At 35.5% G+C, this 72089-nt stretch overlaps 4 protein-coding genes across 4 annotated transcripts; 2 read left to right on the forward strand and 2 right to left on the reverse strand.

Annotated features, from left to right (window-relative positions):
* Positions 1–3003: 3003 nt before the first annotated feature.
* On the forward strand, positions 3004–39298 carry LOC133322884 (JNK1/MAPK8-associated membrane protein). Its single transcript, XM_061531838.1, has 6 exons — positions 3004–3248; positions 3310–3522; positions 4550–4716; positions 4774–4908; positions 5027–5192; positions 39286–39298. Exons 1-5 carry the CDS (start codon positions 3013–3015, stop codon positions 5179–5181), a joined length of 906 nt encoding a protein of 301 aa, XP_061387822.1. The 5' UTR covers positions 3004–3012; the 3' UTR covers positions 5182–5192; positions 39286–39298.
* LOC133322885 (E3 ubiquitin-protein ligase HRD1) lies at positions 7164–15525 on the reverse strand. Its single transcript, XM_061531839.1, has 6 exons — positions 15334–15525; positions 15053–15109; positions 14785–14973; positions 9993–10860; positions 9697–9932; positions 7164–7730 (listed from the first exon to the last, which is right to left on the reverse strand). Exons 1-6 carry the CDS (start codon positions 15457–15459, stop codon positions 7164–7166), a joined length of 2043 nt encoding a protein of 680 aa, XP_061387823.1. The 5' UTR covers positions 15460–15525.
* LOC133322888 (probable ubiquitin carboxyl-terminal hydrolase FAF) lies at positions 28533–52387 on the forward strand. Its single transcript, XM_061531841.1, has 19 exons — positions 28533–28613; positions 33632–33780; positions 35452–36431; positions 36494–36751; positions 36947–38899; positions 39551–40922; positions 40982–41378; positions 41436–41751; positions 41833–41986; positions 42066–42216; positions 43276–43584; positions 43659–43770; positions 43837–43946; positions 44016–44367; positions 44433–44692; positions 44770–45346; positions 46858–47385; positions 47681–47846; positions 52326–52387. The coding sequence occupies exons 1-18, from the start codon at positions 28537–28539 to the stop codon at positions 47831–47833; spliced, it is 8208 nt and encodes a 2735-aa protein (XP_061387825.1). The 5' UTR covers positions 28533–28536; the 3' UTR covers positions 47834–47846; positions 52326–52387.
* Positions 52388–60649: 8262 nt separating this feature from the next.
* On the reverse strand, positions 60650–64085 carry LOC133322889 (methylcrotonoyl-CoA carboxylase subunit alpha, mitochondrial). The gene is made up of 4 exons (XM_061531842.1): positions 64045–64085; positions 63069–63834; positions 62493–62999; positions 60650–61435 (listed from the first exon to the last, which is right to left on the reverse strand). Exons 1-4 carry the CDS (start codon positions 64080–64082, stop codon positions 60650–60652), a joined length of 2097 nt encoding a protein of 698 aa, XP_061387826.1. The 5' UTR covers positions 64083–64085.
* Positions 64086–72089: the final 8004 nt, after the last annotated feature.

Here is a 72089-nt window from a genome sequence, read left to right on the forward strand (position 1 = left end):
AAAGGACCCCAAAGAAAAAAATGCGCTCTCATTTGAACAGTGGTGCGATACGATAGTTTTTCGGAAAATAAAACAAACTCAAATATTAGTTTTTTAAAAAAGGCCTAAATCTGCCTTAATTGATTTTTATTTATGTTGTGGGCGTTAAAAACAGATTGTAAGTGTAAAGTCATTGTGTAGTGTGTGATTGTGTCGACTTATGTTGTTTTGTGCGTTTTTTATTTGTTTGCAGGGTACCGCCAATTAGCCAAAAATCTGAGGCTTCAACTGACCTCCCCAACAAGTATAAAACGGAGAGGTCAGTTTTTATTTTATCGGCTACAAAAAAACCGCAAACCAGCAACAGCGGCAACCACAGAAACCTCTTTGGCGAAAAATCACTGCCATTGCATCGGCCACACATAATCGCCGCTACAACAGCCACCAAATTGGCCCCAGCCACAATAGGCACGGCAACAACAGCAAGCGCCAAACTACCGGGTTCTGCCTAATCCCGAGGAAGACGTCGGCTGTAGGTGTGCTGAAAAGGAATAAAACGGAAAGGTTACCAATTATTATTATTTTGGATTAATCCAGGTAACGAAGATATTACTTACCAATTCCATATGTAAAACTGGCATCGCCACCATAAGAAAATTGAATAATCACCATAAGAAAATTAAATAATCTGAAAAGAAAGAAAAGAATAGAAATGTTATTTACAAAAAAATTAAAAATTATAAAAAGGCATAACCAAAACTAAAGAAAACTGAAAAATATGAAAATTTTAAAAATCGATTAAAACTAATAATATTACATAACAATACTATTTAAACTCTTAGGTTAAATCTAGGTTAAGTTGTGTTGTCCATAAGTGTTTGTTACTTAATGATTCTAAATATTTGTTTGTAAGAAGCATTAACTAGGTTTTTTTCTTGCGATATAATGATTCTAGGGTTGCCCCAATTTATGTAGTGTTTTTTGTTCATTGTGTGGACGAATTATTATGTCCAATAAAAACCTACTAAGCGAGCTCCTTTAGGCAGGTATAACCATTTTAATACTTGTGAGATAAGAGCCTATATTGGCATTATTTTTATCCGCATAAAAAAGGGTAAAAGTCCTAAAATTTAATGAATCCTAAAATTTATGAATTGTAGTTAATGTTTCATTCTTATCGTGTTTTATCTATTAAGGAAATTATGTCAATAAACTGTTTGTGATTTGTTTGTTAAAAATAATATGATGTTCTGATTGTTTTTGTGAGAGAGGAGAGTTAGGATATTGTAATGAGGTGAGTGTACATGGAATTCGGGGCCCTTGAAATGTTGTTATTTTTAATAGGATCTAAGGGTCAAGGTAGGGTGGGCAAGTGTGGGAGTAAAACCACCAATCTCCTTTGTTTCAGGTGTACCAGGTGTTTGTGTTGTATAGTTTTGTCTTTATTTATGTTAGTCGAAATAAAAATTTAATTGTTCGTCCTCTAGGACTATTGGTGTCTGGGATGGAACCGCCCTGATTATTGGCTCCTGAGCTAGCGGCCACAGATACACCATAGTACCGAAGTAGGTGGCACGTAACAAACTGTTTATGTCTTCTGCCACTCAGTGATTGACATCTACAGAGAATATGTTCAATTGTTTCTAGCTCTTCTTCGTACTCACATAGACGACAGTAATCCTCTCCGCTGGAGTCCCATTTCGAAGTGAGAGATCTAATCCTGCAGTGACCTGTTATGATCCCTACAATTATGTTGATCTCTTTATTATTATGTGCCAACAGCGAAGAATTACATCGGCGAGAGAATTAAGGCCAGATAGATTTTGAGATTCTGTAAGTCTGCTTTTCCACAGGCAGATTTTTATTTGGCAAATTTTTTGTTTTCTCTTTTTTTTCGCTTGCTTTTCCATTAGCAAATTTGCGAATCAAAATGCAAAAGAAAGAAAATAAAGTCAAAAGTGTTTGCATTTTGAAGATTTTTTTTAATATTTTATTTATTTTTTATATATTTTATTATATAAATTGCAAAAATTAAAAATTAAATTTTTAATTTTAAATAATTTTAAAAATTAAATAATTTCGAAGTGAGAGATCTAATCCTGCAGTGACCTGTTATGATCCCTACAATTATGTTGATCTCTTTATTATTATGTGCCAACAGCGAAGAATTACATCGGCGAGAGAATTAAGGCCAGATAGATTTTGAGATTCTGTAAGTCTGCTTTTCCACAGGCAGATTTTTATTTGGCAAATTTTTTGTTTTCTCTTTTTTTTCGCTTGCTTTTCCATTAGCAAATTTGCGAATCAAAATGCAAAAGAAAGAAAATAAAGTCAAAAGTGTTTGCATTTTGAAGATTTTTTTAATATTTTATTTATTTTTTATATATTTTATTATATAAATTGCAAAAATTAAAAATTAAATTTCACTTGCACAAATTAATGCAACAGGTTTGTAAACAAAAGCCGGCTGTGTGTCAGTAAAGCGAATAGGTTCAAAAGGAATGTCAACAAAAATTGTTTTCAACGAACAGAGCAAAGCAAACAGGCAAATTTTTGTTTTTCTTCCTCGCACCCCTCTCGCATACAAACTCAGTATTTGCCAAATAAAAATTTGCCTGTGGAAAAGCAGACTAACCAAGTTCTCTCGACCATCTGACCACCGTACAACAAGCGGATTTTGCCAATGAAATAACCAATGGGTGGTTGCACAGATCCCTCAATCGGAAGATTGGACGATTGTGTCAAATAAATCCTCTTAAAGTAGGTTAACCCGGTAAAAAGTTCTAATGTACAAGGAGTTTTAGTGTGTAAAACTATTTAGATTTGGAACGCATTTTACTGTGATTGGCGTGCTTATATAGCAACAGCTGTTTTCCAATTTTGTATTTTCTCATTGTTCTCATTCTAAACAATTCCAGTTTTTCTTTAATCTCATATTCATCCATCACTCCCCTTTTGTTGTTGTGACCTGAAGGAAATATTTGTATTTTCCTGTAATTTTATCTTGAAGCCAGATACTATGTCTCAAAAGTAATGATGTCAACGACATTGGAACGCTGCCCTGGACAATATTGTGGTCGTGTCGAATTGGAAGATGGCTGGAGTGAATGCGGCCCCTGTCCACGGGGTTATCGTGTAAATGCCAGCTACGCTTGCACCCAATGCGAAGATGAACTGGATTCATATTCATGGTTTTATATGGGTTTTATGGCTATGTTGCCGCTGATGATGCATTGTTTCTTTATTGATTTGGATGCTAAGGATCGGAAGTGAGTAACTAACGTGTTTCTTTTCGTTTATCAAATGCATATTAAATGTGTATTTTTTCAGATTCTCTCGTAAACAATTGATTTTGACATCTTGCGCCATTGTGGAGGTCACCATTTCGGCAATTGTTTCCATACTCTTAATGGAGCCCATGGGTGAATTTCGTCTATTTTCTTGTCCTGTGCGTAAATTTTCCGATTGGTATACTCTATTTTATAATCCAACGCCGAACTATGAGAAAACTCTGCATTGTACCCAGGAGGCTGTATATCCATTGTAAGTAGGTCGAAACAATGATATTTGAACATAGAATTTCTTTCGATTATTTATAAAATCTATAAACTTTGAATTATAACCACACACTTTTAGGACTATTTCGCTCGCCTATAAAGAGTATCCTTGGCTCGTGTATAAAGACTCCAATTGACTTTGTCTTTAAATTAAACATTTGGTCTATAAGGACGCTCCTCTCCTCGTCCAAAAAGACTCTCATTCACTAATTTTTAAATACTTCTTTTCCCTTGTCTTTAAAAGACTTCCTGTCGCTCCCTTACCTTGAGCTAGTCTATAAAAATTTCCTGACTTCTCAGTACGTCTATTACGAATTTATGAACTTCATCTCGTTTATAACAACTCCTTGAGATCAGCTTGACTGGCTCGTCAATAAAGACTCCTTTGACTGGCCTATAAAGACTCTTTCCGGCTAATCTATGAAGAGACCTACTGGCTCGTATATAAATACTCCCTCCGGCTTGTCTATAAATACTCAATCTGGCACGTCTATAACAACTCTCTCAGGCTCATCTAAAAAAACTCCCATTCGCTCGACTATAAAGACTACCTTTCATTCGTCTATAAAGACTGCAATTTGCTCGTCAATAAAGTTTCCCTTCGCTTCGTCTATAAAGACTACCATTCATTCGCCTATAAAGACTTTCGCTCGTCTATAAATACTTCCTTTCGCTCCCTTCCCCTTCAACTAGTCTCTGAATGCTCCCTCACTTCTCTATTCGTCTATAAAGACATTCTGAACTTCAGATCGTGTATAATATCTCCTTGTTTTGTTTTTCTTTATTTAAATTGCTTCTATTTTTACCTCTCTTCCGGAAAGGTTATTTCATACTTCAGTAGTGTTGGCGGTTGATTTGGGATACCATTTGTGTTTTGTTTTTGCTAAATAGTCAGGCTGTATGCCAGTTTGTTGTTTTTATAAAAACAACTATTTATTAGTGGGGATTGTATGGCATTGTTTGCCGAGGGGTATGGCAAGGAAGACTATAGTTTCATACTTTTATTATTTCAGGCAAACTATTGTATTGGTCTTCTATTTCCTGTGTCTCGTGACCATGTTTATTATAAGACCCATAGTTAGTGCTGTCTTGGATGTGAGAGGCAAGGCACCAATATATGCAGCCTTATATTTCTTGCCTTTGATAACTTTTGTTCATGCATTGGCATGCGGTTTGATATGTGAGTACAATCGAAATTAAAACATAAATATTCATTTAATATGATTTTGTTTTTTAGATTATGCCTTTCCTTACATGAGCATTGCTATGTCCATGATCTCAAATGCTATACATTATTCAATGAAATTGGATCAATCTTTTAAAGCATTGGTTAAATCATCATTTATGGAAATCAAGAATTTTGTGATTATTTGTAAGTATGAATGAAACTAAAATTTGCATTATTTCCTAAAAGTGGTTAAATGTTTATGACTATCATTGTTTATAGGTTTTCGAATATAATAATTAATATAATCTCCATTTCATTTAAGGTATCCAATGGTTATTGTTGGCCTATGGTATTATTGCATTGGGTCATCACTATGCTCTATTGTCGCTAGTACCATTCCCCTCAATATTCTATATATTGACTGTGCGTTTTACAGATCCAGCAGAATTTAGAGAAGTAGAGTCTCGTAGCAGTTAAGCAATACAAAGGTAAATTACAATACATAATTCTGATTTCTTGGACAGTCTTGAAAAAAATTAATTTTTGTTCTCAATAAACCAGCATTTGATAAATCAATTTCCACAAAGATATATAGCCTGGATCAAACCATAAAATAATCAATTTTTGTTCTCAATAAAAACGTGATCGTTGACCAAAATTATTACGACGGCATACATTTAAGATGGTACCATAAGATAATCAATATATATATATTTTTTAATGAAGGCGGGTCCTCCTCCAACTAGACAACTTTCTATTAAAATAGAAGGTATAGGACCATACACCATATGTAGACATCGTCTAACAATCTATGAATCCTTTGGATTGCTGTTGTATAAAAACCTGATATTCTTATTAACCTTGTTCACTCATAGATAAACTATTAATACCCTTCATCACACTGTGGTACAGGGTATTATGTCTTTGTGCATATGTTTTTCATTTAGTTCGGTAGATAAAACAGTTAAGTTAAGCGAAAGCTTAACACATCGCGTTTATGTAATTTTTTAAGCCCGTAGGCGTGATTATCTCTTTAAAATGCGTCTTTCTAGTGAGCCGTCCGAAGACGAACTGTCAATCAATATTTCTTTCGACACATATTTAATAGACCATTGGAATCATGCCATCAGTTCGTCTATAAGGTCTCCCTATTTCAATTCCTCTAAAAATACTATCTTTATATCGTCTATAAAGACTACCAGTTTCAGTTTGTTTATAACGACTCCACCTCCTCTATAAATGATCCTTTAATCTCGTCTCCTTTTGCTCGATTACAGAGGCTCCCTTTTGTTAGTTTTTAGAGACTCCTTGTATCATCTTGTTTAAAACGACTCCCTATTTTAGCTCGTCTAAAAAGACAAACTCTTGTTCGTTTACAAAGGCTCCCTAAAGTTATTCAGTAAAGACTTCATTTCGCTTGTCCACAAAGGCTTCCTCCACAACTCGTCCAGAAAGTCTTACTTCAACTCCTCTATAACGACTCTTTTACCCGAGAGTCTCCCTTCAAGCTAGTCAATAACGATTTCCTTTCCCATGAGAAACAATCTCTTCTATAAATCTAAATATACTTACCTACCTTCGATTTTTTCTCACAAAATAGATTCCAATAATAAAAACAGATTTATTATTCCATTTATAATAATTTTGTGTTTTGTTTTTGTTGATTTTGTTTATTTAAATTCTAAATATAATTATAAATTATTTTTAATACATGTACATTAATGTTTGTTTTCGGTTTCTTTTTTTTGTGTAATCATAAATTTAAATTTCCCATTTCTTTGTAGTTCTAAAGTTTTTTGTTTCTTTTTTGTTTGGTTTTAAATTTGCAATTCATAATTTTGTCTTTTGTTGTTTTTTTTATACACAATATATGTTATAGCTACATACATATTTTTTCTTTTATAAATTAAATATATATCGTTATAATAATTTTCTTTATAGTTTTTTTTATTATATATCAATTTAATATTTTATGTATAAAGAAAATTATTTTCACATTTGCTCGCTCGAAAAGAAAATGAAAAACACAGAAAAGAAAAGGAAAATGTGTGTGTCAATGCTTATTACGGGGATCATAGAGGCGTTTAAAAGCACTGAGTACAGTATTTAAAATAAAAAAAAATAAACATAAAATAGTATTAACAAATAGTAGTTACAACTTCTTTTTCTTCGCCTACATTTCGTTTCATGTAAAAAATATGCTCTTAAACTCAATTTCAACAAGGGAATACACAGATAAATGGAGGAGGAGAACATTAGGGGGAGGGTGTTAGCAATCTTAAATAAAGCCAAAAAAAAAAGTGAAAACCACTACATTTTGTTTCTTTTTATTATTCATTAGTGTTTTATAAAAAAAAAACGTTTTTCAGTCCACCTTCAAAATATAAAGAGTTAAGTTTTTTTCCTCTACTATTTTCTTTAGATCATCATATTTATAAAATTGAGCCTTAACGTTCTTCTTATTCCGTTGATGATGTTTTGTTGCGTTCTTCTAAGAATTTTAAACGTCGCTTCCGTAACTCATTTATCTGTTCGGCTGTACTGTCGATTTCCTTTGAGGATGACGGTGAAGTGGATGCTGCTGCTATTGTGGTCTTTGGCCCATCTATATGATCGTCTTCCTCCTCCCCACCCAAATCTTCTATGGTTACTTGATTGTGTTTGGCAACTGGAATTTCTTTACTTTCTTCAGTAGTTTTTATTGGCGTTTTGTTTTGTGCAACTGTTGCCGCAGCTGAAGCGGCGGCTGCTGCAGCAGCTGCTGCTGCCGAAGATGTTGTTGGTAATTCATCGGTTTTACTTTCTGTTAATAGTTTAGCAACTTCGGGTATTGTTGTTGGTTTTGCTACATCATTTGCTTTACTAGTTGTGGGCGTAGTGCCTACTGCTCCTGTTGATACAGATGATGTTCCTGTTGCGGCTGTAGTTGTTGGAGTATTTATTGGGATACTACGGGGAGCTACTATTTGATAGTTTTGCATTAAGACATTTGCTGCATCCAACATTAGTTGTATATTGCGTAAAAGCTGTAAAAACAGGTAGAATAAGAAAAATTAAACAACAATTTAAAAGTCGTCTTCATAGTTAACCTTCTGCTTCTCTATAGGCCGGGACCCTTCTGACCCTACAATCTTATCACTAAAGAGCCTCTGGCCTTTTAGTATCGTCAACATAACATGGCCCTTCAGTTTCTTTATATAAAGATTCTATAAATATTTCGTCATTTCGTCTAGAAATACTCTTTTGCCCTTAAAAACTTCGTTTGAAAATATCTTAACCTAGCACAAAAAACGCGGTATAAACAGAAAAAATTAAGTGTTTTGGAAACTCCCATCTCTGTTATGAACATATGGTAAGTTTTCTTCCGATCTGGCAACTTCTTCATATAGAAACAGGTTTTCAAAAAAGACGCATCCGCAATTCTTTACAATGTTAGCTCGCAAAACTAATTTTCCTATTAAAAATTGCGGATGCATCTTTTTTGAACACCTGTTTATATACGAAAGAGTTGCCAGATCGAAACAAAATTGTGTTCATAACAGAGATGGATGTTTCCAAAACACTTAACTTTTTTCTGTTTATACTGTGCTCTTTGTGCTAGGCTAAGAACTTTCCGAACTGCCCTCATATGTACTCATTGAACAATCTGTTCGTTTCTAAAGACTCCCACCAGGTCGTCTCCTTCCAGCTTGTATGGAAAGACTACTTTCAACTCATCTGTAAAGATTACTACTTTCTGTAAAGAGCCCATTCAGTTCACTCAAAAATACTGAGTGTTTTTTTCGACCTTTTTTGTTGATATTCCAGTAATGAGATTCTTTGAGCTTGAGGTCTTTTTTAAATGAGTTTATTTATTCATCGGGAAATATTTATTCTATCGGGAAATATTTGAATAACTAAACTCATTTTTGCAAGCTGAATATTCCAAATTCCCTTTCGCTCGTCTATAAAGACTCCCTTTCGCTCGTCTATAAAGACTCCCTTTTTTAAATGACTCCCTTTCGCTCGTCTATAAATACTTTTTCGCTCGAAATATATAAATAACTCCCTTTCGCTCGTCTATAAAGACTCCCTTTCGCTCGTCTATAAAGACTCCCTTTCGCTCGTCTATAAAGACTCCCTTTCGCTCGTCTATAAAGACTCCCTTTCGCTCGTCTATAAAGACTCCCTTTCGCTCGTCTATAAAGACTCCCTTTCGCTCGTCTATAAAGACTCCCTTTCGCTCGTCTATAAAGACTCCCTTTCGCTCGTCTATAAAGACTCACTTTCGCTCGTCTATAAAGACTCACTTTCGCTCGTCTATAAAGACTCCCTTTCGCTCGTCTATAAAGACTCCCTTTCGCTCGTCCATAAAGACTCCCTTTGGCTCGTCCATAAAGACTCCCTTTCGATCGTCCATAAAGACTCCCTTTGGCTCGTCCATAAAGACTCCCTTTCGATCGTCCATAAAGACTCCCTTTCGATCGTCTATAAAGACTCCCTTTCGCTCGTCTATAAAGACTCCCTTTCGCTCGTCTATAAAGACTCCCTTTCGCTCGTCTATAAAGACTCCCTTTCGCTCGTCTATAAAGACTCCCTTTCGCTCGTCTATAAAGACTCCCTTTCGCTCGTCTATAAAGACTCCCTTTCGCTCGTCTATAAAGACTCCCTTTCGCTCGTCTATAAAGACTCCCTTTCGCTCGTCTATAAAGATTCCCTATCGCTCGTCTATAAAGATTCCCTATCGCTCGTCTATAAAGATTCCCTATCGCTCGTCTATAAAGACTCCCTTTCGCTCGTCTATAAAGACTCCCTTTCGCTCGTCTATAAATACTGCCTTTCGCCCCTCTATAAAGACTGCCTTTCGCTCGTCTATAAATACTGCCTTTCGCCCCTCTATAAAGACTGCCTTTCGCCCGTCTATCACTCGCCCGTCCTTCGCTCGTTTTTAAAGACTCTCTTCATCCAGTATTCTATTTCTTGTTAGAAAGTGGTTTATTTTCGTCGACTTACCTTTATACGTTCTTCAACGTTTTTCCTTTCATTTCCTTCCATAGCTTTGAGCTCTTCATCAGTGAATGTGGTTAGATCTGGGGGCATTGGTGGTGGTGGTACAGCATATGGAGCCACAAATGGAAATGGTGGTGGCATCATAAATGGTGGAGGCATCATGGGTAGACCAGCAAAGTTTGGTAAACCATTTGCACCAGAGCCAGCCAAGTTGGGTAGTGTGGGCGGTGTTAAGCCAGCTGAGGAAAAAAATCAGAAAGAATTAATCGAAGAAGCAAAGAAAACAAATAAAAACCTACCATTTGCCACCAATTGTTCGAAAGGATTTGGTGTAACCGTAGGTGGAATAGCTGTTCCATTTTCCGTCGCATTCGCTCCATTAACAATAGCTGCAGCGGCGGCGGCACCTGGTAATATCGGTGAAGCAATTGGAGCAGCCACTGCAGCACCTGGAGCCGCTGCAGCTGGTGCAGCATTTCCATTAGCCGCAGCCGCATTTTCTTCCTGTCGTGGCAATGCGGTCGAATTCGTAGCCGGTGCACGTAATATATTCAAACGGCATGTGGGACAAGTTTGTTGACGTTGGAACCATGATCGCAAACATGTTGTATGGAATATATGACCACATGGTAATTTCTTTGAATGATTCACCATATCTTCACGACAAATAATACAAATGTTATCCGATAATCTCAGCTCTTCGGGTGTGGCATCTGGATACAAGGTATTCATATTACGTATAGCACGACGAGACATAATGACATCACTCAGTGCCTTTTTAAAGTTGCGTATAGTGAAGAACATTGGTCGGAATACAAACATCGGTAGGGCATAGAATTTCGCCATAATCACCACAAACAACACATACAAGATGACTTTAATGAAACCAATAAACAGCTCCGTGTACAGTAGGAATACAGCCTTATTTTCCCACGGAGTATCGGTACGCATTTCAGCGGCGTGTAAAACATATTTTATAGCTGTACTTGCTACAACAGTTAGTAAGATTGCATATTCAAAACCGAAGACAAGTTGTACACTGGGACCGCGTGCCAATGCTGAATTGTAGGCATGCATAAGGAGCATATAATCTAATGTACCCAATACCATCAATAAACTGGCCACACGTATATGGAATAGCCAACCTAGAACAGGAGAACGTTCCATCTGTAAAGTAGAAGAAAATTATATTGTGAATCAGAATGATTAGAAATTGAAATTTAGATGATTAGAATGATTAGAAATTGAAATATATGCCGTGTTCCTATTTTCTTAATGGAACAATTTACTTTTTCAAAATCAACTAGGAACCCTCAGCTTATAGTTCCAAAACTAACATCCATTTTAGAGCGATCGTTTTATGTTCGAGTAGCTAGGAAATTTAATACGTTACCACTTCATTTAAGAAGCTTTCATCTCTCACCTAGTGCTTACCGACATAGACTTTATACCTTTTTACGAACTAATAATTCATGGTAAAAGTTTTTTTAAAATTCCTTTGTGATTGTGTAATTGTGATTCTGCCTTGTGCTTTTAATTGAGTAGACCCCATCCTATATAATTGAGTAGACCCCATCCTATATAATTGAGTAGACCCCATCCTATATAATTACATTTTGTAAGATATCCTCTGTTTATTTATACCATAATTAATAATACTCCCTGTATCATTTATTTGAGTAGACCCAATCCTGTTTAATTATATTTATGTTTATATTTTTTCTATCTTTTAATTAATATTGTAAAATGAATTTTATTATTACAGATACTTGAGTTGATCCCATCCTTCTTGTGATAACAGTTGTATAAATTATTGTTAATTAATTTTATTGTAATGATAAGTGCCTCAATTTTTGTATTTTTTTTAATACTGTTTTAATAACCACGATAACATTATAGAGTAACTTTTTTATTATTTTTTATATATTAAGCTATTTCCGCTCGATCTTCGAGTAGAATCTTAGTTGCAGTCAAAATTTTTGTTTGGGTTTCTGTGAATAATCACTACTTTTACTAGTATTGCTTGTCAAGTTAGTGAAATGTACATGTATTATTCTTGGCCCGCAATTGTTATCGTGATTGTTAAGATTTTCTTGTTTTATTTTATAGTCGAGGATTTTCGCGTTATTGTTTATTATAAGTGTAATTATGAGATTTGTAGACTGGTAATTTCTTAAATGTGGTCTGCGGACTTTGAAATTATTGTGAATAAATAAAAATTAAAATTAAAAAAAAGAAAATGCAAACTAATTGAAAAGGGTATAAATTAATGTTTTTGAGTGGACGAACCATTCCTGTTTCAGACTCGTCGATATAAACTAACTTCCTTTTGTTTATACGAAATCCCTTCCCTTGGTCTATAAAGACTCTCTTCCGTATGTTTTTTTTTCTTCTAAACAAGTGCTACGAAGACGTTCGTCATTTTTTATTCGAATCTGGATGGAATATCACACATAACCAAACTAAAGTTATTGAGAACAAAAACTGATTGTTTTATCGGGTCATCGTTATATAATCGAATCAACATTTCAGAACACACTAAAGCGTCGATTTTAAGAACTTTGAAGTACTTAGTCACTTCTCAGCACCTGTTATTACTGTTCACAGACAAGATCGGTTTTTTGAAGCTGCGACTATTGTGGCTTTCCCTTAGAGAGAAGTTGACGAACATTCTATTATTTTATCTTGGTAATCTGCTGTAGATTGATTGGTAATTCAATATCTGTCGCGAAAGAAGCAAATTTGATATCCGCTCCATTCCTGACCTCAGCAATCACAATTATTACCTTTTCCGCATGGTGTATCCACAATGAAGATAATGTTAAGTGGATGGGTTTGATCGGACAATTAAGGAGGGAAAGTATATAATGTTGATCATTACCACATGTCTAATTGATGTTCCGCAATTGTTTGATTCATCTAAGTTCCGGATTAGTTTTCAAATTAAGAAATGGTGCTAGTTCCATTTGCTGTAACCACAGATCTTATGACGTTTCCACGACAACGATGTCTACGATACGAAACGACCCGAGTATAACTACGCCAACGTCTGAGTATTCGCGGATCCCACTGGCTCCGCATAGGTTACAACTGATCGACATATTGCTTTAAAAGAGGTCGTCGAGGTCTCCTTCTTAGAGCTTCTGGTGCTGCCGACCATCTACTTAAAAATCGTGTTCCTATTCCTTAGTTTATGGCAGATAAACTAAAGTATTGTGTGCTGTCTAATGTGTTCCCGAGATTTTTGGCATGGTTAGTGATAAGAATTTTCGTTTTCGCAGTCTATGTGGTAAACAGTGTAATCGGAAATGTGGTGGCTAACATGCCTGGGCGATGAATTGTGTGGCTCTCTTTCCGAATCACCCATGAAAATGTTGCTACGAAGCAGGCGTAAGGGAAGGTGAAAAATTTGGAGTTGTTAGTGTTCGGAATTTTCATTTTCGCAATCTATGAGGTGTGATAAAAAATGTCGAGGCGGTGTGTCGAGTTATGTTTTAAATCTTTCACATATCTCTATGACGTTTAAAAGCTGTGGAATATCGGAAAAGTAGAGGATAAACAGTTTTTGAAATATCACCTCACCCTGGGGAATATATGCATGTATCGGGAAGACTGCCGTTGTTGTTGTAGCAGTTTATATGAATGTTGTTTTCCTATTTGATTCAGTCAGGCTCTGTCTCCAAATTAAGAAATGAAGACATTCCGCATCTGGTAATCAATCCATGCCCAATACGAATTGAGACGACTGCACCACCCTGAACGTATTTGGGCCAAAACTACTCTGGCTTGTCTGAGAAACTGATGTTCTACAGCTGCGATGGGGCGTGAGCACCGAGGACGATATTCATTCTGTATTAGTTCTGCGCTGCGGCAACTGCATCAGTATGAATGCTATTCAGACCTACTTGATAGGCAACTTGATCTAGAGGATATCTTTTATAACGTTGGACCTACCTCTCTCTCTAAATCATGTACATCCTTTCTGACACGCCTGGCTGGGAAAGTTTATCCACCTTATGATGGTTAGGATGATTGTCCCTGAAGCACCCGAGCAGGTACTGCATCTGCATAATGTGGCCGACGATTTCGTGGCGGATACTTTCATATTCCCCGTGTGAAAGAAGGCTTTTACATATGTCCTCAACAAAAGAATCCGACGCCATCATTGTATCTATGTATGCATATGTAAAGATGCATATGTAATACCGGAAAGGTAGACGTTAAACAGTACATATATCTCTGGGGAACTCTCGACTATACTCTACGGGGTTTGGACTCCTTATTCCGGAACTCCACGTACGAATGGAGTCCACACACACATAGTTGGAAGATTACCGTAGTTCGGCTAGTTGATATCGAGTGCGGATGGTCTGATTCTATAGACCTCTCTCCATAATAAATATTTTTTCGGACGTACATGAATATATACATGGCTCGAGAAGACTGCTGTTGTTCGGCTAGTAGCTATCGATTGCGGATGGTCCCTTACCTCACTCTCCTCCTCTCTGCATAATCAAGATCATTCCAGACGAACCTATAGGTGCCTGCAACTTATGTTTACATTCGGAAGAATTTTCGTATACCCTATTTGAAGTGCTTAGGGCTACATTATGGAATGATTGAATATTTCACCAATAGCTTGCACTTATGCAGCCTCATAGCATCTCTGGGATAGCACTCGAACTTTTTTAGGTTATCAATAAGATTTTCTTGCTTCGTATTCTAAAGGCGACCCCATATTCTCCTATGTTACATCTTTCGAACAACATGTGAACTTTTTAAATTTGTAAATTGCTGTGAGATTACGGCACCAGGTGTTGTTGATTAAAAATTATTATTGTTTTTCTTATTGTTGTTGTGTAAATCCAAAAAGTACACATCATATGCTAAATGAAAATACACATCAACCTGGCTATTTCTACTGTTTTTTTTATCAATTTGTCGTAGTTCAAAGTTGCAAACAAGACAACAACTACAACAAACAAAAAATAAATCTCAACTGATAACAAAACACCTTTAACAAAACAAGTGGCCTAATACCTGTAAAAAATCATATTGTTCCAATTTCTTTTTCTCCAATCAAATACTTACAAAATCTACACGTTCTTCGGCCAGCCAATGGAATGATTTAAGAAACAATAACACCGTAAATAGGGCCACAAATCTTGGATTGAAATCATCACGAAAAACGGTAAAGGCCAAACATGTTTCCGTCAGGGCATACCAGAAACGTTCCAATAAATGTTCAAATTCTGCTGCACGCAAGGTGCCCAAGAAGATCTGTGAAAGGCAATAGGGAATAAAATTAAATTGTTTTAGTGAGAAATTACTACCTAAGCAACTACCAATTAACACTTACCTTTCGCAACAATTTACCAAACATAAAGACAATGGCAAAGAATTGAATGTAAATCACCTGAAAATACAAAATAACAACAACAAAAACAACATCATCATCATCCGACAAAAACAATCTTTTTAAGAAGCAATGAGGTCATATCACACACATTCTAGCCGTACACATATAAATATATATATAGAGCACGACAAAAGTAGTGAGACACCCTCCTCGACCGGCCCCAACCCACCCAAGCACCACCTGCCAGCCTGTCCCGTCATTATTTTCTCGAATCTACTTACCGCCATCGATGCATTTGATTTGGTGATGTACACCACCGCTGGATAGAATTGCTTCTTCTGATACCAGGCATTGCCAATGACGGCACTGGTCAGTGCCATGCACACGGCCGAGAGCAGTAACTGCATGATGGTACTGTTGTTTATACGCACAGCCCAATGGCTGATCGACACCAAAAATATGTTAATCTTGCTTTGTTCGTAGCTCCGCTTTCGCCCTAGACCATTTAAAATACATAAATATTCGTAAAGGTCTTCACGGCAACGACGACGACGTTGCAAAACATTTGCAGCCACAGGAAGTTGGCACCACGGCAATCAAGTTGTGGAGATGTGAAGAAGGAGAAAAAAACACAAATATTTTTAATTTTTTATCAATCCGAAGAAGCAGGAAAAAGTTCGTCAAATGTTTTTTTCTTTCTTTCTTGATTTTTTGCTTTGCTATATTTTAGTTGTTTTTTTCTTAAATTTTATTGCAGATTAGTTATTAATTGTTTTTGTTTTTATAGGCGCGTTCCAATTTGCTTTTCGTTTGCAATATTTACTAATTCGCAATTAGAATTAACAATTTACGGCTGAATAAAATGAGAAAAATATATAAAATTTACTTATTTTTCTAAGATGTACGTGTCCACAGATAATTTATCTATGACGTTCCGTCAAATTCTTTACAGGGTTGCCAAGTGGCCCTGTTTGTGTGTAAATAAAGGTATGATAAACAAAAATAGCAGTTAATTGAAGGGGGACTTTTGAAGATAGGTTGCTATAGTTTGTTTTTATGCCATGATACAATAGGAAAGAAATGGTAAAGTAATCATATGATTACAGGTGCGCGTTTTATGTTTGTTTGCTCTTAGTCTGCTTTTCCACAGGCAGATTTTTATTTGGCATATTTTTTGTTTTCTCTTTTGAAATTTTCGCTTGCTTTTCCATTAGCAAATTTTTCTTTGCCAAATTTGCGAATCAAAATACAAAAGAAAGAAAATAAAAGTCAAAAGTGTTTGCATTTTAAAGATTTTTTTTAATATTTTATTTATTTTTTATATATTTTATTATATAAATTGCAAAAATTAAAAATTAAATTTCACTTGCACAAATTAAAGCAACAGGTTTGTAAACAAAAGCCGGCTGTGTGTCAGTAAAGCGAATAGGTTCAAAAGGAAATGTCAACAAAATTGTTTTCAACGAACAGAGCAAAGTAGAATTTGCGTGTACGGCAAATTCTGAACAGGCAAATTTTTGTTTTTCTTCCTCGCACCCCTCTCGCCTACAAACTCAGTATTTGCCAAATAAAAATTTGCCTGTGGAAAACCAGACAAACTCATTTTTGGATCAGCTGTTTTATGACCAAACACAAAAATTATTCAAAACATTTTTTTTAATTTGAAAAGTTCAATTTAAAATTATGTTGTATAAAAATTACATTAAATTAAAAACTAATTCTTTATTTTTTTAGGCAAGTTGCAGAAAGAGGGCAATGTATTGATGCAGGAAGCTTAAATGTTCCCGGGGAACATACCAAACCATTTTTTCTTTTATTGTTCATTTTATTTTTAATATTTAATGCAATACAAACAATTGTGTTCGTCCTTTGTTTGTTGTTTATTTTGGCGCAAATAAATTGTTTTCTTGAATCAGCTGTTAATTTGTTGAATCTTACTAAATTTTATCTTCTTACTTTTCTCAGTATTATCGCAAAAGTGAGTAAAAACGGCTTATACTCTGAACTAGAACTTACTGAGTCAATGTTACTGGAAAAGTAACCAGACACACCTATTATATGGGGCTACCCTGAAACTTGGTTAACTCTTATAGCACGTTTACATTGAACCAAATTTTTTAACGCAGCAGATTTAAATTATCAATTCCATTGCAGACATGTCAAATAAATCTCAATAAAATTAGTCTCAAAGTAGGTTAATCCGGTTAACAAATTTTGGTAGTAATAGTACGCTTACATTTAACCGGATTTCGTTAACCCAGTGGGTTTCAATTGTTAATTCCTTTGTATATATGTCAAATAAATCATCATAAAGTAAGTAAAAATTCTAAAGTATATGCCGTTTAAGATTTGATATATATTGATAATAGAAAATTATAGCCTATTCGGTTAAAAACCCTGTCCAAAATCGCTAATGTACCGTTATATGAGGTCAACCCTAGAATTTAGGTCAATATTAACAATTTTTAGTACGAAGATGTGATATACAATACGAACACAAAACACAAAATTTCAGCCAATTCGTGTTACAAATAACGAATATTGAAGATTTTGTATACCAAACATCTAAATAGGTATTCTCATACTTTTGACAAAATTCATATTTCAAAATTTAAATGAGATTTTGTATACTAAACATCTTAATAGGTATTCTCATACTTTTGACAAAATTCATAATTCAAAATTTAAATGAAAAAAACCTTCCTTCGAAATGTACGGAAAGGTTGTGTTTATGAGGATTTATTTGGACAAATTTCCAATGGAATTGATCATTTATTTCCACTGGATTTACCAAAATCCAATACAATATAAATACATTATTAGAATATAGTCTCGCCTTAAATCCTGATAAAGTTTAACCCGAAACGTAATATAAATGCATTATAAGTCCCTTTCAAGTATGCGTTCTGAATTGTTTATCTGCTATCATGGTATAATAATAGAATGTAACAGCAAGTGTTGTTGTACAAAAAACGATACAACAACCACATGGAAATTTGTTGTTGTAAGTTCTACTAGTGTCAACTCATTTGACAGGAAAATGTAAACAGACAAACAAATTATCATCAAATTATTTTTATTTTGAAAATGAAATATTTTCGTATCTTCAAAATAAAAATTGACAAACATGAATGAAAATCTTTCAAAGTTATATTTCTATAGCTTCCACATCTTTCCTATAATTGAGCCATTGCCACATATATGTGTAACACATATGAAAATGCTGGGAATAGCGAGTTATTCCTTGAAGAAAGATTTGCTTCCTGAAATTTTCCCAGCAGCAGATTGAGTAAATTGAATACGGGAGCATATTTAATAAAGAACAATTTGAAATTGTATGCGTTTCCAATTTTCTGTTGGGTGATTTTTAAAAACATAATTTGTCAAATTCATATTGACACTAGTATTACGTTCGAATCAAATCAGCTGGGATTTGCTGTTACCTTTTATAATTGCACCATGATCTGCTATTTAGGTGGAAACCCCACAAAAACATGGTATTTTGTTAACAATACTAAGGGTAAAACATGATTCAAACATACCTACAACGGCAAAAAACAAAATATGGCAACATTATCGTTGAGCCTCTATAAACTTCATTCCGCCTTTACGCCGTTGCAAATATTCTTAGCTCGACTTCATTTTCTGAGAGAGCACGGCAAAAGTTAATTTTTTGGGGATATACTAGAAAATAATTTTAATAATAAATAAATTAATAATACTGCATAAAAGTTATTTTCAAAGGTATAGAAAAAATCTATTCAATTAATTATATAAATAACGAAAAGGATGTGTTGGAAAGTTTGTAAGGTGTGAAGAAAATTTAACTTTGCAAAAAAGAAAGAAAAAAAATGAAGTGACATGAAATGAAAGAAAAATTTGCAAGGGACACCGGAAAAAGTACGTCGGGAAAATAAATCGGGAGCCTCTGGTTGGTGGTGGTGCCACCACAGAGTAAAATCGATAAAATTCAAAAAGTTGGTGTTATGACCAACAGCACACAGCTTATTGTGAAATTAATAACAAAATTTAAAAGTAGTGCAAAAAAAGGTTGCTAAAAAATAATATTTTTTAAAGAATTATTAAATTTTTCCTTGTTGGTGTGTGAAAACATATAAGTACATGAAGAAAATTGAAAAATTGCAATGACAAAGGAAAAAAAGTGAATGAAGTAAGCAGTGCAAAAAATCAGAAAAAAAGAAAAGAGAAAAGGAAGAAAAGCAAGCTGCTGCTATTGCGAAAGGTGTTTGTTTTTTGGAAGTGGGAGACGACCCCTACAAAATATATTTTTTTCCATAACGAAATATTCGATTGTGTGGCTGGTAGCCATTTTGTTGAAAATCCGGTGTAATAAATTAAACAAAACAAGCGAATTTCGGGAAATTATGCATTTTTGTGCAACTCATAGATAAGTTCAATAGAATAAAATTAACAAAAAAAAAACGATTTGTGCAAATGTAAATAAGAAGGAATACAATAGAAACGGCAACACACAGAGAAGGCGAGAAAAAAACCACAAAAATCTGAGAGTCGGTGAGAGAGAATGGTTACCAGACATTTGTTCACTGAGAGAGTGAGAGCAATGAAAATTCTTATTGGGCGGATGCAAAAAAACAAAAAGAATGCCATGCACAATAAAATAGGGAATTGACGAAAAGAGAAATTGCATTAAATCAAAGAAACAAAAGAAAAAGCCGAGAGTAAAAAAATAAAACGAGAAACAACAAGAAAAAATTGCAATTCGTTCGTTCCTTCGTTGGATGGATTGTGAGTAGTGAGTGCTTAGAAAGGTGTACAAAAATTTTTGTTGGTTAATAATTTTTTTGGAAAAAAAGTTAAACAAATTACAAAGTAGTGGAAAACAATAACAAAAAATAACGAATATAAACAAAACGAAGCAATAAGAAAAGGAAATTTTAAAACCAAATGAATTAATTTCTATGGCAAAAATTTGTAAAGACGACGACGACGGCCAAACGACCGACAGTGGTATATTATTATATACGTTGTATGTGGAGTGAGTGCGTGTGTGTTTGTTCTAAAAAATCGATAGTAATCGTTGCGTTGTTGTTGTTGTTTTATTTTGATGTGTTTCATTTCGGTTTATTTTTTCTGCAGCTGTGTATGAGAGAGCGACTTTTGCTGCCAGTCTCTGTGGTTGATTGTGTGTTTTCTTTTTTTATTAAAACAATTTCGTTTTATTTGCCGATATTCTTCTTCGTGTCATGACATTCGCCAAAAAGAAAGAAACGAAATAAATAATGTGAAACAAATAATTAAATTATTATTAAAAAATGATGATGAAAATAAAAGCAAACAAAATTATGGTGTCATAATTACAAACGGTGCAAAAAAATGTCAAATGTCTCTCTTCACTGACGTTTAACGGCAAAACACAATTGTAACGTTGATCGTTTAGAGGCATCAACGATGTCATTTCTTTATTTCTTTTTTATATTTTGAAGGGGATTTCCATGAAGCAGCCGTATATAAATGATCAAATATTTATATATATTATTACATATTTATTTTTATATAAAAATATATATACAACACATTTACGCACACATAAATATGTATGTAAATTTGCATATCAAATGGGTTATGTGGGGATTATTTGTTGTGTCGCTGTGTCTAGTTTGAAGTTTCTTTCTAATTGTATCTCGAAGTTTTTTTTTTGATTCGTTAAGGAAAAACAATAACAACAATAATATATTAACTATTGCTAGTGCAAATAAAAACAATATTTTATTTTCTTTATAAAAAAGAAACAAAAAATTGTTTATTTTATTTGCTGCAAAAAAATAAAAGAAAATCAATCAGCTGATTGCCTGCCTGCCATTTACCTTTGTGTCTATGTTTGCACACACACTTTTTACATACATATTAAATTGTCTGGTTTTATATATTTTTGTTGCTGTGTCCACACACAGCTGCTAAATTTTCATAAATCACAAAAGATTTCAATTATATTTTATTTTTAATTTTCCTGATAAGGGTTTTTTCCTCAGTTGTTGGTTGCTGCGGCGGTTCGTTGGACTTTTGCCGGCATCATCAAAAATAGAATTAGGTTTGAGAGTTTTTTTTTTTTTAATTTTTTTCTTATTATTTTAAGTCTAATTGATAGAAATATTCTTTATTTAGATATGATGTGAAGTTGCATTATACCGGTTAGTCAATATTGAAAAAGTATGTTCTGGAAATAAAATATTCTATTTTAATCCAAAAATAAAACAACAACAATTGTTTTGATGATCCAAGTCAAGTACCTATAAGTTGATAAGAAAAAATAAAATCTAGAAATCGGCTGAGCATTGTAACTTTGATGAGGATTTTTATACAGCCTTAAGAATAATTATCAATTATCCGCACTCGTACCCACAGGTTGCCCCCTTTACTCTAAATGAAAGCTCCCCTATTGTGGCTCCAGGTGATAAATGAGATCAAAAACATGAGTCAAAAAACAGGGTGCTGTTCCCGTACTTCAAGAATTTACTAATTTTTAATATTTTTTAAGATATCATAAAGGATTGTTATCGTAGTAACAAATTGTACATTCATGCAGGTTCTGGAACAGACAAATTGTCTGAGGCTCAATAAAAAACAGTCGTGTGACGAATATTATCAGCATATACAGTTATTTTCCAGAATATATATTATGTTTACATATATCTGACTATTTCTTACTAGAACTGATAGAAATTTCTAAATTTTTTTGAGAAGAAAATTTTGAAATTTTATATGGATTTGTGTAAAGCATGCGTAATTTCCAAGTTGATTAATGGAAATAGCTATTTTGTCAAAAACCTAATGGATTTGGGTAGGTTTGGAAAATAATCCATGACGATCAATTGGAAGCAGTTGAGGAATTGATTGCTAAAATTTCTATAAGATTAAAAAATTGACTTCTGGAGTTCTGCATTTTTTTTTAAATTGAAATGAGTTTTTGTTGTGTAGCTGATATTGGTATATCTACATAAGAGAATGTCATAAATATTCGTACGTATGACTACCAATAACGTTAGGAATTATACAATCGGATTACGAAGGAAATTCGATTTTTTGGGACTACCTGCCTTAAAGGATTTGAATGCTTTGCTTAGACTCCTTATGTACCAGGATAATTGTGAAAACTGCATGACATACCCTATATCCCTTTTTTCTATGAAAAAGTCTTTCCATGAGGAAAGCTTTTTGTTATCCAAAAAGATAATGGGCGTTTTTTTAATTTAATTTCAGAACTCTAAGAATTGTGAGAACTATATGCCAAACCCTTTACCACCTTTTTCTATGAAGAATCTTCCTATGAGGAAAGCTTTTTGTCATACAAAAAGATAATGGGCGTTCTTTCTATAGGAAAAAAATACGAAGATTTAATTTCAGGACTATAGGAATTATTTTTATACCTTTCACCACAACGGTGGCACAGGGTATTATGTCTTTGTACATATGTAAGGAAGTGAGATAGTTCCATGGTTCGATTTATGCATGTCCGTCAGTCTATCCGTCTGTCCATCTTAAATTGTAAACAAAGTACATGTCGTATTAATGATCCGAATTGGATACAATTTGGCACAGTCATTTATTTTGTCAAAGGACACACCTTATTGACATTAGGAAATTCGGCTCAAAATTAGATATAGCTCTCATATATAGTTTCTTCCGATTTTAAGTAAGTGGTGCACCAAAGACCCGATGTTAGGCAAATTGGCACAACATTTTGCACAACGTACTGAAGTTAGTATAAAATAGCGTGGGTTGATTTTTGAAATCGGTTCAGATTTGGATATAGCTTCCATATATGTATATTTTCGTACGATTGTAAGTAAAGAGTGCTCCAAAGCCTAATAATATGGCCGATTGGCACACAAATTTGCAAAACGTAATGATGTTAGTATAGGCTAACGTGTGTCAAGTTTTGTTGGAATCGGTTCAGATTTGGATATAACTTCTATATATATTTTCGTCCGATTTTATGTAAATACACCAAACTCCCCATGTTGTCATGTCATTTTATTTGATTCTTTTGCTTCTGTACTGTGGATACCTTTAGACACATGTTTCATATATTCCTTTATAGGCATAGCCAACCGTACGCGCTGTAGAACTTTATTCGATTATTGGCTACTCTTCAGAAGGAATTCCTTTCTTGGTCAACTTATTTCGGGCAATAGCAGATTGTTCTTCGATATGCTTTCAAGTTCAGTGTCTCTTTGGACATGGAACTTTTGGTTTGCAGAGTCGGTTGCGGAGTTTTAAAAGTCTCTTTTGAGAATCCACTCTTTACTCCATTGCCCTAACTTATCGGCATCTATTGACGGATTTAAGGCATTTTTCTTGTGCCCAATTTGACGGCATCTGTTGAATGCGCAAATGGTAAATGATAGTTTAATAGCAATTGCATGAAAGTCGCCTTCCTCGTCCGTCATCAGGAGATGACGGAAGCGGTGTCAATTGATCTAAGTTGCGGATATTATATCAGTGTCTTTTTTGTCTTGGAACTTTGGGGTTCCAGAGTCGGCAGCAGAGTCTCCAAAGTATTTGTCGATCATACACTCTTGACTCCTTTGCCATCCGTCGGTACTCACCTCAGAAGCGCTACCTCAGAAGCACTACCTTGCCGGTACTTTTCACCTTATAAAAGTCGGAATCCTTTTGCATTAGACCTGACGGCTTCTATTGAATAGAAAGTATACTTTGATAACTGTTCCTTATGACAGCTGGAATAATTTCCTGAATAATGCGGAAGTCAATATTCGCTTCATAAGTCCTTGGCACGATTGCTTATTTTATTTGCAGATACCTACTATTCGGAATCCGTGAATGCGGCCAATATCATTCAAATGTGCTTGCCACAGACAAATATAATTCTAATTGTACTAGGTCAGTGAGGTACTGGATTATATCCACGATGTTCATCAAACCTTGCGAATACATATTTAATTTTTTACAATGAGATATAGCCACATAGGTTTGAGAGAATAGCCCATCTAGCTGTATAATTTTTAATGATTTTATTGAATTGTATACCCCAAGCAGAGCAATACTTTGATAAATAAAATATGTCCAGATATTTTATCATACACCTCTTCTAATATTTGTTCACGTAGCACTTTCCATGTATCCTTCGCATGCTCTAAATTCTCTTTTTTTCTGAAGAGAAAAAAATATGCTTCCATTTTTTGTTTAATTTGTTTAATACCATTTTCCCATTTAATTGTTTAAACTCACATCTGCCAGAGGCATGCACATTTGTGCCATGTTGGACAGTGAGTTTTTTCCTAGTTGCTTGCACTCCCTCCATCCGATTTTCATGAGAAACCTATTCATTTGGAGATTTGTTATAAATAATTTGTGTGTGACACGTGACCACATAGCCCAGTGACGGGCTTATCAACAATTCTTTACATATTTATAGATTTTGTTGTGTTCATTTAAAGAAATATAATATTGTGCATAATTTTTGTTTTTTTATGCGATTTCTCTTTGCGTGTCATTTACACAGAGAGACACACACACTCCCAACATACCAACTTACACATTCACTTTGCAAAGGGTCAAAAGCCTGTTTGCTAGCAAGAACAACACGACCACCAAACAGTGCCCCCATCATCATCACTATTAGTAGTAGTTACAGCAGCACCACCACCACCAACTAGACCGACCTCCCTCAACTCAAGTGGGATAGTGGCAAAAAATAGAAAATAATGACATCACAGAATGAATTATAACACAATAGCACAGTACAATATATCAAAAAATTAAACAAATAATAGAGAGTATAAAAAAACAATAATAGAGAAAAAAGGAATTTAGAAACAAACATATTTTATAATTAATGAGGAGATATGCGGAATGGATGAAGGAAGTTTTAAGTTATTTGCTCCCGAAGAAAAAGAAGGAATTCGATATTTATCATAGTTTTAATTTTTGTGGACAAATGTGTGTCAATTGCTTTATTTGTATAGACCATTAGATGTTCACAATACCACCATTCTCTGAATTGAATGTGAACAGATGGTATTACCATTTGGTTTCTGCATTTCTAGTATGGCCAGGATACAGTCCAATTGAATACGTGGAATATCCCTAATGGCGACATTTTACTAAAAATTACAATTTCTAAGGTAGACAAAAGATTGCTCATGAGCTTCCCCGACGTGGGCGGAATGGATTGTTATATAGCAATCGATTCTACATACAGGTCTTTCATATCCATCCGATATTATGCTGTAGTCTTGCCTTCAAATGGAATGTGGGTGAAAGAGCACATTCAGTTTCTTATCATGTCTGCCTGCCTGTCCCTTTGTTTGACGACTTCAATTTGCCAAGCCATTGTTTGACCTTTCCATTTCTTGAGTGACGTTTGATATTTTTTTAAAGGTCGATGAAATTTCCAATTTGTCTACTCATCGTTTGAGCTGCTGGAGTTTTTTTTTTGTTTTTGAAGATTGATTTTTCCTATAGTAAACGTATTTAAAGAAAATCGCATGACTCTAGGTTTGATTTTTTCATAGGCAGGATTCGAGCACTTGTAAAGAAAACCAGTACGGAAAGTAGTAAAGTAGGATTGGACCAACTACATGATACCCTTCATCGCTTTGGGTATATTGTACATTTGTATCCTTACTATTGCATGTCAATGTTCTCTCGAAGGTACATACCCCTTCCTTTCTGCAACCTATGCTACATTTATTTCATTCGGACAGATTTAGAGTCGTCTGTGTACCATGGAACAAATTCATGGAAACAATTTATAGCAAAATTGATATTGGCTAATTGGTACGCCGCGCTGTTAAAAATTTAATCTCAATCAGATACCCGTTCGAAATACATATGGAAGCTATGGCAGCATCTGTACCAATTTCAACAATACGCAATAACGTCATTCAAGTCTTAATTTGACACGTTGTGCAAAAATCGTGTTAATACGCTGTGCCAAATTTCGTGCAAATCGAAGGATATAAGGGACTATGGTGCACTATTTACCAAAAATCGAACGAAAATATATATCGCAGCTATATCTAAATCTGAACCGGTTTTCACGAAATTTAACACACATCATTCTAGACTTAATCCAAATTTTGTGTAAATCGAAGGATATATAGGTACTTTGGTGCACTATTTACATAAAATTGGACGAAAATATATATGGGAGCTATATCGAAATCTGAACCGATTTTTCCAAAACTCACCACTCATCATTTTAGACTTAATTCAGTACGCTATGTCAATGCCCTGTCCGTTCTCATTGTACGCAAACGACTCTAAATCTGCCCGAATGAAATGAAATTTAGCATATGTTGCAGAAAGGCATGTGTCTGGTTTGATGTTAGTCGATTCAGTTATAGATAAATGCCACATATTTACATTCGTTCAATTTCCCTCGAAGGAACATTAACATGAAATTGTTAGGATACATATGTAGAATATACACAAAGTGGTGAAGGGTATCAAATAGTCGGCTTTACAACTTTCCTTACTGGTTTTACATGTTCTTTGTGAAATGGTATCTTGGTTGGTTGAGAGAGCCATGTTTTTTTTTTCGAAAAAAATACCTTTCTAAAAGGGTCTTCTGTGTAGTTGTGAGCTTAGCAGCCTTGCCTAAAAATACACTTTTATTTTCCAAATGAAAACTCTTAGCTCCCTTCAGATCTTCTATGAAAAAACATATGTTCTTCTCTCAAAAGATCATCTATTTCCTGATAATGCCCTGCTATCTATCCAAAATCAAATAAAACTCTTAACGACTTTCAGATCTCTACTATTATAAGACCATCTACTCATCTATGGGGATATCACCAGGAGTTCTTAAGGAAACTTTTCTGGAATTGAGATAAATCAAGAGTAATCATTGTAAGTAATGTATTCCATTTCAACCACGGTTCTTATATGGGGACTACCCCAAAAAAACGCGCTTAAGAACCCCAAAATACCGAAAATTGCGGGTGATCTTATATGGGGGCTATCCGAAAAAATGGACCTATATTTATATTTTTTTGTGGAGACATTTAGTACCCAATAAGAACTCAATGTACCAAATTTCACCGAATTCGGTTAAAAAACGCACCAAAATACCGAAAATTGGGGGGTACCGTTATATGGGAGCTATGCCTAAACGTGGACCGATATATCCCATCTTCGAACTTTACCTGCCTGCAGACAAAAGTTAAACATATGCAAAATTTCAGCAGCCTATCTCAATTCCTTCAGAAGATAGCGAGAATACAACAGCCGTCTTAGAATTTTACCCTGATCAAGAATTCTTCGATGAGTTTTTGCAAGGAGGTGGAGAGGGATTTTCTTCTAGGAGGGGGGATTTTCTTTCATAATTAGATCACATCATGACGTTAATTTCCAAAACGTTAATTCGTTCTCACAACAAGGCACCTTCATCTCCTACACAGTGAATTCTAGCTAAATACTTTGTAAGGATATATGAATTGTGTTAAAGGGATAAAAATTGAAATAAAATTAGTTTAAGAAACCTTTTCACATGAGCATCATATATGTGTATGACACACTGTGATATAACTTTCCACCACATTTATGCCAAAACAGCAAAATAAAAAGAAACCAAAATTTATTATCCTTTAACACTTGGTATCCTTTATTTTTTTGTTTACAATTTTTTAATGCTATTCTGTTTTCTTCGTTTCTTTTTTTGCAGTTTATGGATTTTTGGATTTGTCTTTTGCCAGTGGAATATGTAATAACGCTTGCTTAGGAACCCTTAGTTGTTCCTAAGGCAAACAGCAACAACAACTACAGAAAAACCCCCCCAGCTCAGAGCATAAGAAGAGAAAAAAAAGAACCAAACCAAGATAAAGAAAACGGATTTGAATTCTTGGGAAGAAAAACAAATTAGTGTCCTTTTTTTTGTGGTAAAGGAGTTACTTCCTACTCTCACTTGGTAGAATATAGCTATAAAAGAATTATTATTTTGTTGGGAAGACAACACCAGAAAATAGCTCATCCCACACAAAGAGGCAGTCTGACAGCCGCCTCCGACTCCGCTGCTGTGTTGTGTAGGAGAATCTAAAGTCTGTGTCATCATCATCATTGCCGCCAACATCGTCAACAACGAACAGCTGTCATTCTTTCTATTATCATCTGTAGCTACAACAACAGCGACTGGATAAAGAAAACATCACCATCATCACAGCCCCCTCGGAAGTATGAAGTTTGAACCACGACGTGTCCGTGGTCAGTCATCACCATCAGGTAGCGGTAGTGGTGGCAGCGGTAATGATAATTCCTCAACGACATCAACTTCCTCAAATACCACCTCGTCCTCGTCAACATTGGTGGGTGGAGGTGGTGGCGGCGTCGGTGTCGGTGGCGGAGAGTCATCATCATCTTCGTTGTCGTCCTCAAATCTAAGTACCACAGCAACTACGCATAATCCTGCAGAGCCAACAACTATTTCTTCTTCGTCGTCGGTAAATCCCACCACCAACACCACAGCCAACAACACAGCCACCATGAATAGCAGTAACAATTCAACTACAACAGATCCCCAAACAGAAATTCCTGGCGCCTTAGTGTCGGACACAACAGTGTAAGTAGTGAACCAAAGAAAAAATGAAACTACAAAAACAAAAATGTTGCTATTCTTTATTACGCTGCTTGATTTTCGTTCTAGAGACTAGAGGGTTTTCATATATATATTTTTATTTGTAATAGATGATATATGTTCGTCGTGTGTACATCATCAAATCCATACTCTTGTATATATGTATATATTGTAGTTGTAGTAGAGGAAAATTGTTAATAGTTTTTTTTTGTTTTTGCCTTGGTACTTAGTTCGTTTGCTAGCTTGTTGTGATTATTGTCCGGCCGGCATATTTTGTATAACAAAATGAGCAACGTTCTTTTCGCCTTCGATTCTTTTTATTTTTGTTGTTCTTATATTGTGGTCAATAGTTTGCGTGTCTTGTCGCCGTTTAACCCTTAAGATATGACGTTTTCTTTTTTGCCTTCTCCTTCTTCTATATTTCTTTCTAACAGTAACTATTGCAATTACTTGGTATAGGGCTAGGCTGAGCTCTCTGTTCCCTTATGGGAATAAAGGTTACTCTCTGTATTATAGTCCATAAACATCGAAGTTTTACACTGAATTTCAAGTCCTTTTTAGGGTTTTCAATATGGATGCTACGATTAGGTCTCAAAACACAATTATAGTTGGTCTTCGAAAAGAAAACTTTGTTGGTATTGTGGTCTTAAATGAAACTATGTTTTGTTCTTCTAGGAGAGGACTTTCTGTATTCTATCCATAGAATATCTTCTTCTCACTGTGCATGAATAATTTGTGGTCTCCTACAAGTAGACCATCTTAATGTTAAGTCCTTTTTTGGTTTTTCAATAAGGAGGCCACGATTAGGTCTCAAAACACAATTATATTTGGTCTTCGAAAAGAAAAGGTATTGTGGATGTAAATGAAACTATGTTTTATTCTTTTAGGAGAAGACCTTCTGTATTCTATCGAGAAAATATCTTCTGCTCACTGTGCAAGAAGAATTTGTGGTCTGCTACAAGTATACCATTTTTTGCGTAGAAAATCTTTTGGTCTTTACGGAAAATTCTTCATTTTTATAACCTTTGTGTTTCCCTTTGTAACTTATCGAAGTAATCATTTCCGACCCTATACGATACATATATTCTTGATAAGCCTAAAATTCCATGACGATCTAAACATGTGCGTCTGTCAGTTGTATCGAAAACGCGATTGCCGAATGTGCCCCAGTCTCCCCTACCTAGAACTTTAAAATCTCCTGCGGAAATATTTTTGGTTCATCTCAGCTAAGATCTTTTGGTCATCGAAAGGAAGACCTTTTGCTCCTTAGGGTTTTACAAGGAGAGGGATTTTTACAAGGAGAGCCATTTTCTTCATGGGTGATTTGGTGATATCATGGCGTTAATTTCCAAAAAGTTTAATCGTTCTCACAACAAGGCACCTTCATCTCCTACATAGTGAATTCTAACTAATTACTTTGTAAGGATATATGAATTTTGTGAAAGGATGAGATTTATACATTGAAATATATTCATTGTTATACCCTCCACCATAGTATGGAGGGTATATTATGTTTGTGTTTCCCTTTGCAACTCATCGAAATAATCTATTCCCACCCTATATGATATATATATATATATTTTTTGATCAGCCTAAAATTCCATGACGATCTAAACATGTCTGTCTGCCTGTTTTAAATATTCTAGCCTCTTAACGAATTGAGATAGATTGCCAAAATGTGCCAAAATTGATATAAATTGCAGGACTAGTTTTTTTCTGCATGCAGGTCAAGTTTAAATATGGGATATATCGATTCACGTTTAGACATAGCTCCCATATAAGAATTCATACCTTTTTTCGGTATTTTGGGGTTCATGAGAGTATTTTTCAAACGAATTTGCTGATATTTGGTGCATTGGGCTCATATTGGGTACCAAATTTCTCCACTAAAAACTATAAATATAGGTCAATTTTTTCGGTTAGCCCCCATATAAGGATACCCCACAATTTTCGGTATTTTGTGGGTTTTTATTGTATTTTTCGACCGAATTATGTGTAATTTTGTACTTTGATTTCGTATTGCGTAGCAAATCTCTCCACTAAAAATTATAAATATAGGTCAATTTTTTCGGTTAGCCTCCATATAAATGTACCCCACAATTTTCGGTATTTTGGGGTTATTGAGACCGTTTTTCAACTGAATTCCCTAAAATTTGGTACATTGAGTCCTTATTTTTCTCTACAAAAAATTATAAATATAGGCCAATTTTTTTGGTTAGACCACATATATGGGTTCACCTCCATTTTTCGGTATTTTGGGGTTTTTGAAGCGTTTTCAACCGATTTCGCTGAAAAAATATAGGCCTACTGTTCCTGCTAGCCCCCATATAATGGTACCCCACAAATTTTCAGTATTTCAGAGCGCGTTTTTCAACCGAATTCGCTGTAAGTTGGTATTTTGTAGTCGTATATGGTAGCAAATCGTCCTCCCAAAATTATTAATGTTCCGCCTTTTAGGGATAGTCCTCATATAACACCTTTTTATATTAAAATAGTTAACTGATTTGTTCCGTGTATTGGAGTTGTGAATATATATAGCATTTAGACTTCACCCCCAATATAATGATACCTCCTGAAGGAAAGTATTGATATACAAAACTAAATAAATAGCTTCTGGGGAGAATATTCCAACAAAAAACTAAGGGAACTGATGGGGATAAATGGCCAGATCTACGGCTATAGTTTTCCCTGCCTTACACCTCGGCGGACAATGCCATACATTCCCCATTAATATATATTTTGGACTTCCGGTTTTCTATTTAAAGAGCGTCTTTTTGATATTCTATAATCTTTAATAAGAAGTCCTTCTGAACATCTATGAGAATAATCTCTGGTCTTCCAAGAGAAGGCGTTCTAATCTTCTGTAAGTAAACTTTTTTTATGAAAAGAACTACTGGTTTTCCATGAGAAAGGCCTTCTAGCCTTCCATAAGAGCACCTTTTGATTTGAAGACCTTCTGGCGTTCCATGAGAACACCTTTGGATTTTCTATGGTTATATCAGATCTTATATTGAATACCCTCTAAACTTATTTGAGATGATTTTCTGGTCTTCTATGAGAAGTTCGTCTGGTTTTCTTTGTGTCGACCTTTTGCTCTTCTTTGAGAAGAACTTCATGTCTTCTGGGAGGTAATATTATAGTTTTAAATGTTTTTTTTTTTTTTTTTTTTTTTGCAAATTCCTTCTATAAGAGGGAACTTCGGGTGGTATATGAGATCACCTAAACCAACTGGTTTTCTATGAGAATATCTTCTGGCCTTCCATAAGAACACCTTTTGATTTTTTATGGAAATATCAGAGAAGACCTTTCGATAAAAAAAAACGTTTTTATAAAAAATTCTGGTATTCTATGGGAAATCTTTCTGGTTTTCTTTGAGAATACTTTCTGGCGTTCTCTTCTATAAGAGAGGACCTTCAGGTCGTAAATCACATAATTTCAGATTGTCTTTAATGTTGAGACTTAACATTTTGAAATACATTTTCGTATCGCCGCTTTGCCAACTACACACAATGCAAATATATATTTTTTCTTTTCAATTGTACTCAAGGCCAATAATTATAGAATTGTTTATTTTGGAAAAAGATCTCCTCCGTTTGTTGTTTATATTTTTCTAAAATTAAAACACTTTGTTTTTTTTTTCATTGCAACAGCGAGTAAGTGTGTCTAGTTTGCATTTCTTCTTTCTGAACACCATTCACTTCCACATGAAGAAATTGTAATTTATGTAGTTTGTTTTGCGTTAAATTCATTTACATATATATTGTCACGCAATATTTTGGATTGATTATATATATATATATATGTTTATGCATGTCCGTTCGTCCGTCCGTCTGCCTGTCCGTTTGTCCATGTATTCTCGTAAACAAAGTACAGGTCGCATTTATGATCTGAATGAGATGAAATTTGGCACAGCTCACTTATTTGGCCCAAGGAGAAACCCTATTGAAATTGAAGAAAATCGGTTCCAATTTAGATATAGCTCCCATATATAGTTTTGTCCGATTTTAAGTAAATAGTGCACCAAAGACCCATAGTTGGGCCTTTTGCCACAAAATTTTGCACAACGTACTGATGTTAGTATAGCCTTATGTATGTCAATTTTTGTTGAAATCGGTTCAGATTTAGATATACCTCCCATACATAGTTTCGTCCGATTTTAAATAAATCATGCACTAAAGACCAAAAGTTATCCCGATTTCCACAAAATTTTGCACAACGTACTGAAATTATTATAACATTACGGGATTCAAATTTTGTTGAAATCAGTTCATATTTAGATATAGCTCCCATGTATAGTTTCTTCCGATTTTAAGTAAATGGTGCACCAAAGACCAAATGTTATCCCGATTATCACAAATTTTTGCACAATGTACTGAAGTTAGTATAAAAAAAATCGACCCGGTCAATCATAACACCTAATGTCATCAAAAATTTATTAATAAAAAAAAAACGAAATAAAATAAACAAATTATTTTAATAAAGATAGACACAAATAATAATAATTCTCATTGTGTTTGCCATTCGTTTACGGTGGTTGTGGTCACCAAGTAAGAACAAAATAGTCATCTATAAAAACAGCAACACCTGATAAGAAATCTAATTATAATGCAAAAATAATATACTCCATCCATGAGCCGCCAGCGTATCCCCCCGCTCCCTCATCCACACTTTTCTAGACCTCTATTTTGCTAGTAGACATTTGTTTCTGTTTGTATGTTTATCAAAAATGCAGATACGGACACAAACACACATACATACCAATCTCTCCGGATCTATATTTGTTATAAAAGAAAAGAAATGATTCATAATTATGTATTTGCCATTATAATTATTATTGGTATTTTTGTTATTGTTATTATTGCATATTCTTATTATTTTGTTTTCTAGTGACGATAATTGTTCTATGCCTTTTCAATTCTTTTTTTGGTTATTGTTTATCAAATTTTCCAATTGAAAGAACTTTTTCATAACATTTGTTTTTGTTTTGGTTTTTCAATTTTTAGATCGCCGGAAAAGTTGATATCATCATTTCCCACAAAATCGCTAACATCACTAATACAGAAAATATCCAGTCCACGATGGGTTGTACCCGTTTTGCCCGAACAAGAATTGGAGGTATTATTGAATGCTGCCATACAACTAACAGCTGCTGGTAAGTGTTTTTTGAAATGCCATTTTTTTAAGATATTCAATTTATAATCAAGCTTGATTTGAGAATATATATATATTTATATATAGTTTTTTGGAGGCATATCGGAGCTTTATTAGGGAATGGGTTATTTTTCCAATACAAAACCAGTAAGAAAAGATCAAAAATTGTACGGGACCGACAATATGATACCCTCACCACTTTCGTGATAATATGTACAATATCCTGTTTATAGAAGCCACATAGCATCTTTGGAAGACCATTGATATGGAATCGGGTAGACTTGAATTTTTGGTGTAACATTTGTATGAAATCCAGAAAATCTTATATAGGGGGGGATATATGTAAACCTAAACCGATTTCAACAAACCTTCACACGCACAACAAACAGGACTTAATTCTGCTGTGCAAAATTTTGTCACTATCAGACAAATATTTGGAGGTTGGTGCACAATTTACCTAAAATCGGACGAATCTTTATATCTAAATCTGGACCGATGTCAACAAGAAATTTTTAGATGCCAAGCTGGACTGAATTCAGTACGGTGTACAAAATTTTGTCCCAATCGGACAAATATTTTTAGTTTGAGTGTACCATTTACCTAAAATCGGACGAATCTATATATGGGAGCTATATCTAATTTGAACCGATTTCAACAAAACTTCGCATACATAAATTTTGACGTAATCCTGTACGCTGTGCAAACGTTTGTGCGAATCGGCTTAACTTTGTGTGTTTGGTGCTCCATTTACCTAAAATCTGACGAAAATATATATAGGAGCTATATCTAAATTTCAACCGATTTCAACAAAACTTGGCATATATTAATCTAGACCTAATTAAATTCTCTGTGCTAAATTTTGTCTCAATCGGACAAATATTGGCAGTATGGTGCTCCATTTACATAAAATCGGACGAATCTATATATGGGAGCTATATCTAAATCTGAACCGATTTCAACAAATCTTCACAGATGTAAAACTGGACTAAATTTCGTACGCTGTGCAAAATTTTATCCCAATCGGGCAAATATTTTCTGTTTGGTGCACCATTTGCATATAATCGGACGAAACTATATATGGGAGCTATATCTAAATCTGAACCGATTCTAACAAAACCTCGCATACATAAATTTGGACCTAATTCAGTACGCTGTGCAAAATTGTGTGCGAATCGGCCTAACTTTGAGTACTTTACTTACCAAAAATCAGACAAAACTATATGGGAGCTATATCTAAATCTGAACCGATTCCAACAAAACTTCGCATACATCAATTTGGACTCAAGTCAGTACTCAGTCAGTGCAAAATTTTGTCTCAATCGCACCAATATTGGGAGTTTGTTGCACCATTTACATAAAATCGGACGAAACTATATATGGGAGATATATCTAAATCTGAACCGATTTCAACAAAACTTGGCATATATTAATCTAGATCTAATTCAATACTCTGTGCTAAATTTTGTCTCAATCGGACCAATATTGGCAGTATGGTGCTCCATTTAAAATCGGACGAAACTATATATGGGAGCTATATCTAAATCTGAACCGATTCAGTGTGTTTTGGGATTTTGATTTTTATTTTCGGAAAACTTTTTACCTCACTTTTGTAATCATTTTAATTATTAATTTATTTCCCTCTCTCTCCCTCCCCCTCTTCTCTCATCGCCAGGTGTCGACCACGACTGTGAACCATGCGTTGAATTTTATCGCAACGCCCTGACCACATCATTTACCAAAATTCTCACAGACGAGGCTGTCAACTCATGGAAATATGCCATACATCATTGTATTCTGATCTCCTGCGGCAAGCTATTGCATCTGATTGCCATTCATATGACTCGCGACAATCCATATTTGTTGGATTTATTGGCGTTGGTCTTTGATCCGGAAAATAAATACAATACCTTTAATGCAGCCCGCCAGCCGGAATGTTTTACACCACCCGAATGTCTGTGGGGTGTGCTGGATGGTAATAAAATGTTTGCCAAATCACCACCCGAGCCTAAAAATCCACGTGGCTGGTTGGTGGATTTGATAAATCGTTTTGGTCAACTCAAGGGTTTCGATAATCTACAAGAACGTTTCAATCGTGGCCTTGTCCTATTGCGTAAACAGCAGGAACAACAAGCTGCCGCTGTGGCATCGGGTTGTGCCAAACCCACAGGATCACGGGCAATGCTACAACCAGATCCAGAACAGGAGAATAAGTTGACATTGGCATTAATCTATAGTTTGTTGCGTCCCTTTGGCCAATGTTATGAACTACTGACTCCGGCCACAATTTCCAAATATTTTATGCCCATATGGAAGGTGGTTTTGGATCTGCTCGACAGCTTCTCCGATGAGGAGTTGAAACGTGAAGCCAAACCCGAAGGACGCAATGACTATATAAATGGTATTGTCAAATCGGCACGGTATTTGGCTAGCCGCCTGCCTGGCCAAGAGGAGTTGATACGAAATTTGGAAATGTTTCGCTTGAAAATGATACTCAGACTGCTGCAGGTGTCCAGTTTTAATGGCAAAATGAATGCCCTCAATGAGATTAATAAGGTGTTGACATCGGTGTCGTACTATTCACATAGGACACCACAATTGCCGCACTGCATGTCCGATGATGATTTGGATTGGTTGACAGCGGAAAGAATGGCGGTAAGTTGCAAAAAAGAAAAAAAAACTTCAAATGAAGATAATTAAAATTAATTTTACCACAGGCCTGGATCAAAGAATCCGATGTCTTGGGCATTGTCCTCAAAGATTCCCTACATCAGCCACAATATGTAGAGAAATTGGAAAAAATCATTCGATTTTTAATCAAAGAACATGCTTTGACCCTCGAAGACTTGGATGCCGTGTGGAAAGCCCAGGCTGGCAAGCATGAAGCCATTGTTAAGAATGTGCATGATTTATTGGCGAAATTAGCATGGGATTTTACACCAGAACAATTGGATCATTTGTTTGAATCATTCCAGGTAAATGATAATCTCTTCTTCTACGAAATTTATTTTTATATCAAATTGAGAGCCGAGGGGAAATATAGTACGGCTGCTTTAAAATTATATTCTTAGAACACAACTGTGTTTTTTTGTCACAGCAATATTTTGCTCCTTTTCTAAACCCCCTAACTAATTATTTCTATTTATTTTTTCTTTCTCCCCACTTTCCAGGCCAGCATGACAACGGCTAATAAACGACAACGCGAACGACTTTTAGAATTAATTCGACGCCTAGCAGAGGATGATAAAAACGGTGTTATGGCACAAAAAGTGCTGAAACTTTTCTGGACACTGGCCCACAGTCAGGAGATACAGCCGGAAGTTTTAGATCAAGCCTTGGCGGCTCATGTCAAAATTCTCGATTATAGTTGTTCACAGGAACGTGATGCACAAAAAATCGTCTGGCTAGAAAAATGTGTTACCGAGTTGAAAACCGGCGAGTCATGGGTCCTCCCCGCACTGCGTCTTATTAGAGAAATCTGTTGTCTCTATGAATCATCACCAAGCCATGCACCGCGTTCACAACAATCGCTCAATCGTCAGCAGGTCATCGAACGGCTACAAAATGAATATTCGCTGGTGATTCTTGTTACCAATAGTCTCACCTCGTATATGGATAAAATACGCTACATGCTGGCCGAAATGTCCAATGTGGATCCGGCCACACTGTGCATAGATGGACGATTTCCACACAATATGCAAATATCGGAACGTTTGGATTTTTTAAAATTCCTATTGAAAGATGGCCAGCTGTGGCTGTGTGCCGATCAGGCCAAACAGATATGGCATTGTTTGGCCGTCAATGCCGTGTTCCCCTCCGATCGTGAGGAATGTTTCCGCTGGTTCGGCAAACTAATGGGCGAAGAACCGGACTTGGATCCCGGTATAAATAAGGATTTCTTTGAGAATAACATTCTGCAATTGGATCCACATCTACTCACAGAATCGGGCATCAAATGCTTCGAACGATTCTTTAAAGCTGTTAATTCCAAAGAGGATAAACTGAAGGCCATACATCGTGGCTATATTTTGGACAATGAAGATCTAATTGGCAAGGACTACTTGTGGCGGGTGATAACCACCGGAGGTGAGGAGATTGCCAACAAGGCCATTGATTTACTTAAGGAAGTGTCGACGGCATTGGGGCCGCGTTTACAGGAGAACATTAGTGATTTCCATGAAATGTTTATTGGCGAATGTTGTGAACGGCTGCGTACCCACTACTCGAACATCTTGATACTGGGGGGCAAGTCATTGGGCGGTGGTGGTGGTAATGTAGAGGTCTCTACCGATGACAACAATCAGGCCGATCAAAATGATTCTAAAGATTCTAAAATGCGCTTCATCGAGGCGGAGAAAATGTGCCGAATTCTAAAAGTTCTACAGGAATACATCAAGGAGTGCGATCGTTCATTTAATGGTGATCGCACTATGCTGCCATTGGTCCGGGCAACCCGTGGTAAATTTACTAGTCTTTATATACGTTTTCAAAATCCTGGACGTCCCATAGATGACATTGAGATAACCACCCACAACAATGAAATGGTCTCGTCATTTAAACGTAATCTACTGAAACGGATTAAGGGCACATCCACGGCCAACATCAAAGTGGATTTGCATTATAACAATGGCGAATTGATTGAGATAGGCGATGAAATAAATCCCCTATCGCACTATTCGATAAGGGATAAAATGATACTGACCGCCAAGTTGACACCAATTGGTGCCGGTTTGGCCAGCAGTCCAGACACCTCTAGTGATTCGAGTACCGGTTCACCGCCGCGACCATGCCCCGATATGTCACGTGTCGAATCGGAAAGCACCCTACCGGGTGTTATTATTTCACAAAATTTCCAATATATAGAATTTTTTCTCAAGCTCTATCAGTTGGGTAGCGACTTGGAACATGGCCGTCTAAGGGAAAGTGCTAAAATGTTGTTGCATTTATTGCCATGTGATCGGCAGACGGTGAAAATGTTACAGATAATGTGTGGAATGCCGGAATCTGTGGTGTTGGGTAGTGGTGGTGGGAATGTGGCCGCCTTACCAGTGTCGGGTAATAATGGCTCAAATAATGTTGTAACCAAAGATGATGAGACAACAAGTGGTGGTGGAGGTGTTGGGGTTAATATACCAGTTACTGGTGGAACCGAAGGTGGTGTTCAAACACAACAAGGCAGTTCGGTAAATGAACCGGTAAGTTGAAATACATTTTTAAATATTAAATATCAAGGCGTAGATTTTTTACAGAATATTTTATCAAGGCGTAGATTTTTTTTACAGAATATTTCATCAAGGCTTAGATTTTTTTAAGAATATTTTTTTCAAGGCTTATCAGGGCTTAGATTTTATAAAGAATATTTTTTCAAGGCGTATTAAGACTTAGATTTCTTAAAGAATATTTTTTCAAGGCGTATTAAGACTTAGATTTCTTAAAGAATATTATTTCAAGGCTTATCAAGGCGTAAATTAAAAAATTCAAGGCGTAAATTTTTTTAAGGTATATCAAGGGGTAAATTAAAAAAAAATTCAAGGCATATCCAGGCGTAGATTTTTTAAAGAAAAAATGTTCAAGGCGTAATTTTTTTAACGAATATTCTTTTCAAGGCCTATCAAGGCGTAAATTTTTTAACGAATATTCTTTTCAAGGCCTATCAAGGATATCTTTTTATCTTTCAAGGTCCTAAAGAATCGTAGATTTTTTTATATAATCGTGGATTTATTAAATATAATATAACAATAGAATTGTTATTAATTTTTCTCCCCTTTTTTCAGATCAACCCCCAGGATTGCACTCCCGAAATGCTATTTTTACATCCCACCCCAGCTCAGGTTCACTACAACCTCTGTGTGCTTAATAGCCTGCTGATTCCTGCTCTCGAGCCATTCGGTGAAAATGCTTTACTTATACAATCGTCATGGCTGCATTCAGGTTGTGCCCATTTCATATTGGAACTGTTGACCAAAAACAACTTCTTACCCAATGCCGATATGCACACGAAGCGGGCCTCATTCCAGTGTGTATTGCGTTTGGCCAAATTATTCCTGTACATTGTGGGCTGTGTACTGTCCCGTGTGGGCGATGAACCGACCCTGTGCGAATACGACGTTGGCTCCCGATCCCAGGTGGATATTCTAAAACAAATCTTAACCTCAATACCAAATACCTCAGAGATTACTTTAAGAGCCATCTCACAGAAATTGGCTGAGAACTTAGCTAGTGAAATGTTATCGGCTAGTCCTGAGGGTGAACGTTGCCGTGTTCTGTTCGCCAGCACCCTGCAATGGGCCTGCCCAGATATATCGACAATTAAGGCTGTGGTGCAATTAGCCTGGGCCTCGTCATGTGGCAATCTACAGGCATTGGGCACAAAGAATGATTTTGCCGATGACAACTCCACGCCGGATAGTCAAGATTTTATGGTTTGTAAGGAGGCTTTAGAGGTTCTGACCATTTCGTTGGTTCTCAATCCAAGTGCCAATGAGGCGCTGAATGCAGATCCGCTGTGGCCGAAATTTATAACTTCGCTGATATTGAAAAATCAATCGCGACATGTACGCCAGGTGGCTGCCGAACAGTTGTTCTTGACATGCACCTATTGTGCCGGCGATAGAAGACCCTTTGCCTATATGGTAAACTTGCTGGTTAGTTCGTTGAAAACATTGGTACCCCAACATGAGGCCACCTGTGCTGATTTCTTCCAATTGCTATGTCGTACATTGTCCTATGGCTGTTTGGTCAATTGGCCATTGAATATCGGTGAAGGCCTGCTGGCGGAGGAAATCAAATGGTTGCAAAAGATACGTGAAAATGTAACCACAACCGGTGATATACAGGTCCACGAAGATCTGCTGGAAGGTCATTTGTGTTTAGCCAAGGAATTGATGTCTTTCCTGATGCCCGAAACCAAGGCCCAACTGAACGATTTGATACACGAGCTAATCGATGCATTCTTGTTCACTGCGTCCAGGGAGTATTTGCATTTACGTAAAACTGGTAAATTGAAAACTGAAACTGCCCCTCCTCCGGTGTGTCGTAGTCCACATACAATAGCAGCTGCCTGTGAATTATTGATAGCATTATGTCAGAATTGCGTTCCTAATATGAAATTATTAACGAATACTCTAATAGATTTTGTGTGTACAGGTAAGGGCGAGAGAACTAAGTGTCTCTGAGAGATAATAATTTATTTTTATTTTTTTCAGATACCGATCCCTTACGTGAATGGGATTACTTGCCACCCGTGGGTCCCCGACCAGCCAAGGGTTTTTGTGGTTTGAAAAATGCCGGTGCCACGTGCTATATGAATTCGGTGTTACAACAACTGTATATGGTACCCTCGATACGTGTGGGTATTTTAAAAGCCGAGGGCGCAGCCACCAACGAAAATGAAGATTTTAGCGGTGAACCAGAAGCGAATGTCATGGGTGGTGGTAGTTCCGTTGCCGGTTCAGCTCTATTCAATTCCAATAATGATGACAACAATGATTCGCGTAAAAATTATCATGTCGTCATCCTGAAACATGTACAGGCCATTTTTGCCCATTTGGGACATAGTGCATTACAGTTTTATGTGCCACGCGGATTGTGGACACATTTTAAGTGAGTACACCACCGTCCGCTCTTCACAAAAAATATTAATAACAAATGTAATTTTAGACTCCAAGGTGAACCGGTAAATCTACGTGAACAACAAGATGCTGTGGAATTTTTCATGTCTCTGTTCGAAAGTCTAGATGAGGGTCTCAAGGCCCTGGGCCACACCCAGCTAATGAATGCCACACTCGGTGGTTCGTTTAGTGATCAGAAAATCTGTCAAGAATGTCCTCACCGTTATTCGAAAGAAGAACCCTTCAGCGTCTTCAGTGTGGATATACGGAATCATAGTTCATTAACTGAATCTCTAGAGCAGTACGTTAAAGGTGAACTCTTGGAGGGCGCTGATGCATACCATTGTGATAAATGTGATAAGAAAGTAAGTCCCAAACATCAAACACACACACATAGCTTCCCCAAGCTCATAATTAATTAAAATATTTTTTTATTTGATTCTCAGGTAGTTACAATTAAGCGGTTATGTGTAAAGAAATTACCGCCCGTATTAGCCATACAATTGAAACGTTTTGAATATGATTACGAGCGTGTGTGTGCGATTAAATTTAATGATTACTTTGAATTTCCAAGACTTTTAGATATGGAGCCCTATACAGGTATATTTGAAAATTTCCCAATTAATTATTAAAAGTTTTGAATTATTAATTTTGTTGTTGTTATATTATTTCTTTCCAGTATCTGGCCTAGCCAAACTTGAGGGCGAAGTAATCGAGGTTGGTGATAATTGCCAATCGAATGATGAATGTACCAAATACGAATTGACTGGTATTGTTGTGCACAGTGGTCAGGCATCGGGTGGCCATTATTTCAGTTACATTCTATCAAAGTAAGTTGCAAAGATGTTAAATATTTATGTAGAATATGATTGTCAGTTGGTATGATGGACCAAAGAACTTGCAAAAAAAATATAAGTCGAAATTTAACACTAATTGGGATGTATATAAAGAATGGTCAGATAAAGGCCAGACATCAATGAAACCCCTCAAGTGTTGACGATCCAAGATACCGCCCGTTAACGAAAGCCTGGAGAAGCAGTCGGATCTTCTCCTCAACCTTTTAGAGGAAACCGGCTCCTCGCCCTTGTCAGACGAGGAAGACATCATGGGAACTACAGTGATTAGCACTACGGTGAAAAACACAGTAACGACCATGGCGTCTCCTCCGAAGCAAGGAGAGTCCTCCCAGTTGCTGACTAGGGAAGTAAACCCTGGCGATGTTGAAAATCTGCACTCAATCTCAAAAACTCTGTCAACGTAGATTTTTTAAAGAATATTTTTCAGAAACTCAGACAAGCCTATATTTCTAGCGCCCCGATTGATCAGATATTCTTGATCAATTTCCTGTCGTGTGTGGGCTAGCCTCCAACGTTCTTCGTAGATTTTTTAAAGAGTATTTTTAGATACTCAGACAAGCATAGATTTTTTAAAGAATAATTTTTTCAGAGACTAAGCCAAGCATATATTTCTCAAAGAATATTTTTCAGAGTCTCAGACAAACGCAGATTTTTTTAAAGAATATTTTTCCGAGACTCAGACAAGCTAGATCCCTGCGAAACAGACGGCTCGGCCAAAAATCTCCAAGGAGGCCTCGGAACCGAGCAAAGTAGCAGAGTAGGCGAAGCCCACTGTCTCTGACAAATGTGTGAAACTGACTTTTGACCCGAAGCCTAACCCTAGTCAAAAGGCAATGAAAAAGGCAACACAGACTGTCATCCATAAGGGGTGATAGACGTGTGGAGGTCTCTGTCTCAAAGACCGATTCTAAGCCAATTGACAAAGGTGAAGCGGTTGGTGCTATATAACCTCAATAAATAGTGCAAAAAAAACTATTTGTTTTATTATTTATTTTATTCATAATTAAATCTGTTTCCCCCATTTCCTTGCAGGAATCCCTCCACTGGCAAAGAACAATGGTATAAATTCGATGATGGCGAAGTAACCGAATGTAAAATGAACGAAGACGAAGAAATGAAGGCGCAATGCTTTGGCGGCGAATATATGGGCGAAATATACGATAGCAATTTGAAACGTATGCAATATCGTCGTCAGAAACGTTGGTGGAATGCCTATATGCTATTTTATACACGCTGTGATCAGAAACCAATACAATTTGAACCGAGTGTAGAACAGCTTTCATTAGCCGAAAGTCGTAATTTTGTATTGCCATTGCCAAAACCGATTGAACGGAGTGTTAGGTAAGGACGACTTGGATATATATATTTTTCATTCGAATATAATTAATGTGCTGTTTTTATATTTGGCATTATAGGAATCAGAATATACGTTTCTTGCATTCAAGAAGTATATTTTCTGTAGAATTTTTCAATTTTATTAAAAAATTGGTTAGTTGCAGTATTCCATCCCTAAGGGCTGAAAAGGTGGTAAGTAACAAGTGGGGAAACAATTGAATTTAAATTTTGAAATTAATTAAATTTGTGTGTTTGCAGACCCCCTCCGCTGAAGAACTATCCCTATTGGGTGTCCAATTGGCCTCACAATTTCTATTTCATACCGGTTTTCGTACCAAGAAAACCTTGCGTGGACCAGTCATTGAATGGTAGGTTATCCTCTTTGTTTATTCAATATTTTATTTAATTATTTTTGGGATTTTTTTGTTGTCCTACAGGTATGACACCCTATCACATCACATACGCTATTCATCGGCGGTACGCAAATGGTTTGCCAGCAATGCATTACTTAGTCCACCAACCCGTCTGGGCGAATACATTTTAATAGCACCCTCGCCCGAAGTTCGTACTGTTATTGTTAAATTAGTTGTATTCTTTTGTCATTTTGCCATCAATGATGAGCCGCTGGCTGGCTATGAGGGCAATAATTTATGTGAACAAATTCTCATAAGTGTTCTTAAGTTATTAAAATGTGAAGTAGCAGATCATGGTAAACATTTGCCACACTATTTTAGTTTATTTAGCATGTATGTTGGTTTAGGCATACAGGAGAAGCAACAACTTTTAAAGGTGAGCTGAGAAGTTCTCATCTCTTATTCTTTTTTTTTTCTTATTTTAATTCTTTTTGTTCGCAGTTAAATGTTCCCGTTATATTTATGCAAGTGGCTTTGGATGAGGGACCTGGTCCTTCAATAAAATATCAATATCCCGAATTGAGTAAACTACATCAAGTTGTATCACAATTAATACGCTGCAGTGATATATCCGATAAATGTCAATCATCAAATGCCCAGGGAAGACCGCTACCGAATCCTTATAAAGATCCCAGTATAAGTCATGAAGATTTAATGCCTTTATCACCAGAATGTGTTGATATCTTGTTCAATAGGACGGGGTAATTATTTCCACATTTAACTATTTCCTTTCCATAACATCATCTCATTTCTATTTCTCTTCTACCCTTCCCCACAGTTACATTAAAAAACTCATCGAAGACACAAATGTGGGCGAGGAGGGTCTCAAACTTTTGCAGTATTGTAGTTGGGAAAATCCCCATTTCTCTCGTGCCGTTCTCACTGAACTGTTGTGGCAATGCGGTTTTGCCTATTGTCACGATATGCGCCACCACACTGAATTGCTGTTACACATTTTGCTAATCGAAGATTCGTGGCAACATCATCGCATCCATAACGCTTTGAATGGTGTGGCCGAGGAACGGGAGGGCCTCTTAGAGACAATACAACGCTCGAAGACACACTATCAAAAGCGGGCCTATCAAATCATCAAGTGTCTTACCCAGCTGTTCCATAAATCATCTGTGGCATTACAAATGTTAAATTCCAATCCATCGGTTAGTAGACATTGGATAATTGCCGTGGAATGGCTACAGGATGAATTGGATCGTCAGCGTGGCATTGGATGCCAGTATAATTCGTATTCGTGGTCACCACCGGCTCAAAGTAATGACAACACAAATGGCTATATGTTGGAGAGGTCACATTCGGCAAAGAATACCTGGTCGATGGCATATGAATTGTGTCCCGAGGAGGTAAGTCTCTCATCACTTATCAATTTTCTATCAAAAGATCTCACAATCGATTATTTTCCTAAAGAAAAATCATACTATAGATAGTTTTGCTATAGAAAAATTCCACTATCGATAATTTTTTTATAGATTACGATTACTTTTCTATAGCATAAATATATTATTTATAATTTTCTATCGAAAAATTATCGATTATCGATTTTAGAAAAATCGCACTATCGATAATTTTCCTATAGAAAAATCGCACTATCGATAATTTTCCTATAGAAAAATCGCACTATCGATAATTTTCCTATAGAAAAATCGCACTATCAATAATTTTCCTATAGAATAATCGCACTATCGATAATTTTTCTATAGAAAAATCGCACTATCGATAATTTTTCTATAGAAAAAACACACTATCGATAATATTTTTTTTAGAAAAATAGGACTTTTGATAATTTTTCTATAGAAAAATCGCACTATCGATAATTTTTCTATAGCAATATCGCACTATCGTCAATTTTTCTATAGAAATGTCGCATTATCGATTATTTTTCTATAGAAAAATGTCACTACCAATAGTTTTCCGTAAAAAATATCACTATCGATAATTTTTTATTTCACTATCGATAATATTTATATACAAAAATCCAACTATCGATAATATTTCCATGAAAAATCACACTATAGCTAATTTTTTATAGAAAAATCTAAAAAAAAAATTACTGTCGATAGTTCTTCCATGATCAATAATCTTATTTTTCTTCAGCAAAATGGTCTAAACTGACTCTTCTATAGAAAAAAATATGGATACCTATTTGTATTCTATAGAAAAAATATCGATACGTATTTTTTCTATAGAAAAAATGAATTTTTTTATCGATAAATGATCGATAATTACATTATTCATTGGAAAAATTATCGATAATGTCAACTTTTTACAGAAATTATATCGATAATGAATTTGTTCTATGGACAAATTATCGATAGTAAATTTTATATATGGAAAATATTATCGAAAAAGATGGATATTTAAATTTTTCCTATAGAAAAATTATCGATAATGATTTTTTTTATCGAAAAATTGTTCCTGTAGTAAAATTATCGATATTGAGATTTTTCTATAGAAAAATTATCAATAATAAAAATTAGCTATAGAAAAGTTATCGATAGTGTATTATTCTATGCAAAAATTATCGATAGTAATTTTTTTCTATAGAACAATTATCGATAGCGAATTTTTTCAACAGAACAATTATCGATAATGATTTATTTTATAGAAAATTATCGATAATGATTTTTTTTATAGAAAATTATCGATAATATTTTTTTTCTGTAGAAAAATTGTCGATTATTTTTTCTAAAGAACAATTATCGATTATGATTTTTTTTTTAATTGTGAACTTTTTTCTACAGAAAGATTATCAATCGAAATTTTGTTTATCGAGAATTTAGGAAAATATCAATAATAGCATTCCTAATTGAAGATTTATCGAATTTAATTCTTATTTTATTTCTTCTCTTTTCAGGAACAAGAAGAAACCAATGAATCCGATGCTGAAACCAATGAAGAAACCCAAAGACAACAACAGCAGCAACAATCGCAACAACAACCACAAAATACAATCAAATCGTCAACTGGTGGCGTCGTCGGCACCACTAATGAAAAGGAACCAGATTTGAATATAATTGCCGATTTGATTAGTAAAAATATGACATTAGAAGAAGAACAGCAGCAGCAACAAGAAAAACAAAAACAACTGATGATTTCTCGAAATGCACCAAATGTCAAAAAACTATTGGTTGGGGTTCCACCAGGTGGATCTAGTGGCGGTGAATGGATGGGTAGCGGTAGCAATGTTACCAATACATTTGTTAACACCGGTAGTGGTGGTGACACCAAATCAAATGTTGATAATTCCACAACATCGACAACAGCAACAACGGGGTCGCCATCCTCCTCAACGATGGCCGTCGTGACTGAAACTCAAACGGAATTATTTAATATAAATGGTTTAACTAGCACCTTGAAACATTTGTCTCTATCGCCAAAAACGGTAAGTTGAATAGTGGTGGTGGGAGGTAGAACCAAAGCAGTCTCCTTTTAGCCTTTTGTTTCGGTTTTGAGTGAGCAATGCAAAATATGTTGATAAACCAAAATTTATGTTGTTTGGCATTCTTGTTCTAACATCGTTCCCCATTTTTAATTGTTTTTGGATATTTTTTGTATTCCAAAATAAATCTCTTTTTAATTCAAACCATTCCAAAACCTTACCCTTCCTTACCTTGATTGTTGTAACAAAAAATCTCTCTCATATCCGCCAACCTTAAAAAACCAAACAAAACAAATAGCGTTCAATGGGCAACAGTAAACAGCAACAACTTCAACAACATCTTCATCAACAACAATTACAGCAACATCAACAACAATTATTACTCCAACAACAACAGCAACAACAACAACAGAAACAACAACGCGGTAACACTTCAAGCCGTTTAGTATGATTTGCTGTGCCAAGTTAGTTTGATTTCCTTTGATTTTGTTTCGTTTCATTCTCCATTTCCGTTTTTTTTTTCGTTCACATTGAAGAAGAACTACAGCACCAACAAATTGCAATTTTAATAAAAAATCAACGTGCATATTTTAACTAATTTTTGTTTGTTAGTTTGGCTATCTTTCTTTTTGTTTTTGTCTAATGGCTCACTTTTTATGTATTGCCACCAAGAGCAATCTGCTGCAGCCGCCGCTATTGAGATAAAATTATGCTTAACATTTTTAGTTATCACATATTTGATTAGTTTTCTTTTTGGGCATAACAACGATTTATTTTTGTATTTTTTTTTCTAACTAAATAGCAAAGCAATTTCTCTGTATATGTCGCACCTATGGCCGCCGCCTTTTCTAACAACAATTTATAGATAGTATTTTTGAATTGCATTTCTGATTTTAGCGAATTGTGCCTGTATGATAATTTGTCCTCTTGTAGAGCTCTAGCAAAAATAATTGTACAATTTTGAATTACTTTTGACGACGTAAGTGCAAGAATTTCCAACGTCTTCCGGGAGGGCAATATAAAATTATCCACTGCAAAGTCTACTGTGTCACTTTTCACACCCTGGACGTGAGAAGTCAATTTAGAACTTGACATTTCCGTTGAAGGTAGGCGCATCCCCACCGTCCATAATCCGAAAATCCTTGGGGTGGTCTTCGATAACCTCCTTAATTTCTCCTCGCATTCCAATTACATCAACCAGTAGGTGAAAGCTAGGAATCAAGTTCTAATAGCTTTGGCTGGCACCTCCTGGGGCAAAGATAAAAAAAAAACGTTGGTAACGACTTATAAGGCCATAGATCGATCCATCCTTAATTATGCTGCCCCAGTCTGGACTTCTTTCCTTAGTGACACTCAATGGAGATCCTTGCAAACAACCCAAAATAATGCACTACGAATTGCAACCGGCTGTGTTCAGATGACGAGTGTCGATCACCTCCATGAGGAGACCAGGATGCTGGCAGTCAAACAGCATAATGTGTTGTTGACTAGACAGTTCGTGCTGGCAAGCTATTTGTCGGGTCATCCTAAATATCACACAGTAATGACAGATCCACTTCCGCGACACATCGGCAAGGACTTCAGGCACTATCTTGATGGAATCCAAGACGTCGATATTGTCGATAGCGAACGCGATGAAATTTGATGCAATAAAGTCCTAAAACAACATCCCCCCCTGCAATTTCGGAGAGTGAGAGGCTTCAATTCTGGCACAACTAAAGTCCGGATACAGCCAACCTGTTACAACAACAACAGGGTATTTGTTTATAATAGGCAAAAGGAATCAAATCCAATCCCATGGTTCCTTTTGAGAATATGCATAGAATCACATTCTGAGTCGAGTTTTGCATGTCCGGACGAACACTATTGAAATTGGAAAACAAGGACGAACACTATTGAAATTGGAAAAAATCGGTTCATATTTAGATATAACTCCCATATATATTTTTGTCAGATTTTAAGAAAATGGTTTACCAAATTTCCAATATTTGATTGAGACAAATTTTGCACATCGTACAGAATTATAGCCAGATTGAAAAATGCAAAATTTTGTAAAAATCGGTTCAGATTTAGATATAGCTCTCTTATATAGTTTAGTTCGATTCTATGTAAATGGTGCACCAAACCCCAATATTTGTTCGATTGCCACAAAATTTTGCACAACATACTTAATTAGGTCCAGATTGAAGTATACAAAATTTTATTGAAATCGGTTCAGATTTATATATAGCTCCCATATATAGTTTTGTGCGATTAAAAAAAAAAAATAGTGCACCTAGTGTCCGATTTTATGTGAACATTGGCCCAATTTTCCAGGTAGCCACATATAATGTTAAACCCATTATTCAGTATTTTGGGGGGTTTGTGCATGGTTTTCAGCAGAATTCGCTCTAATTTGATTTATAAAAATTCTTAAAAGGTGCCAAATCTTCCCACAAAATTTATCAATGCCAGTTTTCGCTTTCGTATAGCTCCCGTAGAGCGGTAGCGGTATTTTGAAGACTTTAACCGCATTTTAGTTAGGATAGCGGTTCTACTCCTGTTTTCTCTAATAATCGTTGTTAAATAATGGTATTGAATAAAGAATTATTAATATACTTTAAAATTTCTTTCTTTTCTCTACAAAATTTATTTTTTTTAATTATTTCTTTATTTTGAATAAACTGCAACGGCTTGAAATTGCGATTCACTTTTCTTTTGGCATTTAATAAAAAAAAAACAATAATTCACAATGCGAATAATTTAAGAAAAAAATCACCAACACATTTACACAATCACACACCCACACATTTAATAGCCGCTTACCTATTTTTGTTTTTAATTTTCACCAACAACATTTTCTGTTTGAAATCAAAAAAGAAAAAGCTTGTCACTGTTGCGCTTGGCATTATTGTTCATTTATTTCAATTCGAGCAATATCACTTGTTAATGTTTATTTATTATTATTAGTAATATTATTTTATCTATCAAGCCACCAAAATGTATATCACTTTCTAATGGACTTATTCTACGAATAAGAGGTCTTCTATACATAAAAAAAATCTTTAGAAGATCTTTCACTTCAAGAAAATCTATTTCTATTTGTATGTATAGAATAATTCTAAATTCAGACCCTTCTATAGAATATTTGTAAATTGTTTTCGATGTACAGAAGACCTTCAGATGGCCTACAATCTATAGAAGACCTCTAACCACTTTCGCATGTTCTTTTACATTTATATGCTTTAAAGTTAAATTTCGATTTACAGAATAAATTCTGGTGAGATGCTATCCGTAGAAGATATCTAGACGGTTTTTTTTAGCTATAAAAGCTCTCCCATTTACAGAAGATCCTTTGTCGGTTTTCTATATATTTATAGAATGTAATACTTTCAAACTTTCGTATATCCCCAGAAGGTCTATAAACGAGTTATTATCTATAAAAGACAGTATGGAGGTTTTCGAAGCTGTTAACTACCGATAAAATATCTTCAGGTGAACCTAAAGAACAAACAAGACTTTTGAAAGCCGCACAAGCCCTTACAGGACCTCTTCAAAGCCGGACAAGGCCTCTTCAAGGCCTTACAGGACCTCTCGAATAACTTACAAGACATTTTAAAGACTTTCAAGATCTCTTGATAGCTTTAAATACCTCTGAAGGTCTGACAAGAACTCTTGAAGGACTGAAGTCCTGACAAGACTCTTTGAAGGTCTTGCAAGATCTCTTGAGGGTCTTACAAAATCTCTTGAAAGCCGCACAAGGCATCTTCAAGTCCTTACAGGACCTCTCGAATGACTTACATGACCTCATTACAAGACCTTTCAAAGTCCTGACAAGGCCTCTAAAAGGCCTTATAAGATCTCTTGATGACTTAAAATACCTCTTGAAAGTCTGACAAGACCTCCTGAAGGCTTTACAAAACCTTTTGAATATTCACGAGACTTAATGAAAGTCTTACAAGACCTCTTGAGGACTTAAAAGACCTCTTGAAGCTCAGACAAAACCTCTTGAAGGCCTTACAAAACCCTTGAAAGTCCCACAATCCTATTCAAAGCTTTTGAATGACTTACTTGACGTCTTAAAGGCGTTACAAGACCTCTTGAAGTCCTGACAAGACTTCTTGAAGGTCTTACAAAACTTTTTGAAGCTCTGACAAAACCTCTTGAAGGCCTTACAAAACCCTTGAAGTCCTGACAAGGTCTCTTCAAGGCTTTTGGATATCTCTTAACAAAACCTCTTGAAGGCCTTAAAAGACCTCTTGAAGCTCAGACAAGCTTGAAGCTTACAAAAACTTTGAAAGCCCCACAAGGCCTTTTCAGGGCTTTTGAATGACTTAAAGGTCTTACAAGACCTCTTGAAGACTTAAACTCCTCTTGAAGTTCTAACAAAACCCTTGAATGCCCCACAAGACCTCTTCAAGGCTTTTGAATGACTTACACGACCTCTTGAAGGCCTTACAAGACCTTTTGAAGTCCTGACAAGGCCTTAGAAGATCTCTTGATAGCTTAACATACCTCTTGAAGATCTGACAAGACCTCTTGAAGGCCTTACAAAACCTCTTGAAATCCTGACAAGGCCACTTTAAGGCCTTACAAAACTTCTTGAAGGTTTTACAAAACCTCTCATGAAGTTCTTGCAAGGCACCTTAAAGGCTTAAAAAGCCTCTTAAAGACCTGACAAGTCCTCTAGTAGGTCTGTCAAGTCCTCTAGAAGGTCTGACAAGACCACTTTAAAATCCTCTAATGGTTTTAGTAAGTCTAGAAAATGTCTGGAAGATACTGCATATGGAAATACATATCTCTTGAACCTATTGTTCGCAGCATAATTCTTGGAAAGTGGTATAAATAGCTTGAGTCAAAAATTTAGCCTCTTTAAATAAAAAATAGAAAATATTTTTTCAAAACCTTACTAATAAAATATTTCTTTTTTTCTCATTTTCGCCCACCCCCTCAACCCAATATAGTCCGTCAGCGGCGTCATTAGCAACACGGATATGCCAACAACCACAGCAACAAATATCATGACGACAAACAGCAGTAATACAGTGACAACAACAACCACGGCAACCATGAAAAAGGACAATGATTTATCGACAACCACAACAACAAATATTTTTAATGTACTCAATAATCCGGCTATGAGGAATCTGGGAACACTGACAACAACAAATGTCGTGGGTGGTGGTGGTGGTAGTAATAATGCTGTTGATCATTTGCCGACTGTAAATACAACAATAAATGACCAACAACAACAGCAACAGCAAACGGAACAAAAACAACAAAATATTGAACAGCAGCAGGAGCTGACAACAACAACAACCAATACGTAGATGAAGTTGAAAAATATTGAAATATTATTTAAATTCTATGCAAAAGGAAAGAGCAAACGAAAGAAAACAAATAAGAGCAACAACACGAAGCAGAAGAAGAAGAGAAGCAAAACATTTTTAAAAAATATAATTAATAATAAATATATAATATAAAAACAAATCAATTTGATGAAACAAAAACACAACAACAACAAAGAAAAAAATAAACAGAAAAAAAAACAAAAAGAAAACAATGTTCTTTTTTCACACACACTAAAGAATTAATTAATTATTAAAATATTATTAAATAATAATTACTATTAATTTAATATAAAAAGAAAACAAAAACAAATAACAAAAAAACTTTACCGCTCCTTCAAAAAACAAAATTCTCACACAAACACACATGAAAAATGTCGTCCCCCCAAAAGTCCCTTAAACTATTCAAACGAAAACCTCTCCCTTTCACAAACTTATAACAAAAAATAAAACAAATATTCTTAAAAGAAAAAAAACAAAACGATATTGAAATTAATAATTTTTTTATTTTATTTTATTGATTTTTAATGGAATTTTTTTATTATTATTAGGTATAATTATGTTCATATTGTGGAGAATTTATGGGGTCTTTAATATTGGAGTTTTAATAGATTTTTTTCAAGGCCTATAATTGATTTTTTTTATTTGATTTTGGATAAAAATTTCTTGAAAGAATGTTTTCAATGCCAGCTTATAGCTCTCTATACAAAGGCTCCAAGTAATGTACTTTGAGGGGGAAACAAATTGGCGCCCTATCATTTAAGATGTTTTGAATAAAAAAAAATAAAAAAAATAATTTTAAGTGGACAAACGACTTTCTGACAGAAAATCTTTAATAACTGACCATGGTCCTGGTCCTGATTGCATTTTGCCGCCTATGTTTACCCTCCTGCATAAGTCGAAGTCTGTTTCACATTTGTCTGTTATTATACGGCCACTTTTTCCATATAACGGTATTGATAATTTCGGAAACGTTTGATAAATCTAGACCGATAGACCTTTGCTATAGCTTCATTACTTTATTTGCATTTTGATGACTCAGGCGAGTTTATCAACCGTTGTTGATATACATTTTAGCATTACGAATTGGGATTCGGGGACCTTGGTGGGTAAAAAACTTCTGCACAGAACATTTCCAATATAGCCCCCCATACGTCAGCCGTTATTTTCGGTATGACCAAGGCGTTAGCACCATTTTCTAATATGAGTGCCTGAAGTTTAGTGAAGAGTATAACATTGTTTTAATTGTTATAACCAAAACTTTATGGATAATGAGAACCCATACATGTTGATACGGCAAAAATGTGGCTCATCGGACTATTGTTTTTACACTCCACATTTCTTTGGATCAAATCGGTTTCAGACAATTTGGAGTTTATTTTAAATAAAGGCTTAAAATACCTCTTGAAGGTCTGACAAGATCTCTAGAAGGCTTTTTGAGACCTCTTGAAAGCCGCACATGACCTCCTCAAAGACTTACAGTTCCTATTGAATGACTTACGTCTTGAAGGCCTTACAAGATCTCTTGGAAGTCTGACAAGATCTCTTGAAGACCTTACAAAATCTCATGACGGTCTGGCAAGACCTCTTGAAGACCTTATAAAAACTCTTAAAGGTTTTGATACGGCAAAAATGTGCTTCATCGGAATAGACCTAGACCCTATGTTTTTTTTTTTTTTTTTGATCTTTTTGATCAAATCCGTTTCAGACAATTTGGAGTGATTTTAAATAGAAGGTTTTACAAGACCTCTTGAAGGCCGCACATGGCCTCTTCAAGCGCTTACATGACCTTTTGAATGACTTACATGACCTCTTGAAGTCCTCACAAAACCTCTTGAAGGTCTGACAAGACCTCTTGAAGGCCTGATAAGAACTCTTGAAGGCCTTACAAAACCTCTTGAGGGTTTTGCTACGGCAAAAATGTGTCTCATCGGAATATTGGTCTTGAGGCCTTACAATATCTCGTGATGAATTATAATACCTCTTGAAGATCTGATCAGATCTAGAGGTTTTGTAGGCCTTAGAAAACCTCTTGAAGTGTTGACAAGACTTCTAGATGGTCTTATAATACCTCTTGAAGACTTAATAGAACTCTTAAAGCTCGGACAAAACCTCTTGAAGGCCTTACAAAACCCTTGAAATAATCACATGGCCTCTTCAAGGCCTTTGAATGACTTACATGACGTCTTGAAGGTCTTACATGTCATCTTGAAGCCTGATAAGACTTCTTGAAGGTCTTACAAGACCTCTTGAAGATCTGACAAAACCCCTTGAAGGTCTTACAAAACCCTTGAAATCCTCACAAGGCCTCTTCAAGGCTTTTGAAAGAATTACACTACTTCTTGAAGGCATTACGAGGCCTTTTGAAGTGCACACAAGATTTCTTGAAGGTCTTATAAAACCTTTTAATGGCTTAAAATACTTCTTGAAGGTCTGACAAGACATCTTGAAGGCCTTATAAGACCTCTCAAAGTCCTGACAATACTTTTTGAAGTTCTTGCATGGCAATTTAAAGGCTTTAAAGACCTCTTGAAGGTCTAACAAGTCCTCTTGGTCTGAAATGATCACTTTGAAAACGTCTAGAAAACGTTGGGAAGATATTTCATATATAAAAACATATCTCTTGGACCTATTATTCATAGAACAATCCTTGGATAAGGGTATTCAAAATGGCTTAACTCAAATACAAAGAAATCGAAATTTTATTGGATCAACTCGTTTATGACAATTTGGAGTCGATTTAAAAATGTGCATTCAAACTTATATTCGAAGTTCGAAGATGGAGTAATCGGTGCATTCCTTCTGGTACAAAATCGTTAAAATTTTGCGAAAATGTATATTTTTTGAACGTTCCCATGCCTCACTTATAATAACTGCGTCCGTTCCCATTTGAACAAAACTTTGCACAAGCTAATATTTTAACCATGCCTGTATTATGTTGAAAGATGAGACTTATCGGCCCACTCCTTCTAGTACCACCCCCACAAAGGGTCAACATTTAATTTTTTTTTAAATCTAGTATTAAGCGAATGGAATGTCAGGTTTGACCCAAACTATACACATTTTAGACCAACATACATTATGTCCGAATTTGGGACCCATTGGTCCACTCCTTCCGGTACCTTACCCACAAGGTGTCAAAATTTTGAAAAATTGTTAATTCGATACCAAACAAATGGAATGTCCGATTTGTCCAAAACTTTGCAATTCGTAATACTTTTACCAAATCTAGAGGATGTCCGAAGATGGGACCCATCGATCCACTCTTTCTGGCACCTCCCCCACAAGGTGTCAAAATTTTGAAAAATTGTTAATTCGATATCAAACGAATATAATGTCAGATTTGATTCAAACTTTGTAAATCATATTATTTTTACCAAACCTAGATCATGTCCGAAGATGGAACCCGTCGGTCCCCTCCTTCTGGTACCTCCCCCATAAAATGCAAACATTTTGAAAATTTATTAATTCAATACCAAGCGAATGGAATGTCCGATTTGATCCAAACTTTTCAAATCGAAATATTTGTAACAATCCTAGATCATGTCCGAAGAAGGGATCCATCGATCCACTCCTTCTGGTACCATCCCCACAAAGAGTCAAAAATTTTGAAAATTGGTTAATTCAATATCAAACGGATAGAAAGTTCGATTTGATCCAAACTTTGCACATCATAATATTTTTACAATGGCTAGACCTTGACCGAAGATGGGACCTATCGATCCACTCCTTCTGGTAGCTCCCCCACAAGATGTCAATATTTTGAAAAATTGTTAATTCGATATGAAACGAATGGAATGTTCGATTTGATTGGAACTTTGCAAATTGTAATACTTTTACCAAACCTAGATCATGTTCGAAGATGGGAGCCGTCGGTCCATTCCTTCTGGTACCTTCCCCACAAGGTGTCAAATTTTTTGAAAATTCGTTAATTCAGTATCAAATATATTAAGCGAATAGATATTCTGTAGACCCCCGCAAACCATAGGCTGGGGATATATATGTGTCGGCGAATTTTAAACCAGTGTGTACAAATTTTGTAGACTTCCGCAAGCCATAGGCTGAGCCTATGGCTTTGTGCCTATGGTCGGCAACACCGATTGACACCTTATTACTTGTTTGGCTTATGACTTATGAGATAATTAAATTCTATATTTTGACAATACTTCTTTTCTGGCTTCTTACAAAATACCTTTTGGTCCTATGGAATTATAAAATGGTCATCCAAGAGGAGACCTTTTGATCTGCTATGAGAACAAAATACTATAGTCAGCTGTAAAAGTTATTCAAACCCCGTTTTAAAAGAGTTTGTGATAAGAAGAAAAAGGTTTGAATGAAATAAATAAATTTTATAAAATAACTATTTAAAATATTTTCATGTATTCTTAAGAGTGTATATTTTTTGAAAATTGGTTTAAAATATTTCACGATATGTCCTCTCACTGTAGAGGAGAGAGACGACATAAATTAAGTCTATGGAGATATGCTAGATTTGACATTAAATGTTCCTTATTGATTTATATGTTCTAACTTTTTTTTAGTTTACAATCCAATCTCTCCCAAACTAGTAGATTTTTGTATACATTTTTTTTAAAAAAACAAAAACAACACAACTCCAACTTAACCCCATTTAACATGTTATAAATATAAAACCCCCACACCAAAACACACACCGAAGTCCAACACAAAATAAAAATTAGACATTTTTTTAAAACTCATTCTATGACAGATTTATAACTAAACAAACAAAGAATAAAATGCGAATTTTTAAAACATTTTTTTATTATCCCTTTTCTTCATCCTTAAAACACATAAAAAACGAACAAATAATAGTAGAAAACAAAAAACGAGCAAATTCGAAAATAAATCTTTCTTTTTTATTTTTTTATAAACGAAACAATTTAAATAAAAAAAACAAAAATAAATAAAATCATATATATTATATATTTCAATAAACCGAAAAACAAACAGCAACAATAAAGTCTACATAAAGAGCAAAACAAAAAAAAAAAAACAATTTTTATTTATTATTTAATAATTTTTATGTTATATAGAAATTAAAATAACAAAAAATAAATAAAATCGATAAAAATAAATAAATATTATTACTACGCTTTATAAAAGAAAGAAAAAAACAGAGAGAAAAACTTAAATTCATTATAAAAGAAAATAACATTTAAAAAATTATATATAAATTCAAATATATACTTATATTATTGATACGAAGGTAATATATATAATAATAACAAATATAACAAAATAAAAAAACGAATAAAGAATACATTTAAAAAATAAAAAAATATAAAATAAAAACTAAATGTTATAATGAAACAAAAAGGAAAACCAAAACAAAAACACAGAAAGAAACAAATAAAAACAAAATTAATGTGAAATAATTCTTAATTGAAAGGTGTTATTTTTATATAAGGACAATGATTCGGATTAGGCAATCCTATTCTAAAATAAACTCCTCTTAAAATAATTACAGGTGGGAACAGGAGGTATTCCAGCCGATATTTGAAACAACAACTTACGGATGGCGTTTCCACGACAGAGGCGTCTACGACCCGAGTTTTTCTCGGCCAACGTCTGTCACCTCAGCCCACTGTGTAAAAGCAATAGTGCTGCTACAACAACAACAACTTACGGATGAAAAAAATAGTATGGATACCACACGGTAAGTAAAACGTCACCCTATAGTGAAATATTAAAAAAAAGAAGTAAAAAGTGTCAATAGGTGTTGACGAACCCAGCCTCTGGTTTATATGTTTTTTATCGAATAGTTGAAGATGTACGACATAAGGTTGCTCTATAGAAATCAATATCTGAGCGGAAGGTACCAGAAGGAGTGGACCAATGGGTCCTATCTTCGGACATGATCTAGGTGTGGAAAAACGATGTGCAAAGTTTGGGTCAAATCGGACATTGCATTCACTTGGTACTGAATTTTTCAAAATCTTGAACCTTTGTGGGCGAGGTACAAGAAGAAGTGGATCGATGGGTGCCATCTTCAGACATGATCTAGGTTTTGGTAACAGTATTACGATGTGTAAAGTTTGGATAAAATCGGACAATCCATTCGTTTGATATTGAATTACAAAATTTCCAAATTTTTACACATTGTGGGGGAAGTACCAGAAGGGGTGGATCGATGAATCTCATCTTCGGACATGATCTTGGTATTCGGATATGATCTACAATTGGTAAAAATAATACGATATGTAAAGGTTGGGGCCATTCGGACATTTGCACTCGCTTGGTATTGAATTAAAAATTTTTCAAAATGTTGACCCCTTGTGTGGGAGGTACCAGAAGGAGTGGACCAATGGGTCCCATCTTCGAACATGATCAAGGATTGGTAAAAATATTACGATGTGCAATATTGGGATGAAATCGGGCATTCGATACGTTTGATATTGAATTAACAAATTTTCAAAATTTTGACTGTTAGTGGGAGAGTTATCCGAAGAAGTTGACCAATAGGTCCCATCTTCGGACATGATTAAGGTTTGTTAAAAATTTTGACAAATTGTGTGGGAGGTACCAGAAGGAGTGCAACGATGGGTCCCAACATCGGACATGATCTGGCCAAGGTAAAAATATTATGATCTGCAAAGTTTGGTTCAAATCTGACATTTCATTCGCTTGATATTGGATTAACAATTATTATGATTTTAATCGTTTGTAGGCGAGGTACCAGAAGGAGTGGACCCATCATCAGATTTGTTCTAGGATTGGTAAAAATATTACAATTTGGAAAGTTTGGGTCATATCGGACATTGCGTTCGCTTCGTATTGCATTAAGAAAGTTTCAAATTTTTTACACTTTGTGTGGTAGGTACCAGTAGAAGTGGACCGATGAGTCGCAACTTCGGACTTGATCTAACCAAGGTAAAAATTGTATTATGTACAATGTTTGGATCTAATCGGTCATTCCATTCGCTTGATATTTGTATAACAAATAAATTGAGATTTCTACCCTATAAAGGGAATATATCAGAAGGATTGAAACAATGGGTTCCATCTTCGGACTTGATACAGTCTTGGTAAGGATAATAGGTTGGACAAAGTGTGTTTCAAATCGGATAGTCCGTTCGCATGATATTACAAAATTAATTTTCAGCAATATTTTGACCATTTTGTATGGGAGGTACCAGAAAGAGCGGACCTATATTCCTCATCTCCGAACTTGATTTATGTTTGGAAGAAATACTGTGATGTGCAAAGTTTGGATGGAATCAACGGTTACTCCCTTCGAGAGTTATCGTGCGCACAACAGACGGACGGACATTTGTAAATCTACTCCAAATTATCTGAAACGGATTTGATCCAAAGAAACATGGGGTCTCTAAAAGCAATATTTCGACCGAAAGTTCCGATACTTGTTAGCCATATGTCTCACAGATGATAGTAAGTCCAAATATCTTAATTAAAAAAAAAAAAAAACTATAAAGGTCGACTTCTCATGACTGTACCATTAGTCTTTTCCATGTAGGACCCAAAATAGCTAAATTCGCTTTCATTGGTTTTAGTTGATAAGATCCTGGATAGAAGCCAAAAACCTCTAATTTTTTGAGAAGTCGGCAAATCCCAAAATGTTCCACAGAATTGCTTCACTTCGTTTCAGGCAAATTGGTTATCCCATAGACCCCCAAAACACATATTCCATTCGTTACAAATAATAACAGAACGTCTTTTTTTATTATTATTTATCTAAAGAAAACTACAATCACAACAAATTGTTTTCACTTAATTTACAAGATACTACAATAAAAAAATACATATAAGGGATTTAAGAAAAAATAAATGCAATAGATATGACACCCATAGATATATTTATACAAAATTAAGAAAAAAGGAATTAATTTTTAAAATAAATGCAATTTTTAATCTGGTACAATTAAAAGTCCATTAGCAGGGCCAGGCCATTAGGTTTCCACTTAATTCTTCTCCGCCTCTTCCTCTTCAAAGGTAATAACAGCAGCACCCTTGGCCACATTGGAGCCCTCAGCACCACCAATTGATTTAATAACAGCATCCTTGGGAGCCTTCAAAATATGTTCCATTTTCATGGCAATCAACACCGCCAAATTATCACCCTTCTTAACCTTATCACCAGGTTTTACCAAAACCTTTTCCAAAACACCTGGCATAGGAGCGACAACCTTCGAACCAGCACTACCCAATTGATCGACGGCGGCGTTGAGGAATTTCGGCTGGACCAATTCAAATGTCAATTTGCCATTATCCAAAAACACTGTGACTTCCGATTCATCAATATAGGCATTATAGGTGGAAATATTATTGGCAATATTAGAACGAATCTTAAGACGTTCACCATCCACAATGCGATCAGCTTTCACCGAATACCAGCTGCCATTATCGATTTGTATTTCAATTTGTTCACCATTAAATTTAACATTAACTTGATAGGTTTTATCGTTGGCCTTAAGGGTGTATTGGCGTATGAGGTCATAGTTTAGACGTAAGTTGGGAGAGGCAGCGAAGGGATCGGCGTTGTTCAAAGTGTTCACCTGTGATGCTTGCAATTCATTGAAGACCAAGGAGAGGGCTGCCTTGCACAATTCGTTGTCGGAAATTTGAATTGGTGGGAAGAGAGTGTCGAAATGTTGATCGATGAAACCTGTGTGGACATTACCCGATTGGAATTCAGGATGTGATGCCAAATCGATTAGGAAATTGATGTTGGTTTCCAAACCGGTGATCTGTAATGAATACAAACATAAAAAATGATATGCAGATCCTTTAATAGAAGACTAAAAAGCTTTTCCAATTGAAAAATAAAAAGGCCTTCCAAGAGAAGATTTTAATCTCTTCTTATTGAAGACTAGGACTTCTAATTTAAGGCTTAAAATATCTTCTAATAGGAGGTTTTAGGGACTTTTATTAGAAGCCTTAAAACATGTTCTAATAGAACACAAACATTTTTTAGAGGTCTTTTGATATAAGAATAAGAAGTCCTCTAATAAAAGACTAAAAACGGTCCTCTAACTAGAGATTTAAAACATAAAAATGTCTTCTTAGCAACTTCGAACTGGACATCATACAGGATAAATTTTTACAAAAGCCCAAAAAAAGCATTTCACTAGAAAACTCTAGGGGACTCATAATGTCATGTTCTTGTATCTCTTAATGCCTTCTTTTAGAAAAAAAACGTCTTTCCATGTAGGACCCAAAATAGCTAAATTTGCTTTCTTTGGTTTCAGTTTTCAAGATCGTGTATAGAACCCAAAAATTTCGACGAAGGCCAAATAACTTTCTCCCAAATAATTGTCAATCCAAACATTTTCTTTTAGAAGACTTCAGAGACCTACTTCATATTCAGGCAAATAGGATTTTCCATAGCATTTCTGTAAAAAATTCTTGGGGATTCCTAAAGTCCTCCTTTTTCTTGTATCTCTTCATGTCTTCCTTTAGAAAAAAAACCCTCTTGAAGTCTTTATTTAGGAAATTAAAAAAAAATCTTTCTTCGATTTTCGGTTCCTCATTTTAAATACAATTTTCTTATATTCCAAACCTCTAACTCGGGAGCCTGCATATACAAGGACGTTTTACCCGCTTCTGATACTACCTACGGTACTACCCATATCAAGTGTCCCAAACTTACGATGATAGAGGAGGAGCTGGTCATCTCTGTATAGAAGACCTTATTCATTCAAAGTGGCTGCATTGCTCGGAGGCCTATATTTGGCCCGAATTAACCTTTCAATGTATGTTTCGTGCAAAAGGCTACCTCTAACTTAATTCCAAACTTCTACTCACATGATATTCCCGCAGGCGAGCAATCAGGCTATTCAAAGCCTGTGAACGATTTTCACCCCATACAACCAATTTGGCTATCATGGGGTCGTAATGCACCGAGACTTCATCGCCTTCACGGACACCGGTTTCAACACGAACCAAATCACTGGCTTGAGGAGTGGCCAAATAACGTAATGGACCAGCACCGGGGAGGAAACCACCACGAGGATTTTCAGCATAAATACGAGCCTCAAAGGCGTGACCTTTACGGGTAATTTGTTCCTGAGTCACGGGTAAAGGTTCACCGGCTGCAATACGTATTTGCCATTCAACCAAATCTGTGCCGGTAATCATTTCCGAGATTGGATGCTCCACCTGAAGACGGGTGTTCATTTCCATGAAATGGAAACTCAGGTCTTCCTTGTCCATAATGAATTCAACGGTGCCGGCACCTACGTAGCCCACGGCTTTGGCGGCACGCACGGCGGCTTCGCCCAATTCACGACGTAATTCTTCGGATAAGCCGGGCTAAAAAGAAAGGACGTTATTGACATAAATTTTCCGAAAAACAAATTGAAATTTTAACAGGAGACTTACCGCCGGGGCCTCTTCAATAATCTTCTGATGACGTCTTTGCACAGAACAATCTCTTTCCCACAGATATACAGCATTACCATACTGATCGGCAAACACTTGAACCTCAACATGGCGGGGTGAACGAACATAACGTTCCAATAGCACCGAACTATCACCAAAGGATTTTTGTGATTCAGTACGTGCGGAATTTAAAGCATCCATAAAATCTTCAGGTTTATCAGCAATACGCATACCTTTGCCACCACCACCACGCACAGCCTTAATCATCAAAGGGAAACCGATCTTTTTAGCCTCCTGCTGCAAACGTTCATCCGACTGATCCTCGCCATGATAACCATTAATAATTGGTACACCAGCAGCATCCATAATGTGTTTACTGGTACTCTTAATACCCATATCACGAATGGCAGAGCTAGGAGGTCCCATAAAGATGACACCTTCCTTTTGGCAGAGTTCAGCAAACTCGACGGATTCGGATAAGAAACCATAACCAGGGTGGATGGCTTGGCAACCAGCCTTTTTGGCAATTTCTATGATACGATCACCGCGTAAATACGATGAGGCGGATGCAGCCTCACCCACACGATAGGCTTCATCAGCATATTGGGTGTGCAAAGATTTCTCATCGGGATCAGAGTACACGGCCACAGTGCGGACACCTAATTTGCGGGCAGTTTTAATAACACGGCAGGCAATCTCACCACGATTGGCGATGAGGATTTTATTGATTGGCCTGACGGAGGGTGTTGCTTTGGCGGAGTAACATCTGAAAGAATAGAAAAAAAGACAACAACAACGTTAAAGATAACAAGAAGCAAAAACAAACATGAACTTGACATCAAAACATTTATGTAACAACGTTCTCTGCAGAACGTTAAAAAACAAGTGTTTTTTTTCAGTTATTGATCTTCAAAATCAAATTGATAATTTAATATTAATTTTTTTGTAGATAATAGTTCTTTTTAATAGCACTCACCTTATATTTCTTAAATTCCTAATTAGTTGTGTATACATTTTATTTTATAAAAATTTCGTCTTAAACTATTATTGCACACCTGCGGAATTTGCAAGATCTTTTCCGTCTTATCACAATAGGGAATAGGGAACGAACTAGTTCATTGGAAATATTCCGAGAAAGGAACGAACGGAACTAGTTCCAGTTCTTTAATTAATATAATTCCTTTCTCTGATCCAGTTCCTTTTTTGAACTATTTGAAGCAAAGTAACTGTATGGAGCAAAGGAACTATAAAGAGCAAAGGAACTATATGGAGCAAAGGAACTATTTGGAGCATAGGAACTATAAAGAGCAAAGGAACTATATGGAGCAAAGGAATTTTAAATGGAAAAACGAAAAAAATAATGATGAAAGAGAGAGATTCAAAAGAACTATGTAGGAGTCGGAACTATATGGAGCAAAGAAATTGTATGGACTAAAGGAATTATATGGAGCAAAGGAACTATATGGAGCAAAGGAACTATATATGGAAAAACGAAAAAAAAAATAAAAGAGAGAGAGAGAGAGATTCAAAAGAACAGTGGGAAGCCTCCAAGACTCCAGCCTTCATAAAATTCGCTTGTTAATCGTCGTTCTGCCAAGACTCAAGCGACGTCGTACGCAAACCTTCGCCAACAAATGGTCTGTTCCAGTACTTTTTATACCCTCCACCATAGTATGGAGGGTATATTAATTTTGTCATTCCGTTTGTAACTCATCGAAATATTCATTTCCGACCCTATAAAGTATATATATTCTTGATCAGGGTAAAATTCTAAGACGATCTAGCCATGTCCGTCCGTCTGTTGTAATCACGCTATCTTCTGAAGGAATTGAGATAGGGTGCTGAAATTTTGCATAGGGTTGTCTTTTGTCTGCAGGCAGGTCAAGTTCGAAGATGGGATATATCGGTCCACGTTTAGGCATAGCTCCCATATAAGGGTACCCCCCAATTTTCGGTATTTTGGGGTTCTTGAGCGCGTTTTTCAACCGAATTTGTAGTAAATGTATCCACAAAAAATTATAAATATAGGTCCACTTTTTCTTGTAGCCCCCATATAACGGTACCTCCTAATTTTCAGTATTTTTTGGGTTTTTGTCGTATTTTTCACCGAATTGCCTGTAATTTAGTATTTTGAGTTCTTAGCAGGTACCAAATCTCTCCACAAAAAATTTAAATATAGGTCAATTTTTTTTCAACCGAATTCGCTGCAATTTTGTACATTGGGTTCATATTGCGTACCAAATATCTCTACTAAAAATTATAAATATCGGCCCACTTTTTCTGGTAGCCCCCATATAAGGGCACCCCAAATTTTCGGTATTTTGAGGTTCTTAAGCGCGATTTTCAACCGAATTCGCTGAAATTTGGTACAGTGGGTTTATATTGGGTACCAAATATCTCTATTTAAAATTATAAATATCGGTCCACTTTTTCATTTCAAATACCTGTCAGTATACCTGTGGTGGAGGGTATCCAAAGTTCGGCCCGGCCGAACTTAACGCTTTTTTACTTGTTTAATAGTAAAGCTAGTAAAAGGGAAACATTTCAAGTCTCAGAGTACAAAATAATTTGAAAAGTTCGGGAACGCAAATCAAGTAAATCTAGTAAATATGCCAAAATTAGATGGCAATACTTCAAAATCAACATAACAAAAAGTTTACAAAGAGAAAGCCATTTTGTTTTGTGCTCTCTTAAATTTGATTCAATGCTTTACCAGTTTTATGGGTTCAGGAACGGTTTTCGAGTAAAAAGTTGCAAAACTTGTAAAATTAGTAGATTCTTTTAGGTTTTGGAACGGAGCTAAAATAAAAACGACGACTGAAAAAATTGAAAAACGTTCCACCTGCTAACGAATGGGAGGAGAAGACAAAATGGCCGATAAAGATGAACTCAAAATGGTATAACCGAAAGTTTACGAATGAGGTGGGATAGAGACTAAATGGAAACCGTGTTGTTTACGAATGAGGTTTAGGCAAATTATGATTAGGGATAAGTAAATCGATTTCGGACTAATCGATTAATCGACTTTTTGTATTGAAAAATCTGAAAGTCGAAGTTGACTTTTGATCTTTAAGGCTATCGAAAAGTCGACTTTTCATGATAAACTTTCGATTTTCTTCATAAATTATTGGTTTATTATCATAAAACCTAAGTTACCCAAAAATTACACATTCCAGAACTTTATTTCATCTGTTGACAACAATTCTTATAAAAAATGTAATTTTTAGTCGATTTTTCTTTAGTTTGTAAAAGTTGAAAATCGATTTTGAACTGGTTTGACAAAATCGAAAGATCGACTTTTCGGTCAAAGGCAAAATTCGAAAAGTCTAAAATAGTTCATTTCATTTCATTTCATTTATTTCATACAATGTAATATAAAAAAGCCAGCATGGCCAATAACTTATATTAACTTATATATAAAAAAAAATAAAAACCCAAACAAAGAATAAACTAAATAAATTAAAAATACATAACAGCAAAAAACAAAATTCTACATAATGAAATTTAATGCAAACCGCTAACATAACAGATTCCAAACAAGAACCCCAATCCACTGCACTCTACTTAACTGTTGCTAAGAAAAGTGGAGGGGAAAGGAAGCTTAAGGAACCATACATATAAATATACTATATATTCCTCTCGAGCCCAAGAGCAATATCAGAACCACAGACATTAAATTCCATATGTATAAATCTATAACATAAATGCTAACGAACTTAAATAAAAATGGCTCCCCAGCCAAAAATTAAAAAAAAAGACAAAGTACCATTATGCAACCTGTAATCAGCGATTTCTTCAAAGCCAGCTTCATCAAATACGAGACAAATGCCCAAACAATTCCCTCCTATACGCAAAAGTGGAAGAGGTAAACTTACGAAGGCTCAAAGGGAGCTGATTCCACGATCTTACGACTCTAACTACAAATGATCTTTCACAAATTGCAGACGAAAACCTCGGATACAACAACTGAGGGTTCCGAGAGGATCTACACATCACAAACCTACTACACAGTGGTAAATCAACATTTCTCATAATTCTATAATAACACAAAAGGATACAAATTGGGAAACATGATGACTACGACCCAAACCATATACATAACGAACAATGGAGTTAACAACCTTTTGGAGCCGATGCAAATGACCAGAATTAGAGCCCGAAATAACCTCCAAACAATAGTTAACCTGAGACATCAACAACGACATAGCTACCTTCACCCTAACACCAAGAGGCAAATATGCTTGGACACTATAAAGCCTCCTAAGCTGGAATCGCACACGGGACAACAGAAGATCAATGTGGGTCGAAAAACTAAGTTTGGCATCAATAATTACACCCAGGCACTTCATTTCACCAACAATATTAATAGTAAAGGAACTAACGCAAATATTAGGCATAGAACCGTCATAACAACAATTGAACAAAACAGCTTCAGTCTTATCCCAGTTTATATCAAGACCATTGGAAGAGATCCACATAGAGAGAGATTGCAACGTTGTGTTAGCAAGATTCTCCAACCTGGCGAGATCAGCACTCCTAAAGAATACATGTATGTCATCCGCATACAAGAAGAGACTACAATCACTAGCAGTAACAGAATCCATGATGTCATTAATGAACATAATAAAAAGTAATGGGCCCAGTACAGAACCCTGCGGGACTCCACACCGGATTAGACCAACATCAGATTGGACACCCTTGTGCACAACAAACTGGGATCTACACTCCAGATACGACGAAATTAGTCTACAGGCCGAAACGGAAAATCCAAATTTGACTCTAAGCTTGCGAATAAGCAGCGCGTGGTCAATTGAGTTAGAGGCGAAAATCGAAAAGTCGACTTTCACGCTCGACTACGTATCCCTAATCATAATACACAGCTGTTCGGAGTCTCACATTTGTTATGAACGGCGTCATGATATTTTGTGTTCTTTTGTGTTATCGAAAAATCGATAATTTTTTTAATCGGTCGGCTGCTGTATAATGCCATGTTCTGACGGGTATTCGAACAACGTAGTTCCCTCTCAGAATTACGTACATGAATTAACCCGTTCATACAACACTATTCCTAATTCATGTCATCAGAGTTTTTTATTTCAAACTTTTTGTTTCTTGTTTTACGCCAAAATTCTAACATATTTACATGAATCACATATGGATCTAAATAGAAAAATTAATTCTCTTTCTCCTGACTATAGTATGAACCCATATCTATTTACTTTTAATTCATGTTTTCCATTTTTTCTGAAAATATTGTTGTTTTCATACATTTTTATATTTTCTAAATTCAAATGTCACATATAAAATTTTGGAGAATTTCTTGTTTGAGTGTCCCCAAATTTGTTTCTTGTTTTGTACGCTAATTAGAACCATGGGGAAAGAAATTCACATTGCATTATGTAGATAACAAAATTTACATCCTGCTGCATATATAAAAACTAGACAATTTTTTACTTTTCATTCATCATTTTCAATATTACTAAAAAAGTTTGAAAATTTTATAAATATTTTCAAGCTGTCAAAATTAATTTATTTTCGATAAATGCTCTCAGTTGTTAGGGATGGGACAAATTTCTTGGTGATTCAGAGAGTGATTCGAATTGAACAACGTACAAAAGTCGGTGTTCGCTCAGACAATTTTGTATGGAGAACTAAGTAATTACTTCATAATTAAGGGTCGAACAACGAATGAGAGAGCGAACAACGCTCGTCTGTACATGGCATAACAGTTAGTACATTCGTTATTTTAATATACAATTCAAAATGGACTCAGCAAGGCCCAATTGTACATCTGTGGAATATTGAAAAACCCCCTTTGGAATATTGAGACAACGTTTCCATGAGATTTAATGCAGATTTTAAAATTAATTTTGGTTTAGAAAAACTACTGAAATCCAATTGTCTAAATTGTGCTAATTATCAATAACCTATTGCTTGTCAGTGGCTAATAGCGATAACTATGACGGCGTTATTTAAAGGCTTTGACGCCGTGCATCCAGTACCAACTACTTTTAAATCAGCTGTAGAACTATTTCGGTTTTGCTTACTTTTTTCAAATTGAATTTAGAAAAATGTATTTTTAGAAGAAATTGAGAGATTTTTTATCGGATACAATTGTAAGTATTCTAAGTATTGACAAACATACAAGGTATTATGCAAAAGGAAATGATATGACCTATGGTTGCTTTTGAGAATAAGCATAGAATCACTTTCTGAACCGATATATACGTGCATACCTTTGTATGACTGCTGCAACAAAGAATGCACCAATATATCCAATTTTGGTAAGAAGATTTATTATCACACTCCGCCTTCGGGAGCAGAGGTGAATGCTAACGGACGCGCCCACAGGTTGCGGATAGTGGGAAACCCAATACTATTCATTGGGTATCTGTGAATAACAAATAAACAGTCGAGGACAATCAGCGGGCTCAGGGAGAGAGTCTCGGAGGAAATGACCGAGTGCCTATGATCCCTGAGCTTACGAGGCGAGAATGGCGTCCCTAAATAACCATCTCAAAAGTTTGGCGATTTTTCGACTGAAGTTGGTGTGGCTGCCTTGGCACCCTAAATCTCGAACTTTACAAGGTCAGATCTCAATGAACCTCCTCAAGTGTTGACGACCCAAGCTACTCCCTGGACCTCTCTTTTGCCTCATATCCCACACTGGACGACGTAAACGAAAGCCTGGAGAGGCAGTCAGATCTTCTCAACTTAATAAAGAAAAACGGCTCCTTTCGCTTCAGTCATTGCTAATTTTTTGGTAAGAAGATTTTCTACTTTATTGCTAGCCAAATTATTAAATTCCAGTCAGGCAGGTTTTTTTAATCGCAGGTTTTTAAATCAGATCTTATGGGGTATCTTGAGAAATTTTATGTGAGTACCTGTCTATTGGCCTACCTCACAGTGGCTGAGCCACAGGCGGAATTACGCCCACTAGCGCACCAGCACCGAAGTGCTGTACCAATCGGAGAGCATGTAGAACGCACTATCTCCCTCTTGGCGAACAATGAACCATAGAACGGTGCCATCCTATTTTCGGTATTTTGACAACTTTAGCCGCATATTCCAACCGATGGCGCTGTAATTTGGTATAAGGAATCCTGGAAGGCTGACTTATATACACATTTTTGCCGTGTATATATAGGTTCAAGTTTTAATAAAACCTCCGCATAAAAGTTCCGCTCCCTTTTCGGAATTAATAAATTTGTAACAGAATTTTCTCATGAAAGTGGTGGAAATAAATAAATTAAGTCCCCTTTAATTTTTCCAACTATAGTGTCGATAATCTGGAACTCTATTTCCCGATCGATAGATCCCGATCTCTTCACAGTATGATTTGATGATTGCACTTCCTAAAATTCCATCTATCCACTTTGAATTGAGGAAACGCCGCTGTACACGAGTGCGGTATAGCTAGATTCCACCTTTACGTTGTTCTAGGCTATCAAAGGAAGCTTCTTATGTTGAAGATGAAATACATGATGATCGTCTCAATATGTCGAACCATCTCAACTATGGCTGTGTCCACTGATCAGCATTTTCCGTTCGCTTCAATATCTCCGAAATCTCAGGTACAGGTGTAGACCGAACTTCATGACATTGACTCTCTTTCGGAAAGTTGTAATGTATGTAGTTCATTTCAAAATTCGCATAAAATAAACATACTCATCTTCTTGTTGCAACTAATAGTCATCCGCCAGTCATAGACTGCAATTTTTTAATCGATTACGTTTTGTCGCTTTCTGACAAAAAATCTCTTTCATTTTTTTCTCGTTTTACACTTTTTTTCGGCGTAAAATCCCATGACTAATAACTGTGTATCAATGAATTACCGCATGAATGGATGGATGGATTGGTGGCTGGGTCATCAATACCTCCTCTTCACACAGTTACTAATCAACAATTTAAAATACAGTGAAAGATACAAACATTTACACTTTATCACCTCATATATTTGTTTGTGGACAGGAAATACAATAACGTATTTATTTATGATAAACGAACGAACTACTGAAACAACGAATAAAAGAACAGTAGAAGTTTGAAAACGAGGGCGCCTTGAAAATATGATTTAGTACTCAGAAGTTATACAAGAAAAATAATAATAAAATGATTAAACAAATGAAGTGATTAAAACAAAAGAGAATAAATTAATAAAAAAGAACGGCATGAGAATGAAACAATAACAGTAAGTAATAAATAAAATAAAGTTTCAAATTAACAGCATATAGAATTGGCCGGAATAAAAGAGTTTCTCTTATAAATCGTCACTGAGAAAATAAAATGTCGGATCAGTGTTGTCAACATCAAATGGAACAAGAAAAAACGCATTTAAATTTGCTGGGACGAACATTTCATCATCAGGTGAACATTCAACATTCCCAAAAATTGATCAGGAATTTCATCGTTTTTATCTTTTTATGCTTTTGGCGCCCAAAGGTTACAAAAAACTTTATGTGTAGGATAATGTTTATCTCTGCAATAGGGGTACTGGCATTTTATTTCGAACCCCATTTGAAACTCAACTATACTTCAGGGAATGATATCGGAAAGTGTGTAAGTCTATCGATGTAACACACAAAACTCGACCGGATCTTTATATGGATCCACTTCATTTGTTCATCCAGTTCCTTTTGCTTCAGTCCTTCCGCTAGAATTCAATTTATAGTTTGATATTTCCTTCGTAGGTAGGCGCGATTTTCGGTAACATCCTTAATTTTTTCTCACTTCCCATTACATCAACCAAAAGGTGAAATTTAAGGAGAAAGTTTCAAAAGCACTGGCTGACATTCTGGTGCAAAGATAAGGAAACTTTGATAACGACATATAAAGCCATCAGCCGTTTCATCTTTTATAATGCAGTCCCAGTGGACTAATATTTAGCCAGGAAGAAGTTCTGAGACGACTAATACCCACGGACAACTATTAACCCCGATCGAAAGGAGGAAAGTCGCTTATTTGCGATATCTGATGAGAAATCACATGAAATGAATAATCTATTTAAAAAAGTACAATAAA

This window comes from Musca vetustissima, unplaced genomic scaffold (assembly GCF_032173495.1).
Source record: "Musca vetustissima isolate MV318-11 ecotype Yass unplaced genomic scaffold, APGP_CSIRO_Mvet_v1 utg18376, whole genome shotgun sequence".
Lineage (NCBI taxonomy): Eukaryota > Metazoa > Arthropoda > Insecta > Diptera > Muscidae > Musca > Musca vetustissima.

Excerpts from the sequence above, each read along its gene's own strand:
- LOC133322889 (XM_061531842.1), bottom strand. The coding sequence starts at position 64,082 with ATGTATACACAACTAATTAGGAATTTAAGAAATATAAG. Across the intron at positions 63,000-63,068 it reads TTATTGAAGAGGCCCCGGCG|CCCGGCTTATCCGAAGAATT; the intron begins GTAAGTCTCCTG and ends CTTTCTTTTTAG. Across the intron at positions 61,436-62,492 it reads CTCGCCTGCGGGAATATCAT|ATCACCGGTTTGGAAACCAA; the intron begins GTGAGTAGAAGT and ends TATTCATTACAG.
- LOC133322884 (XM_061531838.1), top strand. The coding sequence starts at position 3,013 with ATGATGTCAACGACATTGGAACGCTGCCCTGGACAATATTGTGGTCGT. Across the intron at positions 3,523-4,549 it reads CAGGAGGCTGTATATCCATT|GCAAACTATTGTATTGGTCT; the intron begins GTAAGTAGGTCG and ends TTATTATTTCAG. Across the intron at positions 4,909-5,026 it reads CAAGAATTTTGTGATTATTT|GTATCCAATGGTTATTGTTG; the intron begins GTAAGTATGAAT and ends ATTTCATTTAAG.
- LOC133322885 (XM_061531839.1), bottom strand. The coding sequence starts at position 15,459 with ATGCAGTTACTGCTCTCGGCCGTGTGCATGGCACTGACCAGTGCCGTC. Across the intron at positions 14,974-15,052 it reads TTGGTAAATTGTTGCGAAAG|ATCTTCTTGGGCACCTTGCG; the intron begins GTAAGTGTTAAT and ends TGCCTTTCACAG. Across the intron at positions 10,861-14,784 it reads CCGAAGAACGTGTAGATTTT|ATGGAACGTTCTCCTGTTCT; the intron begins GTAAGTATTTGA and ends TCTACTTTACAG.
- LOC133322888 (XM_061531841.1), top strand. The coding sequence starts at position 28,537 with ATGAATAGCAGTAACAATTCAACTACAACAGATCCCCAAACAGAAATT. Across the intron at positions 43,585-43,658 it reads CCGATTGAACGGAGTGTTAG|GAATCAGAATATACGTTTCT; the intron begins GTAAGGACGACT and ends TTGGCATTATAG. Across the intron at positions 44,368-44,432 it reads AGAAGCAACAACTTTTAAAG|TTAAATGTTCCCGTTATATT; the intron begins GTGAGCTGAGAA and ends TTTTGTTCGCAG.